We start from the raw sequence: 70,280 nt of genomic DNA on the forward strand, positions 1-70,280 counted from the left end.
CTTTCTTTGGAGCAGACCTGGCACTAGAATCCTCTGAAATGCTGACATGGGTCCAGAAAAGTGTTAAGGGCGCTGGGAGGGCATTCAGAACCCAAAAAACCCTGGAGAAACACCAGCACTATTTCCTCAGTTCCTTCATGATCCAACAACGGATGCAATGGAAGGGGGAGGTTCAGGTTCAAAGCCAGGCATGTGCTGGATCCTCCTGCAGGCTCTTTAACCAGCCACCGAGCTGTGTGGGGAGCCAGGGTGTCATGGGCACTCTGTACCAAACACTGAGCTCTGTGGCCCAGAACCAAAAAACCACTCTTGCTCTGTCCGGTGCAAAGAGAGCATCACCTGGGGAAGGACCTTCGGGAAGGTCTAGTCAAAGCAAGGCCCAGAGAGGGGCGAAGACTTGCCAAGACAACAAGTAGAGTCAGACCCATGGGCTGCAAGGAGCAGAAACCTACCCAACCTAGGTCACACGTAAAGGAGTTTCTTGTAAGGACTGGCACTGAAATGCCAGCAGGCAAGAGGCAGCTCCAGGACGACGTCTTGCTCTATTCCTTCTCCCTCCCCTCTCACCCTCCCCGTCTCTGCACAGCAGGCTCCTCTTCCTCTCCCTCCCGCCAGGCTGCCGCTTCCTCTGGTCTCCGCTCCTTATCTCAGCTCCCACTGGGCTTCACCGGCTAAGAGGCGCTTTAGTCCCTGGCCTCCCCTCTTCACTTCCCTCCGCCCCCTGACAGTTTGTCTCTGGCCCCCGGTTCAAGAGAGCCTCTAATCGGCCTGTCTCGGGTTCTTGTGCTGAGCCATTAGTTAAAGGTCACCAGTTAACCTACGAGATGGTAACCCTTGGCTCTGTGCTGGCCCCATCTGCCACATCTAGAGGTTGGAGGGGCCGAGTGGTCTAAGCACGGCGCCTACCGGGTTTGTAGTCTGGGCAGCTTTTGCCTTGACATGGATGTGAGTCTGGCAGGCACTGTGCCATCCCTGGGACCATGTGACTGGAGCCCAAGGCTCCAGGTTTCCTGCCCGGAACTTTTCCCGTAGGCTTTGTCAGTTCTTTGCTCGAGTTACGCAGCAGACAAGTCTTGATGCCTGTTAAATGTTGCCTATGAAGACCTTCTTTGTCTCCCATCCTCTCCTCCTCCTCCTCCCTGCTCCAGGGAACTTATGATACAGTGAAGACAAAGGCAGGAAAATAATTAGATTCTATCGTTCAGTGTCTGAGTGCTTTAGAAGTATAAACAAAGTCATAATAGCTACCACTTACTGAGTCCCTTGTACCAATCACTGCTGATCGCTTTACATGCAGTTTTTCATTTAATCCTTACGGCTCCCCTGTGAAGTTGGCGCCACGTTTGACACACATGGAAACTGACTCAGAGAATGGTTCAGGGATAATAAACATCACAGCAGGGCTCTGATGCCAAGCCTGCTCTGCCGACAACGCACCGCGCAACCTTTACCATGCTATTAGGGCACGGAGGACCACCTGGGCTCAGGGAGGGGGGAGGGATGGTGGGGGAGAAGAGCAGACAGCCAGGAGGAGGTGCTATTGAGCAGCAAGGGAGTGGGAGGAGGGCCTCTGTAAAGCAGAGGAGCCACAGGTGTGGACGGACTGGGGTGAGCCGAGTGCAGCAGCGCCGAACACGTTGTGTGCCCCTCCCAGTGAGTGCCTCCCTAAATTTGTCCCCGAGGCGCCTCTCTTGCCCCACCCTCATCCAAGTCCTTAGAGGGTAGAGTTGAGGCAGGAAGAGCTTTGAGGAGAAGGATCTAGAAGAAGACAATTTCAACATAGCTGAAGAGATGCAACTACTATTGCCGGGTTCAGTACTGAAATGGGTTCTCAGGTCACACGGATAGAGTCCAAAGCTGAAAATTCAAGAGGCGAGAGAATCTTTAAAAACAATCACATGAACAGCCCTCTCTGCCCAGACTCCCACACGGCTTTCCGGTACCGACTTTCGGCTCTTGTCTTGGATGTCACTTCCTCTAGGAAGCATCTCTTGGCCTCCCAGGCTTGCCTTAGGGCACCTGGGTTCCTATTTTGGAATTGCCACTTGCCTCCTGTTTCTGTACCAGGCTATGAATTCCCCAAGGACAGGGGTTGGGTCTCCTGACCCTTCCATCTCCAGCAGAGCGTGTGGCTCATGGTAACTGCTCAGTGAAAGAAAGTCAGATGAAAGAATAACAGCTTCCAAGGAGCCTCTGCCAAGTCATTCAGGCCATGCAGGTTTTTTCTCTTCTGTCTCTGGAGTCCCTACCGACCTGAACACTTGGAATCCTACACACGTTGGAACCAGGAGGAGCCTTAAACATCATTGTTATTCTCTTCCTCCCACCTTTTCCAGATGGGTCGATGGGGGTCCAGTTTTCATGCATTTGCCAACAATTCCAATCTGATGTCTCCAGCCACAACTTCTCCTCTGAACTCCAGACCTAATCAGCTCCTTGGCAGCCCATCATCCCCAACATGCTTGAATCTGAACACATCCAGAATAGGACTCAGCATCCTTCCCAGGCCCGGTCCTCCTCCAAGCTCCCCTGACCTGGTGACGAACCTCACTGCCACCACCCCTGCTGCCAGGGCTGCAATGCTGGGGAGGCCCCTTGCCACCACCTACCATATCCCACCACCAATCAAACACCAAGGCTAGTCATTTCTACTACCTCAACCACAAAAGCTCTCCAAGTCCCCGCTACCTTGTCAGTTTAAAAGTCTCAGAGCTCTCAGTGGTCTCCTGCTAAAGTCTCCTCCTTAAACCCCTCAAATCTGTTCTTTCCTTGTCGCAATCCATGCTTTCCCCTGCAGCCAGAGGGACATCTAAAAAAATGCTACTTGCTCTTTTAACTTCTTTGCTGATAGGCTTCCAATGTCTCTCTACCTTTAAAAAATTAATAATAATTATTATTATAGCTAAAAGTTACAGCACAGTTATGTCCTAGGACCTATTCTAAGGCTTTATACACATTAACTCATTTAATCCCCACAGCTCTATATACTCCCAAAATACAGATGAGGAAACTGAGGCTCAGGGAGGCACCTTCAGCTCTTACCCCATCTTTGACTCTTTGATCTTGTTGACTGCTATTCAGACTTGGGGTGAATACCTTGGGAGAGCATTCTAGGACCTCCCTTACTGGGTCAGACCCCTCTTGGACATATATTCCAGTTTGTAGTTACACATTGTTTTGGTGGCAGGGGTTGCTGGGTGGTCATTGGATTGATGTCTCCCAGCCGATGCCACAGCCACAGCAATGCCAGATCTGAGCTGGGTCTTTGACCTAGCCATGGCTCACAGCATTCTTAACCCACAGAGCAAGGCTAGGGATTGAACCCACGTCCTCATGGGTACTAGTTGGGTTCCTTACTGCTGAGCCACAGCAGGAACCCCCCCAATCGACTTTAATTTCTATATTTTGCTCATTGCTGTGTCCTCAGTACACATTATGTAATAAACGCTTGCTTGATATTTGTGGAATCCATCAATGAAAAGAGGTTTCAGTAGGAGGGGAATGCGGCCAGGTTTGCTTCAGAAGGACTTCTCTGTATGTGAGAGTTTGAAAGTGCTGAGACCCAGTCACGGCCAGCAGCTGGACTCAAGAATGAGGAAGGGAGTCCCCTTGTGGCACAGCAGGTTAAGGATCCAGTCTTGTCACTGCAGTGTCTTGGGTCGCTGCTGTGGTGAGGGTTCAGTCCCTGGCCTAGGAATTTCCACATGCTTTGGGTGTAGCCAAAACCCTCCCCAAGCCAGAAACCTAGACAAACAAACAAACGAACGAACAAATAAAACAACCGTGAGGAAGGCCGTCTGGCTGAGGGTCCCACGTGGGGATAGAGAGCAGACAGTGAACCTGCAGAGCGTTGAGAAGGTAGATTGGGCAGACTCTGATGATTACCTGGAGGGGGGTGAGGATAAGGCAGGAGTCAAGAGTGGGTTAAGGACCTGGCATTGCCGTGAGCTGTGTGTGGTGCAGGTCGCAGACGTGGCTCAGATCTGGCGTGGCTGTGGCTGTGGCTTGGATTCTACCCCTGACCTGGAAACCTCTATAGGCTGCGGGTGTGGCCCTAAAAGGCCAAAAAAAAAAAAAAAAAAAGAGTGACTCTCAGGTTTTGGGCTTAGGTGACTGGTACCTTAAGCCCAGGTGGGGAGCATCTGGGAGGAAAGAGGCAGGCTGGGTCCCTAGAGCAACACAGCAGAAACCCAGAAGTTCTCAGATTCTGGGATTAACATGTTCACTGATGTTTCCAAGATTCAGTGTATCGAAAATATTTTCTGCCTCTTTTTCCCGTTGGCTGTTTCCCTCATTCTGAATTGCCAGCACCTGGGATAAGGCCTGGTTCAAGGTTAACCTTAAGAATTCCGTTTATTGAACGCCCTCAGGGACTTTGCTTTGTTATATGAAGACTGAGCCCCGGAGTCGGACCTTGAATCCCAAGACACCACTTGTCTCTGCATGTTTATTCTTCTATATGCACTTAAGACTGGACAAGTCACTTCTTTCTAATCCTGTTTTCTCACTTGTCAAATGGAAATAACAGAGTGAACCCACCAGAAGAAGGATCAAAGGAAGTATTCTACGCTGTGTTTAGCACAATGCCTGCAGCATTGTTTGCTTCCTCACAAATTTAACTTATTTATATTAAGAACAATAGTCCCGCCTTAACGCTGGGAAACTGCGGGAGCAGGACCGAGGACCGCAGTTCCCAGGATGGCCACACGAAGGCAGTGGTGAGCAGCCTTGGCGCGGACTCCGGCTCGGTTGTGCTAAAGCACCCGCTGTGGACCCAGATGGCCGGGCTGGGATCTCCGGGGCTTCCCAGCGCCGGAACAGGTGGGCGCTGGCCAGGGCGCCGGGGGAGGAGCCTCCGTCAGGTGCTGGCCTTGACTCTCAGAGCCACTGGCGGCCCTCCCTTCTGCTTATGCCCTTCGCGGCTTGGGGGAGGGACGGGCAGGCCAGAGAGAGGGTGCAAGAGCAGGGGGCAGCTGGGATGTATCCCTTCCGGTTTGTCATTTGTCTTTCCAACTTGAGTAGGGCCACTTCTCTATAGACGTTTTATAGTCAGCTTTATTGATGTTTTCCCTTTGGCGTCCAGGTGTCGTCAGGCTTAGAAAGTCTTTCCAGCCGTCCAGATTTGTCAAAACATTCGTCATGTTTTCTTCTGGTACATTATGATGTTATTATTTAAATACATGCTCCACCTGGAATTTATTTCAGGGTCGGTAAGGACGCAGCTTTCTCTTATTTCCCCAGATCACTTGCCTGTTATTCCACCCATTTGTTGGAAGGCCTGTATTTCCCCCATTTGTCTGAAGCACTGTCTCTATCCTACACCGAATTCCTTTGTGTGCTTGTGTGCTTGTCCATTTCGGCACTCCATTCCTTTTTTCTAGATTTTTTTTTTTTTTGGTCTCTGCATGTTTATTCTTCTATATACACTTAAGAATCAACCCTACCTAATCCTTCTGGAAGCCAGTATGGAGCTTTGGAGTCCCTGAAATTATATGCAAAGGACACATCTGCACATTTCTGCAGGGGGAAATTCCACGTTTTCCAGAGATGCGCAAAGGAACCATGCTTCCAAAGGGATCCTCTGGTGTACGGGTCTCTGTGATGGGGTACAGGGGAGGAGCACAGAGCAATCTCGATTCCTTCCTTCCGCTCCACACCCTCAGTCTCTGCTCTCCCCATCCTTCACCCCCGCCACCATTCTGGCCACTTCCCTGGCCTCCATCTTGTCCCCTGCTCCCCAGTCTAATCCCCTTTGCTGCTGCAGAGCAAGTGTTCTACAGCACAGCTCTTAGTTTTAGGCCTGATGTAGGTTGGATGATGACAAAAGTTTAGTTACTAAGTGCATAAAATTGTGAGTCCCTTCGCCACCTGGCCAGCTGTAAGCCCCAGCTCCAGGCTCTCCCAATTGTTGGGTCTCAGTTTAACAACTGAGAAGGTGAGAAGGGATGAGATCGGGTGAGGGGTGTGTTGAAGATACAGCTGGTTCTCCTCAGGAGGCTCGATTTTTTAATTAAATAATCCCCATCATTTGCCTCCTCCCCCCACACCCTTCCACTCCCCATCCATGCCCTGAGTAGGCAGACGGCTCCTTTTGCCTGACTTTCAGCAAACAGTCAGGAAGGCAAACGGTAGTCACGTTGTTCCCTCCATGAAGGAGTGGAATTGAGAACACTGGAGTCCCGAAGCGGAAATGAACAGCTGAGCGAGGCCGAGGGCAGCACGATGGGGGCAGCGTGACCCCGGGGGAGATTTCACTCGGTGCCTCCTCGAGCCCCGGCCGCAGGGAGCCCAGGTGGAAGCATTTAGACGGATGCTGCATCCTAGAGCAGGGCTTCTCAGTCTTGGCAGTAGTGACATTTGGGGCTGTCCTGTGCACTGGGGACTCTCTAGCAGCAACCCTCATCTCTTCTAAGTAGATGCCAGGGCAAACCCCAGTTGTGAAAACCAAAGATGTCTCCAGACACTGTCAAATGTTGGGGTGGGGGTGGCAAAAATCACCCCAGGTTGAAAACCCCTGCTCTAGGAGAACAGAAAAGGGGACGAGGGAAGGTTAGCCTGGGCCTCAGGGCAGGACACTCTACTCCCTTGCCCTCTGTCTGAAAGCGACATCGCAAAGTGTTTTTCTTCACAGCAGGCACTGGGGCCAATCTTTTCTCCTCTGTAAACTGGACTTGATTTTTTTCTTTTCCTTTTTTGGCCGCTTCTGCAGCATGCGGAAGTTCCCTGGGCCAGGGATCCAACTCGAGCCATGGCAGTGACAAAGCCGAGTCCTTAACCACTAGGCCATCAGGGAACCCTTGGACTTGATGTTTGTAGGACATGTCCCCTGCTGTCATCATGACATTCCTGGATCTGGTACAGGGTGTGACAGGGCTACTGTGTTGCCAGGGAGGTCCTGGGAGGTTCCCCAGAGAGAAGGAAGAGCAGACAGTGGTGGAGGTGGGGAGCGGGGCCAACCATGAGCAGGAGCGTTCTGGGGACAGTGGAGAGGCTCGGGGCGTTCTCCCCACCCTGCCCCTTCCAGGCCTTATTAGCACAGGTCGCCCCAACCTGGCAAACCCGTACTCCCCAGGTTCCCTTAGGCCCCGCCCACCTCCTCCGTTCTCCCGCCCCAGATGGCCCCGCCCCTCCGCTGGCCCCGCCCGCTCCCGAGGCCCCGCCCCCACCAGGCCCCGCCTCCCTCTTCGCCTCCCGCCAGCCGGGTCTCGGGCTTTGCACCCGGCGGCGGCTGAGAACGGTGGCGGCTGCGGAGCCGGCAGCGCAGGCCGGTGGAGCTGAGCTGCCCGGCCCGGTGGCGGGCGATGCCCCCGTGAGCCTCTCTCGCCGCCCGTCCCCGCCCCGCGCCCCTGCCCCTCGGAGTCCGCCACCCGCCTGGGACTGGGCCGCGCCTACCTCCGGATCCGCGGGGCGGGTCCCGGGGCAACACCTGCCCCGCCTTGCGGAGCCGCCTCGGCCAGCGGAGACCCCTCCCTGTCTGGACCCCAGGCCCACCTCTGGGTAAGTCTGCAGGCCTTGCTCGCCTGGGAGTGGACGTGGGGAGGGGGCTGCGGTGGTCTGGGGGACCACGGGGCGGGGGAGGGGTCTCTGGTCGTGAGGCGCCACGTAGGGATCTGAGTGTGCCGGGGCTGGGGCTGGGGGTAAGGGGGCTCAGGGGAGGAGCACTGTGTGTGTGTGTGTGTGTGTGTGTGTGTGTGATGCCACTTGGGGGGGGTGGCTAAGGTATGAGAAGGGAACCTGAGGTGTTTGGGGAAGCCCGGAAAATGGAGTAGAGGCCCCGGAGTCTTGAGTTCTTTACTGATGCTCAAAGCACTGGGGGCCCTCCCTGGTCTTCAACAGCGTTGCCTTCCGTGGCATTTTTGGAAAGTGCTAAAAATCCCTCCTGGAAAGAGAGCTGGAAGGCAGCCTGCCTTTCTCTCTCCTGCCTGCGCCCTGGCTGAGAAGCTGGCCACTCTTTTTTCCCAATGAGATACCGCTGTGTTGCCAGCCACCCACCCAAGAAAAGGGATGATGCCCCCTCCAGCCCTAGGATTGGGGGAGGGGTGCTCTATGAAGCTGAGAAAGGCCATTGGTCAATCCATGGTGGGGAGTCCAGGGTTCAGGGTGGCTTAGTATGACTCTTGGGGGGCCACCTGGGCCCCTCTCATTCAAGGCGAGATTGTCTTCACCTGCTGGCCCCTAAGCTGCCTGGACCCCTGTCCTCATCGCCTTCTCTGGATAACTCATTCCCGAGGAGTGGGTTTCTTCCCCGTCCGCTGGGCCTGGAAAGCCGGAGAAGGCCCGTAGCTCCTGAGGTCGCGAATGGCGTGGGCAACACCATACCGAGGCCAGAGAACAGGGGCACCGGCCTCACTGCCACCTGGGGGCTGTTTGGATGTGGCCCTGTGAGGTGGGGGAGGCCGGCGAATGTTGGTGTTTACCCCCCACCCCCACCCCCGCCGCAGGGGTGTTGCCTAAGTCTGGAAAGAAAGGCTGCTGTCTCTTTGGTCCTGTCTTCTGCCCGTGATGACTTCTTAAGTCTAGGATCCTTGAGATTGGGGCTTGGAGTGATGGGGAGAGGGCCTTTCAGGGCAAGGCCTGGTCACCAAGGGGTTAACTACCCAGCCCCACAGTTGCTGCCAGCCACCAATTAGCCTGTAATCAGGCAGCTGCCAACTGTCCCTGGGGGCATGTGGGCAGCCTCACGGGGCATCTCTGGTGGGAGTGAGGGGGGCGGGGGAAGGGGTCCTGGTCCATGCTCCATGCCCTTCAGAGCCTATTTAGGGCCCACAGACCCCTTCCCTACCCTCTGTGCCAGCCGCCCGGCTTAGGGACCTCCAGCTCTGGGGTTTGATACCTTCCCAACCCTCTGCAGGGTTTGAAGCCAGAGTGAGGCAAACTTGGCTTCAAACCCAGGCTCTGCCACTTTCTAGCTATGCGCTATTGAGGAAGTCACTTCCCCTCTCTGAGCCTCCTTCACGAAAGCAGACCCACCTTCTAGGTCTGCTGGGAGGAGTAAACGAAATGGTGGATTTGGGCTGCTTAGCCCAGTGGCTGGCCCTCAGGGGAGCTCAGTAGGTAACTGCTGAACTCCTGAGCAACCCCTGTGCCAAGGAGCTGAGGACCCAGCAGGGCCCAATGTCCCTTCCCTCGGGGCACGCGGGCTCAGGGTGCTGGGCACTGTCTCTGCCTGAGCTCTTCTCTCTCCCTCCCCCCTTGTGCTCACAGACACCTCTGGTCTCTGGACATAATTGGATTTTACTCTGTGGAGCTCAGGGCTGAGCTGCTACTTTCCGGGCTCACCCTGTCCCTAACCGCGTGCTGAGCTCTGGGGGGTCTGCCAGGGGTCTGGGTGATGCCTGTAGCTGCAACAGCAGCTGGCCCTTTAAGGAGGGGAAAAAACAATTATCTGGCCCGGGCATTGCATCAGCTGGAGCCTGGAGGGTCCCTGGGGAAGAAGGGGCAGCTTGGTGGTTGATTTCATTAGTGCCATGTGAGAACCCTCACCCGAGCCTGCCCCACTCCCAGGTTGCAGCCTTCTCCCGCAGGCAGCAGCAGCAGCAGCCCCGCCCCATAGCCTCCCCAGCCCACCCGGGAGCTCCACCTCGGAGGACTCTGTGCACACCTATGACATGCAGAGGGGGGTATATGTAGGGAAATGTCTCACACTGGCCCTCTGCCGACCTGGGGTGCAAGGGATGCCTCCTGTAGCAGCATTTTGCTGACAGTCGGAGTGTCTCCCCTATTAGGGTTTGGCTGCCCTGGGACTGGCATTTTGTTGACCCAGGGGAGGGGCGACTTCTGCGCTGGTCTCTTGCCCACAGCGGAGCTGTCTCCTGCACTGGTGTTTTGCTGAGCCGACAGAGGAGCTGTGCTGCCTGGGCTGTGTGTGAGCCGAGGGCACGGGTTAGAAACCACTGCTCTCCCGTTGGAGGTGAGCTGGCTGGGAACAGTGAGTCACAGCAGTCTAGAGGATTCCAGGTTCTTGGGCACCAGACAGACCTGGGTTCAAATCCCTCATCCTCCACTTCCAGCCTCTGTTACCACCTCAGGTCTCAGACTCCTCTGGAAAGGAGGAATAATTTACACCCATACTGCCCCACCCCTACCTGGCAGGTACTCGGGGATTAGGTGTCATAATCGGATGTGCAGAACCCAGCCAGGACCGGCAGGTCGAGGGGGCAGGCTGTGTGATGATTCTTTTCTCTTTGCACATCTGGGCAGGTCACAGCTTGCGTTCAGGACACTCGGGTAAGGACAGAAGGGCTGGGAGGTGGGGGTGGAGAGAGGAGGAGGAGGAGGAGGAGGAGGCAGGGCCCTCCTGCCTCCGTTGCAGGACGAGGTGCTCAGACACCTGATGTTCAAGCTGTGTGTCAGGCAGCCCCTGCCTCCACAGAGAAGGCCCAGGGCAGGTAATGACACATGCGGCGTGTGCTGAGAGGAGGATTCAGGGAGGCTGGAGTGACGAGGAGTTGAGGGGGCAACGAAGAGGGGAGCCGAGTGTGCTGAGGCCTTGGCGACGTCGGGACAGGCTTGCTGTGTGTGTGTGTGTGTGTGTGTGGTTGGGGGGCAGGGGGGGTTGGCAGCAGCGGGGAGAGCACGCGCTGGAGCCAGTGCAGCCAGGCCAGACCTCCCTGGTCTATCCAGCAGGGTACCAAAGACTTGGGAATTATCCCGAAACCAATAGCAGCTCTTAAAGGTTTGAGGCAGAGGAGGGAGGGTCTGATTTCCAGGTGGTGTGGCCTCGGGTCTCCGGCTGTCAGGCAGAGCCTTTTCGGGAGTGACCTTTTGCCCTCTCGTACCCCTTCCCTGCGCAGCAGCCCCGGTGCCCAGGGAGTGGGTTGTTTATGTGTCTCGTCCCAGGCCCTCCAGCTTTCTCTCTCTGGCCTTGTTCCCCAAGTTCATCCCCTGGGCGCAGGTTCTCCCCAGGGAGCCGGAGGGCGGGAGGCGGGGCTGGGGCGCCAGGCGGGCCGAGATTCATCTCCCAGCGCTGCGGTTCCTGAGGTGGGCAGCCTCTGACGAAGCACCCCTAGGTCTGCACTTAATATCCTGGGCTATAAAGGGCGGTGATGTTATCTCTCTGTGTCAAGGATAAAATGAAATCCCAGGTGGAAATCAAAACACCCCATCACAGCGTCAGTTGGCATTTTAACTTTCTTGCGGGGGGGCGCTGACACCTGCCCCGGCCAGGCCCAGGCGCAGGGCTGGCCGTGGGTGGGGCAGGGCTGGATTCAAGGTGCTGTGTGACCTGCTCCCAGACGGACCCCGCACTTGGTTTAATGTTTGGCTGTCCCCACTTTGAAATTATTCATAATTCTGAACAAAGGGTCCTGCTTTTTCACTTAGCCCTGGGCCCTGCATGTTATATAGCGCCACAGATTGGGCTGGGCTAGGAAGAGACAGGGCGCTTCACAGACCTGCAGATGGTGCGGGGATGGAGGAGGTAGAAGGTGGAGGGCACGACCCACCGTCCCCAGGTGGGAGGGATGTTAAGAACAGTAAACATTTATTTACTGCGCCCTGTGCGCTGGGGTCTCTGCTAAATGCCTCTCGTGTTCCTCTCCCAACAGCCCTGCGGGGTAGGCCCGATTATTATTTCCCTCGTTTAGATGAGGCAAGTGGGTTTCGGGTTCAAAGCCACACAGCCATCAAGTGGCAGAGCTGGGATGGAAACCCGGCTGTTGAACGGGAGACAGTGTGCATGCCTGGACCTGGGACGTCTTCACTAGGACGAGGCATCCCCCGAGCCAGGTCCAAGGATAACGTGAGTTTGCTGAGCAGCAAGGAGGTGTAAGGTGGAGGAAGAGCTGTTTCACCTGGGAGGCGCCTGAGCCCAGGTGTGGTACTCGGCCAGCAGAGGTGGAGCCGAAGCCCGCTGCCTCCCAGGGCTGAGAGAAGTAGCTTTTTGATTTCCCAGTCCTGATTTTCCAAGCTCAGTGCGTCTGGCCATCTGCCCCCGGGCCCTGCTGCTACCATGATTCCTCAGAGCAACCCCCCCCCTTGCACGGCGTGGCCCACTCTCCCCCCACTCGCAGGTAATCTCAGTACTTGGCGTTAACATCTCTTCTGGGCTCAAGACCTGCTGGTCTGACTCCTTCCTTCCTGGACCACATTTAGATGTCTCATGATCAGCCTCGGGTCCAAACTAGGTCCCAGCTCCGCCTGCTGGCACCTGCTCTGCCTCCAGTGTCCCTAGCTCTTCTCTGCCACCACCATCCACCCACTCGCTCAAGCTGGAAAGCTGGAAGTTCTCCTGGACACCTCCCTCTCCTTCCCTCCCCGCACTCCACAGCTAGTCCTTACTTAGCAAGTGAGGTTCTTCTGAATACCTCTCCTGAGTTCATCAGTCGTCTCCCGCCCGCCCACCCCCTGCCCCCTCCAGACCAGCGTCAGCTCTCCCTGGACCACTGTGACAGCCGCCCCAGTGGTCTCCTTGCGTCTCTGTTCTTGCCCCGCTTCCTTTCGTGTTTCGTGCTGTAGCCAGCGTGATCTCGTCTAAAGAGAAACGTTTGATTGTGTCATTTCCCTGCTCAAGACCCTTCCAAGGCTTCTTGGAATAAAAGCCAAGCTACCTTTTTGGATCTTCTGTGCATTCTCCCTCTCCCTCGGCTGTTGGACTTTCATCCTGGAATGCCCTCCCCCTCCTTTCCTCTCTCCTTCAGATAGATACCCGCGCCAGCGTCATTTTTGCAGAGAAGCCTAAACTGGAAACTAAACACCATGCCTCTGTGGGACCTCGTACTTCTTTGCCACACTCAACACGCTTGGCTTGCTTCTCTTTGTCTCTTTCTTGTTAGACCGTGGACGCCACGGGGTCAGGAATCCCATTTGGCCTCTGCACATAGTAGGTGGACAGTGAGCTGTTCTGTGGATGAAAGGGGAGGATGAATCACTGCTGCAGCATCCTAGCTAGCCTCCCCGCCTCCAGGCCTGCCTTCTCCAGCCCCGTCTCTGTTCAGCCCCAGAGCGATCTTTCTAAAGCTCAGAACTGACCCTGTCACCCCCTGCTACTTAAAATACTTCAATGGCTCCCCACTGCGGACAGGAAAGGCCTCAGCTTCTTGGCATGGGATTCAAAGCCCTTATGATCTGCTCCCGACGGACGGACGGACAGCCTCTCCAGCCTCGTCTCCCCTGCTCGCTGCCACCCCGCCCTTTGAACTCCCATTCCTCTAATGCATTGGGCTGTTTTGTGCCTCTGTGCCTCTACCCTTGCTGTTCCCTCCGCCTATAATGCCTCGTCACCCCTGCGCTGTCTTCCTGGAGAACATCCTTCAATCTTCAAAACCAGTTCAGCTGCCGCCTTTGCTGTGAGGCCCCTGAGGACCCCTCCTGGTCCCCCCTGGGCAGCGTTAACCTCCCTCCCTCATCCCCATCCATGCAGACTCTGCATCTTTTCCTCCTTGTTTCCCGTTAAGCTGAGGTCTTCCGGTGAAGACACAGGTTTGTTCATCTTCGCGTCTCCAGCTCCCGGCTTCTCCCCTGTCTTTAATTAGGTCTTTGCTTATATACAGAAACCCACTCAAGCCAGCCTCAGTAGTAAAGAAGGGTTTATTACGAGGACACAAGGGATTCCTGGGAACTAAGGAGCAGGAAAATCGTTAGCTTCTGGGAGGCAGGACCTGAAGCCCAGGAGAAACTGAAGCAGGCACTCTCTGTGCCTTTTTGGTTGCCTCCACCTTTCTGTCTCCACAGACTGGGCTTTCTCTTGCTTTTCCACTCACTGGACCACCCATGGTTCCTGTATCATGTCCCTAGTGCCAGCCGTGTTCAGAGGTAGAACCCAGGGCATGGCAGATCCACGTCCAAACTTCTAGGAAAGGATCTGATTGGCTCTGAGGGGTTCAGCTGCCCATCCTGGTCCAATCAGCTGCAGCCTGCAAGGAAGGATCACAAAGTCAGACATGCAGTCATGGCTCTTGTTTATCATCTGGGCAAGTACTTCAAAAGACATCTGCTATAATTCTTGCAGAGCCAGGTGGACCTGGCCCCCGCCTTCCATCTGGACAGCACCTGGAGAAAACAGACCCGGCATTGTGACTTCAAGGGGAGTCTTTTGCTGGGGCAGCAGTGCTCAGGGCAGGCGCTGAAGGGCCTGGCAAATGTCATTCAGAGACCTGAGTGTAGATTTAGGGAGATGAGACCCTGATTTTCTCACCTCTCTATGGAGTGGAGAGAGGGGGAGGAGGAGGGCAAGAGCAGTCAGGACAGTTCTCTTTGATTTGTTCCTCTTCTAAGACTCAACTCATTTCCTCTCCTCAGTGCAGCTCCCGGGATGCCCCCGCTCCTTCCCCACACCTGTCCTTCCTTAGCTCCCTCCGTTCTATTCCCTTTGCTTCCTTGGTAATGAGCGGTTTTCTGAGCACTTACTCTGTGTCCTTTTTAGGGCCATACCCTTGGCATAGGGAGGTTCCCAGGCTAGGGGTCGAATAGGAGCTACAGCTGCCGGCCTCTGCCACAGCCACAGCAACTCGGATCCGAGCCACGTCTGCGACGTACACCACAGCTCACGGTAATGCCAGATCTTTAACCCACGGAGCGAGGTCAGGGATCAAGCCTGCATCCTCAGGAGGATCCTAGTCAGATTCATTTCCCCTGAGCCATGATGGGAACTCCGATGGGTGCTATTATTATCCACATATTAGAGACAGGGAAACTGAGGTTCAGAGACATGACATTTACAGCCCAGGGACACACAGCAGTGTGACTCCAGAGGAAAAGTTCTTTTTTTATTTTTACTTTTTTTTGGGGGGGGGGCACTGCACATGAGGCAAATGGAAGTTCCCAGGCTAGGAGTCGGGAGAGCTACAGCTACAGCTAAGCCATAGCAATGCTTAACCCACGGAGTGAGGCCAGGATCCAACCTGCGTCCTCATGGTTGCTAAGTTGGGCTCATCACCGCTGAGCCACAGCAAGAACTCCCCAGAGGAAAAGTTCTTAACCTCAGCTACTTACTTCCTTGCCAGTGGGCTTTGGAGGCCCCTGAAGGCCTCAGGGGCAGAAACCAGATTCCCTTCCTCCCTCTGCCCCACTGCCCAGCCCGAGGCCAGCACAGAGCCAGGGCTGCCAACTATGGGCAAGATGGTTCAACTAGAGTAGAAAAGGCATCCGCGTGGAGTCGAGGGTCTCCTCCTCCTGGACCTGCCTGTGCAGCCGTGTGATCCTGGGCGAGCCTCTTAGCGTCTCAGAGCCCGTTTTCTCATTCAGAAACGGGCCTGGTCATTTCTGCCGCGGGACTCACATCAGGTGGTGGGTGTAGGACAACTGTAAATAGGAGCGCATTGAGCGATTGCTAAGGATTGTTATTACCAGAATGGAATGTGGCAACAGGGCACCCGCTGGCCCCAGTGCCACCCAAGCTCCCGCAGGAGGCGGGCAAGCCTAGAGCTTCCTTCCCAGTGTGGGCATGGTAACCTCAGAGACCCGAGATGACTTTCAGGGGTCCTGGACCTGTCACTACATGACACAGGTTCACACCGTGAGAAAGTTGGTTCCCTTCCACTCTGTCAAGTCCAAGGTTGTCCCAGAGAGAAAGTGCCAGCGCGTGCCGATGTGTCTGTAACAACTTTCCAACACTTGCCGCCCTTCCTTTTAAACAGAGGTCTTGATTGGCAGCTCCGTGTCCCTTAAATTTAATAATATAGCTTTGTTTTCACTGTGTTTATTTTGCTGGTATTTTCTAATCTTAAAAGTGGTACTGGCTTTCCATTTATAGTGGTAACACAAAGTTTCTCTTTAAAATAAAGGCGTTTAAGTTAGAAGCGTCGATTTCAAGAGCATGAATGTTGGGGCCGCACAGGTGTGTGGAGACTGGGCAGAAATCACTGCGGACACGGTGTCGCGAGGACGATGCAGGACTGGGGAGCTGCACGAAGATGGCAAGGACATGGACCTGGCCTCTCCTTAAGATCCCTCCACCTCCCTGGAGAACTGGGGGTCTCTTTCTGCTGTGCCAGCCTGCTCCCCTCTCTTTGCCTCGTGCCCCGACTTGGGTTTCTTTCAGAGAGGCCCGCCGTGATTGTCCTGTAGGTGGGAGAATGTGGGCCGCTGTCCTCCAGCTTGTTGGAGGGGGCGCTCTTGGAGTTGGGGTGTCTGGACAGGGTAGGATGTCTGAGGCAGGACTTGGACACTCCTAGGGGAAGCAGGAGCTGCAGACCCCACATCCTCCAGGTCTCCATGCATGACATGGGCCTCAGAGCCCCCAGAGGCTGGCGTTCAGGGAGCGCGGAGGCTATGGGAGCCGCGGGTGAGGGTGGAGCTGTCCCTGGAGCCTCATGCCCCAGAGCCCGGAGCCCAAGGACAGCAAAGCCAGGAGGCTTTGGGGTCTCAAAGGTCCTGTGCTCTTTGCTCACCGCCCTGCCACCTCTTTGTGCCGCCGACTGCCTGCCCCTGGAGGTTGGGCAGCGACCCCAGGAGGCCTCAAAGGACACAGAGAATTTATCCAGAGGGCCCAAGACCAGGGCCAGGTGGGCAGGAGGGACATCCTGTCTGCCCCTCGCCAGTCCTGCATCCACAGCAGAAGGACAGGCCTGGGCTCCAGGAGGGAGGGTGGCCTGGGTGGTGTAGGGTCTGTGCTTGTCTGTCCATGGTGTGTGTCCAGAGTCTCTGTGAAGGCATACTGTGTGTGCGCACTCACGGGTACGTGTGTGTGTGTGAGAGAAGGAATTTATATGTACGCGTGTGCGCGCTGTGGTGTGCATGTGTGTCCGCGGTGAATATACTTGTGAGTGAAGTGTCTGACGGTCGGTGTGGGGGACGCTCTGTGCCCTGTGAGTTTGGGCGGGTGTGGCACAGTGTCAGGTGTGTGATGTGCACGTGTATCTGTGTGTCCTATGGGGTGTGCGTGTGCTGTGTGTCTAGGCGACTTGTACGCTGGGTGAGGTGTGTATTTTGCGTACGTCATCGTCTTTGTAGATCAGGTGTCCGGGTGGCTGCATGCAGGTGTGCGGCATGCACTTAGGGCTTTGTGCTCTGGAAAGAGTGCAGGACCGCAGGTGTGTGGGGAATTCGGAGCACATTGAGGGCAGGGTCTGAATGGGGGCGAGGGCATGCTGGCTTCCCAAGAAGGGTCCCCAGGGTGGGTGGCGGGCGCTGTGCAGCGGTGCCTTCTGGCCCGACGCGAGGCTGGTAACAGGAGCCCCTTCCCCCATGAAATATTGATCTGGCCTGGTGGCTGCCCTGGCCCAGCAAGAGCCAAGCGGGCAGGGAGCTGGAGGCCGGCTGGCTGCTGTCCGTGGTGCTGCCACGTCTCCCCGTGGGGCATCAGCGCTCAGGCTGGGGCAGGGCTGGGAGGGAGAGAGATTTTCTCATCCATCAACACCCTCAGCGGGGTCCCTGCCTCTGAGGATGAGCTAGCCTGTCCCTACGACCTGTCTGTCTGTTCCACCACCCCATCCAGGAAGAGAACAGGGACCAAAAGAGTCTGAAGTGGGGATTCAGCATCCCTCACGGCCAGGGTTTGCCTGGCGCGGCCCTAATTTATACTCAGGGTTCTGCTGTGATTGTTAGCAGTGTCTCTGCTCACTCTGGAAATAGTCCTGGTTGGATGATACATTGTGTGCTCTCCTCACTAAGGCTTCGCTCCAAACACCTCTTCCCTTAGCTTCTCCGCTCTGCCCCTGGGGGCTTGGCCCGTGTGTGTAAGTGCTGTGTGTGTGTGTTTGCAGGTGGGGATACTGTTCTTCCTGTGCTTGGGCTGAGCTGGAGCAAGGGCTTGGGAGTCTCAGGCACCTTGGGATCTTGCTGCAACCCAGATCCTCCCCAGGGGATCCAGCCCCCCTTCTGCTTTCCATTCACGCTGGGCTCTTGGTTAGGCCTGTGCTTCCTTTGCCCGCCTGCATCCTGGGCTGTGCCAGCCTCTCCTTGGTCTCCAGGACAGAATGAGGTCCGGGTTGGCCACCTGTGCACTCCTGACGTCTTCTCTGGGTTCTCCCACTTTTACCTGTTGGTTCTCCTTCCTTTAGCGGATTCTGTTTCCCTCCTACCTCTAACTGTGGTGTCACCTCTCGCCCTTTCCTCACTCTGTACCTGTCTCAGGTTCTTCCCTTCCTTTCCATACCCTGCTTTTCCCTCTGGGGAACACACCGAAATCCTGCCCGCTCACACACCACTCTCCTGAACTCCAGGGAATCTGCTTCCCTGCCCAGTGCGTCCCTCTGGGAGTTGCAATGTTATCTCAGATTCTTCGTATCTGGGATGGGGACTCATGTTCCCCTAAAGCCAACTTTTCCCTCTGGGACCTCAGGCTTTGCTGATGGCACCTGTCATTCTCCACCCTCCCTTGTCAATCACGTTGGAGTCTGTGCTTTTATTTCCTTTCTCCAACTTTGTCCCATCGCTAACTCTCAGCAGTCCCTTGAGCCCGCGCCTGACTCCTGCACTCCTTCCACTGTACTGTCTGAAGCGGTGTGGCCCTTCTTACCTGCCTCCTGACTGCTTGCTCTTCCTGCTGTCAGGCTTTCCTCTGATTCTGCACTGTGCCCGACTGATCTCTACAAAACGTTACATCTGAGCCATGTCAGGATTAAAGCCAAGCTTCTTAGCCCTGCATTCCGAGCCCATCACTGGCTGTTCCTGGCCTACCCTTCCAGCCGTCTCTTCCACAGCGGCATCTGCCTCCTGCTCCAATGGTGCTGTTCTGTTCACCAGCCCCTATCTCAGCACTCTTTTTCTCTGGACCTTTCCAGTAAGTTCCCACCTCTCTCCTGCCGCTTGTACCTCTCCCAGTCCCACCCCTCTTTGGAGGCGCTCTGCGAGGCATTGCTTCATGATGCGTTCTCGGGTGTCCCCTCCGAAGTGCTCGCTCCTTCTGCAGAACAGCCAGAGTATTTCGTCTTTACCTCTCAGCGCTTTAGGCGGTCCACAGACCAGCAACGTGGGTATCACCTGGGAAATGCACACTCTCAGGTCCACCTTCCCGTGACCCAGGGCATCAGGATCTGCCTTTCAGAAGATCCCCGGGGCTCCATGTGCACATCCGAGTTTGAAAGGCACAGGCCAGCACATCCATTCAGGGCAGCGTCTTGCTCCTTGGGAGCGGCCTTCAGCCCCAGGGTGTTTTCCAGTGGGTTCTCAAGTGCCAAGTCTAGCAGCCCCTGTCAGGCGACAGCTGCCACATCTGACCGGATCCCAGGAGCTGTGGGGGGCGGGGGTGGGGCAATGGAAATGGCCCGGAAGCGTGTGTACTTGGTCTGGATGCTTCCACGTGAATCTATGCCCCTCGAGGCCCCAGAGCTCAAGCTCTGCAAATCCAACTCCCGAAAGCACTCTAGCGACACGAGGAGGACTCCATGGCTCGGTTAAGACAATTATCAGCGATAGAGCAGGGCTTCTCCCTCTCCACAACACACACATTGGTGGAAACGCCTGTTATTTGTAATGTATGTTTTGAAAAGAAAAGTATGTATGTTCATTTTTCTTTATGAGAGCATTAATAGTTTCTAAAGTAGTAAGTTTAGAAAACACAATATGTCACACGGAGAAAATAAAAATGACTCACAATTCTCCTATCCAGCTATAAATAACATTATTTTAATGTTTGTTTTAGATCACCCTTCATTCATTCAGCAAAGGAATGAATTCAGTGCCCTACTATGTTCCAGGTACTGAGGATTCAGGATGAAGAAGTTGGCACCGCCCCTATTTTTAAGCAGTGCACAGCCAAGGCCCGGGGGGGGTGGGGGTGGGGGCCCTGAATGAGTTAAGACCAGCACTGTGCTTGTTTCCTAGGATGTAGCTGTCACAAAATACCACAAACCTAAAACGGCTGAAATCTATTGTCTCACAGCTCTAGAAGCTAGAAGCCTGACACCACGGGGTCGGCAAGGTTGGTTCCTTCCTACGGAGGCTGTTCCTTGGCTGCCTCCTGGCTGCTGGGGACAGCTGGCAATTCTTGCTGTTCCTTGGCCTGTTGCTGTGTCGCTTCAATCCCTGCCTCACCCTCACGTGGACTGGCTCACGCGCCACCTCTGTCTTCCCACGGCTGTCCTCTTGTAAGGACTCGTCCTGCTGGGTTAGGGACCCACCTCCTTCGGTCTGACCTGGGTAACCAGTCACGTCTTCAGGGACCCTCTTTCCAAATAAGGTCTCATTGTGAGATAGCAGGGTTGGGGCTTCAGCGTATCTTTCTTTTGGGGGGGGGCAATTCAACCCATCACAGACAGGGGGCAGCACAGGGTCTGGGGGAGCAGGCAAGGGGAACGGAAGCGCACATGACATTCCAATGGGGACTGAGCAATGAGCAGGGGTTAGCCCGCAAAAGCGCCACCGCACAGACGCGGGGTCCTCAGCCGGGAGGGTGGGTGCAGGCCGGAGAAGCGCGTTCCAGGCTGACTGACGGCAGGCGGGGGGGGGGGGATACCTTTGAGGACTCGAAGGTATGCAAGTGCGGAGGCACCAGTGGGCGCAGGGCCACTTTGCTTGTGGGCCTGGGGAGGGGTTTCTGGCTGCTCCTGACGGGACCCAGGAGCTGCGGGAAGCTGTCACGCAGGAGGAGTCACTCTGCCCTGAGAGCCTCTCTGCCCAAGGCTGAGCCGTCTGGGGGCTGCGTGGTTCCTCTCTGAGCCCAGTCGTGAGGGAAGGTGCGGGGCCGTGTCCGCAGGAGCTGCCCCCCCCTCCCCGCGCCCCCCGGGCTGCGAGAAGACACACAGCAGCCCCCGTTCCGAAGGACGGCCTGGCTGAGCCCCCAGCGAGCGGCCCTGAGGCCAACGGCGGAAGACAAGCCTTGCCCTTGGGAACCTCCTTCCAAACTGGAGACAGGGCTTACGGGGCTCGGGGCCTGCCTCAGCCTTGGGTGTCCCGAGTCCTAGGGGTCTGGGGGACACGGGTTGGGCCCCTTGACTCCCTGCCCTACTGTGAGGACTGTGTCTGAGGACTCGTCCAAGGCAGGTGCAGGGCCCACATGGGCCCCTGAGGCCAGAGGCCCCGACGCTGGGGGCGACCCGGCCGTGTCCCGCAGGGGCGGCGCTCTCAGCACCCCGCTCTCCTGAGACGTCGGGCTGGTGCCCCGGTATCAGGACCCAGCCTATCTGGTGTTCAGTCGACCCCCTCCCACACCGTCAGAGGGCCGCCCCTGTACTGCACGTGATGGGAGAGGCCCCCACCCACCCAAGGCTGTCGGTACCCCCTTGTCCGGCCTGGGTAGGCCAGGTTGGGTGGAGGAGAAGTGGGTCAGCCTGGTAGCCATGGTGACAGCAGCTGCTCCCTGCCAGCCTTCTCATCTCCTGGCCGCAAACCTCATGACGAGCTCCTTTGTCCAGCCTGTGGGGATGGGGGCCCGGAGGGTGAGATGGGGGGCGGGAGTGTGTATGAGTGTGTTTGTGTACAAGTTCACACGAGCGCCTGCTCAGAACTGGCGTGTGCGCCTGGCCAAGAGCACCCCCCGATGCGGGTAAGACCCTTCCCACCGCCCTGCCCAGTGAGGGGCGAGACTCTGCCTGCCCCTCCAAGCTGGCCAGGGGCAAAGTGTGTGTGTGTGTGTGTGTGTGAGAGAGAGAGAGATAGAGAGAGATTGCCTGTGGCTGTCGTTGCGGCTGCCTCTGTGTACTCGTGTGATGAGTCTCTTAGGGGTGTGTTTGCGTGTGACTGTGTCTTTAACTGCCTGTCATTTGTGTGGGTCTGCATGGTGTGTGATCACACATTTGAAGTTCTGTATGCTGTGTCTCTCCCTGTTTTGTGTAGCGTGCACGAGCGAGCCTGGATTGGGGAAGACAAACGTCAGCACGACCGGGAAAGGAGCCGGCAGAGCGCCCCCCCACTCCAGCTGGGGGGGCTCCCTGGGCCCAGCTTATCCTTCCCCACCACGCACCAGCTCTGCCACCCGCCCGTCTCTCCCTGGCGGGGGGCGGGGGAAGGCCAGAAACCAGGGAACCCCTCCCCTCTTGTGGATGCAGATAACATCAGTTTGACCTCATGAGCTGGTTCTTATCCGTTGGTGAAGCAGCAGTGTGTTCAGAGGGGTTCTGAGCTTAAGTCTGGCCTCTGGCATGGGTGCAGATTGGCGCAGGTGAAGTGAAGGGCCGCCCTGGTGCTGGATCAAGGGTACAGCCAGCAGGGGTCACAAATGCCAGGCCTGGCATCCACCGGGGCAGGGGTTGGGGGCAGCTGGGTGTTGAGATGCTGGCAAGGAAGAAGACAGCCTCTCACCTGAGAGGTGCAGGGACCTAGATCCCACGCTTACCCTGGACTCTGGGTGGAACCCCTGGGGCTGGGGCAGGAGGTGGTCCTGTTGGCCTCCGAGGCCGCCCGTGAAGTGGTTGCACCCGGTGTGCCGTCCAGACGAATAAGCACTAACACCTGTGACGTCCTTTGCCATTTACAAGGCGAGATATGAATCGTAATAATACAGCTGCCCAGCTGAGCATTTAACATGTACCAATCCTTATTTTCGTAATATTTCACCTGAGAATCCCAAGGCAGGTATTATTACCCCCACTTTAGAGATGAGGAGCCGTAGCTTCCGGAGGTTAGTTAAGGAAATTGCCCTGCGTCCTCCGGCTTGTTAAGCGGCAGATCTAGGTTTTGAACGAAGTCTGTCTGCTTCCAAAGCTCATGCTTTTAATCGCAGTGCTTTCTTGTTCCTCATTATCTCATCGGATCCCCGGTCCAGCCAGGAGAACAGGGCTGGGTCCAGGTGGCAAGTAGACTCATGTTATAGAAGCTGATGACCAGCTCAGGGTCACATGCTGGGGGGGGGGGCAGGTGGAGTCAGGAGGCGGTCCTCCCTCCCCCCTCCTCTGCTCATGCCACAGAGTGTCTGGGGAGGGACAAAGGCCGCATTGGTCAGGGAGAGAACAGAGGAGGGAAGAATAGGACCTGGATCTCCTTAGCAGTCAGCCCTGGGGTGAGTCGCTTGGCTTTAGCATCAGCGATTTAGCACTGACGGGCTTAAAGGCAGATTAGGGGACCCAGAAGTTTAGACAGTTTTATAAAGGAGGAGACAGCCTCAGAGAGTTTGAATGCTTTGCTCAAGGTCACACAACCAAAGTCCGCCTTTTTACTCCAGAGCTACTGGAATCCCGGGAGAACAGATGCTTCTCCAAGCCCTTCCTCGAAGCTTCCCTTTTTCCTTCCAGACGCTTATCACACCGCCTCCTTCCGGGAGCTCCCCTGCTTGTCTTCACCTCCTTTCTTCACAACTGGTGTCTCAGAAGTTAACAGAAGGCCCATGTAAATGCCCCAGGGGTGTGGTGTTGGGGAGGGGCGCAGCCCCCTGTGATGGGAGCACCAGGCTCAGATTCATCGGTTCGGTGAGTTGGGTTTTCAAGGAGGTGAGAGGTGGGGAGGAAGCACCTGACAGGTGATGTGGGACCTGGGAGTTAGGAGACTTGGGTTAGAGCTCTGGGTTTGTCCACAGCTTTCTGTGTGACTGTGAGTGTGTCTCTTTCCCATGCTGAGCCTTGATTTCCACCTCTGCAAGATGAAAGGCTCAGGTCAGAATAGGGAGGCAAATCGGTTTGACTCCATGAGCTGGTTCTCATCAGCTGCACTATGTTAAGAGGGATTCTGAGGTTAACTCTGGCCCCAGGGAGAAAGCGAGATGGGTTCGTGATGCCTGCCGTGGGTAGGGGATAGGGAGGGGTGCTGAGAGCCTTAGTCATTTGCCATCCCTCCCAGCCGAACAGTCCATCACCCTGGGACAGATTCCTTGGTCCTCTCTGTTGAAAGTGTGGATAGCTGGGTGCATCTTGGGCGTGGAGCCTCACTGCCTCTCAAAGGGCTTCACTGCTTGGTTAGACCCATGGTCAGGATGACCAAGGTGGTCAGGCAGAGCCCAGAGTCCTGCTCTTGTCAGGACTCGGGAGAGGGTTTGGGGGAGCCCTTAGGGTACTGAGACCCCAGGTAGAGGCCACACCCTGAAGACCAAAAAGAAAACACGAGGCTCCTTCCTCGGGGAGCTTGGAAGGGGTCTGCTGGCATGGAGCTTGGCGGGAGTTGGGGGGGCCCGTAGCCCTCCTCCCTGGAGCGATGGCCAGGCTGCAGCCATAGATGCTGCGGTAGCGATAGATGCGAGTCAGCCAGGAGAACTTGCGAGTGAGGTTTCCATGACCCGCGGAGATCGTGGGAGGGCTTTCTTCCCCTGGGAAACAGGACCTTTCGGCTAGGAGAGGGACAGCCCTGCTCAGAGGCAGGGGGTGGCTGAAGTGACTCTGGTGGAAATTGATTTAGCAATCATTTAGAAGCCCCAGCATGTCCAGCGCTGTGCTCTGTGTCTTGCGGGCCCCTCACCATTGTGCCTTTGTCTCCCCCTGCAGCCCCTTCCCCTCCCTGCGGTCTGATGGCTTGAAGTGGGGGGGGCGGGCTTGCTGTGAGTAGGCCTCCGCCCTCCTCGTGGCGGCCGGTGGTCCGTTCTGACTGGCTCTCGGTCTTGCTATCCTTGAACTAGACTGGCTGCCGGAGAAGCACCCAGAGCCTTGATTCTGAGCCTGCCGCCACCGAGTGCGTTCACCTCGGCTCTCCAGTCGCAAGGACTTGAGAGCTCACCTCGTGTGACCTTTCCTTTTACACACAGATGGGCAACCCAAGCCCAAGACTGTCCCACAAAGAAGCTGCATACTTTCGAATCCCACCTTCTGCTCCTGAGCTCGCCTGGGGTGCCCTACCCAGGCCTTGGGAGGAGGGGCCAGACCCTAAGGCCCTGGGGTTGCTTCTGTCCCCTTGGGGGTGGCCTGCCCCGCTGGGCTCTCCTAAACATCAGCTCTCCAGGCCCCCTGGGTGATTCCTGCGTGGTTAAAGATGAGAACATGGCTCTGTTTTGTTTTGGTTGTTTTGGTTTGTTTTTTTCTGGGGCTGTGTCCATGGCAACTGGAGGTTGCCACAGGTCACACCTGTGCCACAGCAGTGACCCGAGCCGCTGCAGTGCCAATGCCAGATCCTTAACCCACTCCACCACAGGGGGACTCTGAGAACATGGCTCTGGATGGTGCAAACCCTCTGCTTGCTGTTTCATGAGGAAACAGCCCCTGGGTTGGCAGGGTCAGGAATTTCGTCCCCTGCCCTCTTTCCTTCTCCGCCCCCCCTCCCCGGGAGCTTCCAGCGTTCTTCCCTCTCCGCACCGGCTGCTCCAGCTGTGGTCTGAGTGGCACTGTGCTACCCCTCAGATGCTCCCGGCAGCTGTGGGGACCCGGGCCGGAGGGGCTTTCTCATCATAGATGCTTTTTTTGCAGTTTTCTCAAAGAGCCCGGAGACACAGGGCAAAGCCTGAGCAGGAGGGATGGGCCCCCACATCTGAGTGAGCCCTGGTTAAAGGAGCGGGGGCTGCTGAGCGCATCTCTCTTTGTAGAAACAGGAGATCTGGAAACAGGCGTTTTCAGGTCCAGGCCTGGCCACTTTCTTGGCTGAGTAGCATGGGCAAGGGCTTGATGTCTCTGAGACTCTGTTTTCTTATCTGCAACATGGAAACAACCACCCACCTGACAGAAATACTTGTAAGGCGTAAATTAGGCCTATGCTGTAACTGGTCCAGAGTACCTAAGCCTCCTCCCACCGTCCTCCAAAAGGCCATGCAGACACCCACCAAGACACACCAACTGGCCCTGGACCTGGATACTGAAGCGGTCCTCATAGGCTCGGGGCCAGGGGCACTTTCCATTAGCCGCGAGGCTGACAGGAGATAGACGGAGAAACACAATCCGAGCCTCTGCCCGTGTCACAGGGCCCGAGGGAGCAGTCCAGACAGCCGCAAGGAAGGCGCATCCCACCATCAGCCCTCATTTCCCAGGCCGGCAGGAGCCGTGCTGACCAGGAGCCCAGGCGGCCATTCTCGCCGTCTGGGAACGGTCTTCCTCATCAGCCCGAGTAGTGCCTTCCCTTCCCACCCCTCTTCCTCCCCTTTCTGGGTCCTTTAGGATGGTCAGATTCCCTCAGGGTGACAGCGCCCGAGCCCTGCAGTGAGAAGCTGCTCTGGGCGAAGCGCTGGGGGCCAGGACCGGGCTGGGAAGGGCCGGACGTGGAGCCTGGGGTGCCCCTCTCTCCTAGGCTCTGCCTGAGCCTTGGACCTCCAGCCAAGTTGGAGAGGCCAACAGCAGGAGATCCCCCCCTGCACAAAAGAGAGCGCCATGGGCAGCGGCTGCCCCTCTCCCCCGAGTGACTCCCGGCATCCTCTGTCCTCGTCTCCAGCGCTCATTAAATATTTAACTCTAACTAGTCACTCACTGTCTCTCCTCCTGGCCTGGAGGCTTTGGGAGGACGGGACACAGTCAGCCTGGCTCACGACTGTTTCCTTGGCACTCAGTACTGGCCTTGGACTGTTAGGAGTTTAGCTTTTTTTTTTCTTTCTTCACTTTTTTTCTTAACTTTATACTCAGAGAAAAATATTTTTCCGAAGTACGTTATTAAATAAAATGACCCTTAGCATGAATATAAGTGATAGTTAAAACTTTGGGAGTTCCCGTTGTGGCTCAGGGGGTTAAGAACCTGACATAGCGTCCGTGAGGATGTGGGGTGTTTTGTTTGTTGTTTGTTTTTGTCTTTTCTAGGGCCGCTCCCTAGAGGTTCCCAGGCTAGGGGTCGAATCGGAGCCGTAGCTGCTGGTATACACCACAGCCACAGCAATGCAGGGTCCAAGCTGAGTCTGCAACCTACACCACAGCTCAAGGCAACGCCAGATCCTTAACCCACTGAGTGAGGCCAGGGATAGAACTCTTGTCCTCATGGATGCTAGTTGGGCTTGTTAACCACTGAGCCATGACAGGAACTCTGAGGATATGGGCTTGATCCCTGGCCTCACTCAGTGGGTTAAGGATTCAGCGCTGCCACAAACTGTGGCATATGTCACAGATGTGGCTTGGATCTGGTGTTGCAGTGGCTGTGGTGTAGGCCAGCAGCTGCAACTCTGATTCGACCCCTAACCTGGGAACTTCCATATTGCTGCAAGTGCAGCCATGAAAAGAAAAAAACAAAGAAATTTGGGATCATCTGTCATCATTTTGTTATGTATAGAACTATCAAATTACTATGTTGTGTACCTGGATCTAACATTATAGGTCAGTTACACCTCAACTTAAGCAAATGAATAGATAAAACTGTAATTGCTTTGATTATTTTAAGACATCATCTTGCCAAATTCTATAAGAAAACCTGTTAGAATATTGATTGGGTTTGCACTGAATCTATTAATCAATTTAGGGATAATTGACTTTTTTTTTTTTTTTTTAGGGCTGCACCAATGGCATGTGGAAGTTCCCAGGCTAGGGGTCAAATTGGATCTGCAGCTGCCAGCCTGCACCACAGCCACAGCAATACTGGATCCTAGCCGCATCTGAGACCTACACCACAGCCATGGCAACGCCAGATCCTTAACCCACTGAGCAAGGCCAGGGATCGAACCTGCATCCTCATGGATACTAGTCAGATTCGTTTCTGCTGTGCCACAATGGGAAGTCCATAGTTGACTTTTTTTGTGTGTGAAATGGCTTTTTAAAAATTGAAGTATGGTTGACATATAATATTATGTAAGTTATGGGTGTACAGTATTTTTTTTTTTTTTAAGTGCTGCACCTGTGGCATATGGAGGTTCTCAAGCTAGGGGTCAAATCAGAGCTATGGCTGCCGGCCTACACCACAGCCATAGCCATGCCAGATCTGAGCTGCATCTGTGACCTACACCATAGCCCACGGCAATGCCAGATCCTTAACCCACTGAGTAAGGCCAGGGATTGAACCCGAAACCTCATGGTTCCTAGTCAGATTCGTTTGTGCTGCGCCAGGATGGGAACTCCAGTAATTCACAATTTTTAAAGGGATACTCCATTTATAATTATTATGAAATATTAGCTATATTCCCTTTAACTATTTGTTGAATGCATCATTAGAGAGTAAATTTCCATCCTTTGGAAAGGAATTGGACAATATGCTCCAAGAATCATAAAAATGTTTACGCCCCCAGTTAGGTAGGATGCTTTTGGATGTAGCAGAGAACCCTGATTCAAACTGGCTTAAGCAGTGGAAAACGCATTGTCGCACATAACTGGAAGGCCAGAGAAGGAAGGCTCCAGGGTGGCCTGAGGTCCCTTTTGTCCCTGTGCATACTACCCTCAGCAGTACTGACTTCATCCTGGGCTGGACCTTGTCTCAGGAGAGGTTTTTGTTTTGTTTTTTTCTTTTTCCTTTTACAGCCATACCTGCGGCATAGGAAAGTTCCCAGGCCAGGGGTTGAAACAGAGCTGCAGTTGCCAGCCTATGCCACAGCCACAGCAACACAGGATCCAAGCCACATCTGTGACCTATGCTGTAGCTCACAGCAACACGGAATCCTTAACCCTCTGAGTGAGGCCAGGGATTGAACCTGCATCCTCATGGATACTAGTCCGGTTCTTAACCTGATAAACCACAACAGGAACTTCTCCAGAGAGGGGTCTTTTATTTTTTCCCTGTCTTTTTTCAGGGCCACACCCATGGCATATGGAGGTTCCCAGGCTAGGGGTTGAATCAGAGCTATAGCCGCCAGCCTACAGCACAGCCACATCTGCAACCTACACCACAGCTCACAGCAATGTCGCATCCTTTAACCGACGGAGCGAGGCTGGGAATTGAACCTGAGTCCTCATGAATACTAATTGGGTTTGTTACTGCTGAGCTACAGTGGGAACTCCTCCAGAGAGGGGTCTTAAGGGAGGGAGGGAAGAGTGAGACAGAGGAAGAGACACCCACCTCTCTTGTAAGCCTGGAATCCAAATCTTCTGCTTAAGAAACAGATTAGGCCAGTTTTGTCATTTGCCCACCCTTGGACCAGTAAGAGTTACCAAGGTGAATGCCACTCAGTGATTTTTTTTAAACAAATCAAGATTTGCCTCTAAAACAAGGGATGGGGTGCTACCTGGACAAAGCCAGTGCTCCATCAGGAAGCAGGGAAGGAGAAGCTACAGCAGGCTTCACACTCCCTAGCCCTGTCACCCCATTTCCAAGGGGCGATCCTAAGGAAATAAGCAGGTAAAAATCATGTAGCGCTTTTGTTTAAAAGACTGGGGGAGGGGGGGGAGGGTTGGGCTTGATCTGAGAGTACCTCTACTGATCTATATGTCAGTTCTAGCACCTCCGTGTAATGGAACGTTATGGTGGCATTTAAACATTTCTACAAACATTGGGAAATTCTTTTGCTATAACAGCAGATGAAAAATACTAGGATATAAAACTGTATTTACAGATGAGTTCAGTTACTTTTTTTAATGTGTAGAAAGGAGACCGGGAGGAAATGGGTTAAAATACTGTCGTGGGTGCTGCTCCGTAGCGCAGTTAAAGGGGACTCTTCCTGTTGCTTTACACTTTTCTGTCCACTCCCTTCAGGGAGGAGGACGCTTCCGCAGTCTTCCCAGGCCGGAGCCAGGCTTGTTCTCCTGTTCTCCTTATTGGCTATGAAAACAGCAGCCACCCTTTCTGAATATTTACTCTGGGCCTGACACTGTCGCAGGCGCTTTCACCCGCCCTGCTTTAATCCTTGCAACCATCCCATGAGGTAAGCGCTTCCCTTTCTCACTTGGCCGAGGTGTTCACCGAACCCCCCAGATGTTCGGTCCCCAGGTCACATGGCTAGGGTGTCGCGGCCTTTGGGACCCGAGCGTGGGTCACAGGGCTGCACAGCCTCCATCTTCACCGCCCCCCAAGGGACCCGTCGGGCAGCCACATGCTAATGACAACAGCCCCAGTTACGGGGCCAGTTTCTGTGCCCGTCGCCCGTCGGTCGTTGGTCAATGCTCAGCCTCAGAGAGGTTGTGCGCCCCGCCCAAGGTCACACAGCCGGGAAGCGGCGGGCGGCGGCCGAGAGCGGCCTGGCCTGGGGTCCGACGGGGGCCCCGTTGTCTCCCCGCCCCCGCAGGGCTGCCTGAGGCCCCGCCTCCCCGTGGACCATGTTCAGCGCGGAGCCGGGTCCAGCCTCGGCGGCGGCGGCCTCCAGGAGCGTGGTGCGGAGCTCCAGCATCAGCGGCGAGATCGGCGGCGGCCCGCAGGCTGGGGACGGGACCCGGACGTCCACGGCCAAGAAGCGGCGCAGCAGCCTCGGGGCCAAGATGGTGGCCATCGTGGGCCTGACCCAGTGGAGCAAGAGCTCGCTTCAGCTCCCGCAGGCCGGTGAGCGGCGCTGCACCGGGCTCCCCGGGCGGGGGGCAGGACCCTCCCCTCCCCTTCCCCTCCCCTTCCCCTCCCCTCCCCTGCCCTCCCCCTGCCCTCCCCTCCCCCTTCCCCCTCCCCTCCCCCTGCCCTCCCCTCCCCCTTCCCCCTCCCCTCCCCCTGCCCTCCCCTCCCCCTTGCCCCTCCCCTCCCCCTCCTCTTCCCTCCCCTCCCCCTCCGAGCTCGTGGGTGGGTCCTCCCATGGCCACACCCCCTTAGGTCCCCCTTAGGTCCCCCTTACCATGTGCCAGGGACTGTTCTGGGTCCAGTCTGTGTCCTGACTCCCCGAGTCCTCAGGTAACTCCTGAAGCAGGTACGGAAGCCCAGAGAAGGGAAGGAAGATGCTCGCAAATGACAGAGGTGTAGGAGGTGGAAGAGTCTGGGTTCAAACCCCAGGGGTCGGACTCCCACGGGCATGCGCCTTTATGTTCCGCCGCCTCTACGCACAGACTTGCACGCTTCTCAGCCGTCATTCAGGAAATAGGCGTCACGTGCTTGCCACCATGCTAAGTGACACTACGACCTCGCAGACACACATAGCCGCAAGATTCCGTCCCACCCGTAATCTCTGAGTTTCCTCAGTACCAACAGCCACACACACATGTTCCAAAGCCGCAAGAGACACACACACAAAGACGTGTGCCTTGCACGGTCACATAAACAGCATGCTCCATGCTCAGGAAAGCGACCCCTCCTGCCGGGAGGGCTCAGGACATTGGTTCACACTGAACGTGGTCGCAAATAGAACCAGCCACACACGTCGTACACGGTCCTCTGAGTACAGACACACAGGTCACCGAAGCACAGTTACAGGCACGCATGCCAGAGGCCCGTGGTCACAGAACACGTGTACACCTACATCTCCCGAAGCCACGTCCACACACGTAGCAGCTACACCCTGATAAATACTATGCTTTCTCAGCCACCTGGTTATAGAACCCCACTTATGCTCAGATGGGCCAGTGACCCACCTGTCACACAGTCACACCTGGAGCTTATGTCAGAGAGGAGCCACCCTCCCCACCAAGACCCCTCACTTTGTGGCATCGGTCCAGACACCAGCTGGTTTTGTTTTAAAAATCTCTTCCTGCTTATTTTGCTCAGAGTAGCAACTTCCCTAAGAAACCTTCAAATAGGCAGCTGGATGGGGGTGGCGGGGGGGTGGGGGCGCCAGAGGATCTGGGGAGAATGCGCCTCAGGACTCCGCTTGGGGTCGGGGGCGGGGGACATTTCCAGGCCTTAAAGTAGATTTTTATACAGCCCTTCACCGGAGCATGTGGGATGGTCTTTTCCAGCCATCAAGCTGCGGTGTGACTTCTGGCTCAGAGAAATATTAGAGGGGAGGGGGCCTGAGATGATCCGTTGCCAGGGGTTGAGCACATGGCCTTTGTGGCTGGGCCTGACACTAGGGAGTCAGGGAGAAGGGGAAATGGGAATCCAGGAGTTGGGCTGGGACAGGACCAAGGTGGTGGGATGAAGGTTGGGGGATCAGGATTGGGGGAGGAGGAGGTGTTGGGCCGCGGGAGTCTGGCTCTAGGAAACCAAGCTGAGCTGATCTCTGGCCGTACCAGCTGATTCAGCTTCAGCCCAAAAGATTTCTCCATGCCCAAATGATTAGGAGAGACAGCCTTCCAAGGCCAGGCGGGTGCCTGAGTCACCGGGAGACATTTCAGTGATCCGCCTGGGGACGGTCCGCCCACCTAGACTCCGCAGTCAGCAGGCGGGGATTGGAGCAGCACAGGGAGACCTCCAACCTTGTGGGGAGATGAATGACGATGAGGCTTCTGGATCACTTGTCTCTGCGGTGCGTCAGGACACGGCTGAAGGCCTGGGGCCTGCGCTAGGCGAGTGGCCCACTGCCCTTCTAACCAGAGGTCCCTGTGACTCATCCAGCGGCCAAATGTCAGAACAGGAAGGGGCCCGGAGATCCCCTGGGCCAGGCTCGTTTTATCGATGAGGCGTCTGAGCCTGGAGGAGAAGGACTTCAAATTGGCCTTCAGAGACACACTCCGTCACTGGCGAGCTGGCAGGGGACTCCGCCTCTCCGGGCCTGCTTCCTCATTTGTAGAAGAAGGGCAGTAACACAGGCCTCGCAGAGTCGGCCAGGAATTAGAGGGACTAGGGCGGGCTGAGGCACCCGGCCTCATGCCTGGCACACAGTGGAGACCTGGTAAATTGTTGGCGTTATCATTACCCACGGTCACACAATAGGGCCAAAAAAGAAGCGGCTTCTCTGGCCTCCACGGCTCTACCCCTGCTAGTGGCACATTCCTCTCCCGTCTGTAGGAGATAGAAAAAAGTCGTCCCCACTTTTTTCCTCCTAGGCCTTGAGGTTGCCATTGTCCCAACTTAAAGCTCCATCCCTGGGTGGGGGAGTCTAGCCCCAGAGAGGGTGCGGCACGGATCACTGTGGGCACGGGCCCTGGAAACTCTGTTCTGGGAGAAGGTCCTAGGGTGACCCCACTGCCCCCCGTGGGGTGGCGCAGTTCCCTGCAGGGCAGGGCTGTGAGAAGTGGGAAGAAAGCCTCTCCGGAATGCAGGCTTTTTTGAGCCGCCCCTGTGGCGTATGGAGGTTCCCAGGCTAGGGGTTGAATTGGAGCTGTAGCTGCAGCCTACACCACAGCTCACAGCAATGCTGGATCCTTGACCCACTGAGTGAGGCCAGGGATTGAACCCGCATCCTCATGGATGCTAGTCAGATTCGTTTCTGCTGTGCCATGACGAGAACTCTCCCAGGATGCAGTCTTTAGGGCTCTGAGTCTGCCCTCCCTGGAGTCCTCCATATCCCACATGGGCTCAAGCCCCACCCATCCCCTCCTCTTTGTTTCCCTTTGTTTTTTTTTAATGTCTTTTGTCTTCTCAGGGCTGCACCTGCAGCACATGGAGGTTCCCAGGGTAGGGGTCCAATCGGAGCTATAGCCTCCAGCCTACGCCACAGCCAAAGCAACTCGGGATCCAAGCCGCGCCTGAGATCTATAGACCACAGCTCATGGCAACGCCAGATTCTCAACCCACTGGGCGAGGCCAGGGATGGAACCCGAAGCCTTATGGTTCCTAGTCAGATTCATTTCTGCCGCGCCACAACGGGAACTCCTTTTTTTTTTTTTCTTTCCTCCTCTTTGTTTCAAAGCCTGGACTATTACAGCAGCCTCCCCTCTAGTTCTTCTGCCTCCTGCCTGCTCCTTCCATTCAATTCCTCATGTTGCCCTAGAGAGGACTTCCAGAAATCACCCTGAAGCTTTGGAGGACTAGTCTTCGCTATAACTCCTCAAGGGACTTTGGGAAAGTCACTTTCCCACTGGGCCTCAGTTTTCACTTCTGTAAAGTGGAGCTTAAAAGACTGTCTCTCACTTCCTTCTAGATCCAGCATTCTTTAAGTTGTGGGGGCAATAAGGTGGGGTCAGAGTTTTGGGCTCCCAGGACACAGGTGGGTTCTGGCCTGGCCTTAGGCTGGATCCACACAGGGCAATCCTGGGCTGGCCCTGCCCTCGCCCAAATGGAGCTCCTCTCTTCAGTACCAAGGATAGCAGCTGTCCCATTCTGGGCTCTGGACCAGGGTGGGGCAAGATGGGGTCTCATTTCCAGGAGATCCCTGGGAAGTGCTGCTGGAGGCTGTGACTGCCTCTTCCTCTTTTGTGGTGGGACAGATGGAACGGCCTCCTGTTTTGGTCTTTAAGGGTCACAGAATTACTGCGAGCAAAGCTGGTCTGGTTTTCTAGGGAGAGCGGCTACGTAAAGATACTCCCCCTGATCAGTGGGGTTCCGAGACCGACAGGTATGAAACCAGCAGAGGAATTTTCTCTGAGATTGCAAGACCTTTCTCCTCACCCAGAGGCATGGAACCTAATCTCTGCTGAATCCCATCTCAAACCAAAGTGAATTGGTGGAGAGAGTGAAAAGTAACCACATGAGTGGATTGGGAGTCAGTGGGCCAAGGCTGTAGCCCCAGCTCTACGGGTGCCTGGACTGGGGGCTTCCCATCTGAGAAATGGCAGGGGCATTTCAGGATTCTACCCAGGGGCTCACAGTGGATTGGGCAGGTTGAAGAAGGTAAATTTTCTCCCAAATGGGTCAAAGCTTTCCCAGACTCTAGAAGAGGCGGTCCTGGGGTCGTGAGGTGGTGAGACTGACTTCGGCTCAGGGTGGATGTGGGGAGGCTTTGAGGAGAGGGAGGGTATCGTCTCGACAGACCCATCCGTTCCCCAACCGCTTAGAGGAGACGTGGCAGTTAGGAGTAAAGGGCAGGGCGGGCCCCCCACGCCCGCAGCTGTTGCCCAGCCCTCTGTGTGTTGTGGGTTTGCATCTGTGTGTGTGACTGAGCAGATGGGTCCAACCACAAGTGTCATGGCGTGAATGTCACATGCACGTGGCAGACTGTGTCATGTGTCCCTGAGACGAAGACGTAGTAGGACCATTTGTGACTGTGGGGCTGCTGCATGAACATGGCCATGACCTTGTAGGAGATTGTTGGCACCCACGTGTCTCTGCTTGTGCCTGTGCGAAAGGAGCGTGCATGAGCTGATGCCTGCGTGTGTGTTGGGGGGGGCAGACATCTGGAGGATCGCATCGAGTCCTGGAGACTAGTGTTCCCGCGTCCCAGAAATGTCTTTCAGAGAAGACGTTCCTCCTCACTGCCACCCCCAGCCCCCCCCCATCACCAGTGAGGCCGGCCCTCTCCGCGGTGCCCCTCCGGGTGGGACTTCCTGAAAGATAAGTAGGGCAAAGCAGGGGAAATAGTCCTCCTTTTCCCAGGTTGGGACCTCGAACGTCGGCTCCTAACCAGGGTTGGGCGTGAGTGAAGAGGGCAAGCAGCTCCCGCTCTGCACGGCTTTCAGGGGCTGTGCTGTCTGCCTCGCCCTGGCCTCTCCTCATCCCTGTTAGCAACTCAGCTCTTGGTTTGCCTGGGCCTCTGACCGGGTGACAGCAGCCGGCTCCTTCGGTAGAGTCCCTGTTGGAGTGCCCCTCCCTCCCCATCAGGCTCCTCAGGCAGCCCAGCTTCAGGAGGAGGAGTCCCCGCAAACCTACGACCGGTCTTCTGCTGCCACCCCCACCCCACCCCACCCCCAGGAGGAGAGGGTGTCTAGAGGGACCACACTGCAATGCTGAGGAGGTTGTCATGGAAACCCAGGCAGGATGGTACGCTGTTAGGGGAGGCGAAGTGCCCTGTGTTCCCTGTAAGGTTGTGGGGGGTGGTTGGGGGATAGAGCCCCCCAAACAGGAGATGCAGAGATACTGGGGGTGAGCCCTCCCTGCATAGCTTCTGAGGTTCTTCTGCAGACCTGTCCGTCAAAGCCAAGGTCAGTTCAGGTCCACGTAGCAGCCCTTCTCTCAGTCCTGTGTCCCAGTGGCCTTCACACCTCCTCACTCGCATCCCCCTCCTCGTTCAGATCCCCCTTAAGAATGGCTGTTGGATTGAGAGTGGCCAGGGTTCACATGGGTTTTTAATTTTTTTTAATTTAAAAATTTTTTAAATGTTTATTTTTTTGCTTTTTAGGGCCTCACCCGCAGCTTATGGAAGTTCCCAAGCGAGGGATCAAATCGGAGCTGTAGCCGCTGGCCTACACCACAGCCACAGCAACACCAGATCTGAGCCTCATCTGTGACCTACACCACAGCTCACGGCAACACTGGATCCTCAACCCACTCAGCGAGGCCAGGGATTGAACCCACAACCTCATGGCCCTCCTGCGCCACGATGGGAACTCCCTTATGGGCTTCTTCTAAATAGGGCCCGTGAAGGTATCACGGAGATGGGCTGTGAGGTCTGGGAGAGACAGGGTTTGTGAGAGTAGCTGGAAGAGGAAAATCAGGTCCGTGAATTCCAGAGAAGGCAAACTTTCCAGAAGAAACTTAGCCCTTTGGGGCAAGGGCTGAAATTGAGTGGGAAGGTGTCGGTCGGGGGGACGGCAGGGATGGAGCTGAGCCCCGCCTGCTGACTCCCCCGAGCCCCCCCCCACCCCACGGCGCCTCTGCCTCCAGCCGCCCTCCCGGTCTGCTTGGTCTGCATCACTGCCCGGAGCAGGGCGAGGCGTTGGGCTGCTGGTCGGCTCTAGACAGCATCTCAGCAATGCCCCTGTCTCCCGCCAGAGCCCGGCCTATCCTGTCCCCTCCCAAAAGGGTGGCTTTGGCAGTTCTTAGGCCTCACGGGTGATCTGACCTTATTCCCTCTCTGTGCTTCGGGAGGGGTCTCAGAAGGGGCCACCAAGAAGCTGCGCAGCAACATCCGGCGGAGCACCGAGACGGGTGTTGCCGTGGAGATGCGGAGTCGCGTCCCTCGCCAGGGCAGCCGAGAGTCCACCGACGGGAGCACCAACAGCAACAGCTCCGACGGCACGTGCGTTCAGCCCACCCTTCCACGTCCCCACCCTCTCGTCAGAGGCAAAGGGCTTGAAAAGTCTCCCGACTGGGTTCCCAGCCCAGACGTCTGGGCTGCTCTGGGTCCCTGCCTCCCGCTGTCCTCCTCCCTGGACGCCACTGCCTGGGGGCTCGTCTTCCTCTTGCTGCAGGCCACTGGCCCAAGAGCAGTTCAGCCCTTCTGCCTGTTTCATGCCTCCCACCTCCCAGCCCCTACCCACTGCCTGGCTCCGGAGGAGAGGGTTGGAAAGGGAAATTGGATCCTAAAATCTTTTAAAATCTGGAATCCTTGTTTGGGCTCAGATGAATGGAGTTCTCACAGGTGGCTGGCTTGGAGCTTTGGGAAGGAGGTGGGACCAGATCGGATCATCAGTGTTTTTCTTTCTCTCTCTCTCGTTTCTTTTGGTCTTTTTCAGGCTGCACCACGGCATATGGAAGTTCCCAGGCTAGGGGTCGAATCAGAGCTGTAGCTGCCAGCCTACCCCACAGCCACAGCAATGTGGGATCCAAGCCGCATCTGTGACCTGCACCTTAGCTCTCAGCAATGCCGGATCCTTAACCCACTGAGCAAGGCCAGGGATGGAACCTGCATCCTCATGGATACCAGTTGGGTTCTTTACTACTGAGCCACAGTGGGAACTCCAGATCAGTGTTTTTCAGCCTGTGGGTGGTAACTCACAGGCAGGAAGTAAAATCAGTTTAGTGGGTCAAAACCAGCGTTAGAAAAGGAAACAGAAGATTCAAATATATCCTGTAGAGGAATGTGGAATTACCTTGTGAACTTTTGGGTTTTTCTAAATATATAGAGAGAGATGCACATAGGTCTAAGATGTTAAACACACAACCTACATTTGCATGGGGTGCAGTTAAAAATCGGGAAGTGTCCGGGTGAGACAGTCCCTCCAATCTCTTCTGAGTCTGTGGCGCTCTGGTCATATGACTAAGAGTTTCTGAATCAGCTTAGGCAGGGCCTGGTGACTTCGGGATTCTGTGGCTCCGTTATTTAAGATCTATGATCATGTGTCTTGCTGTTATGCCTACTTCCATGAATGTGCTCAGGTGCTGGCATTTATTGCATCTTACCTTGCGCAGGGCATCACTGGACACTTCAGATCAGTGCCGCTAACTCTGGGGTCTTACTAGTCGCTCTCAGGCCAAAAACAGTGTCTCCTTTAGTACGGCCACTCTGCGAGCTGTTGATCCGGTGTTGCTGTGGCTGTGGCTGTGGTGTAGGCCAGCAGCTGCAGCTCCAGTTCGACCCCTAGCCTGGAAACATGGGTATATGCTGCAGATACGGCCCTTCAAAAAAAAAAAAAAAAAAAAAGAGAGAGAAATCTGGTGCTTGAGGATTAAATACCATGATTACATAGGTTTGTCTCTTAAGTGACATCAAAGTATGTTTCTTTTCTTTTTTTCTTTCTAGCAACACCTGTGGCATGTGGAAGTTCCTAGGCTAGGGGTCAAATCAGAGCTACAGCTTCCAGCCTACACCACAGCCACAGCAACACAGGATCCTTAACCCACTGAGCAAAACCAGGGATCAAACCCACATCTTCATGGATACTGGTCGGGTTCGTAACCCACTGAGCCACGACGGGAACTCTTTAGTGTGCAGAGATGAAGAGTTGTTCGTCCCCAGCCACAGTGGTACACTCGCCCTACGTGGAGGGCAGATGGAGGCACAGAGGGAGTGCCCAGTGCCCCAGGGGCCCATCCAGGCACCCTCACGCACCCCTCTGCCTCCTCCAGGTTCATCTTCCCCACCCCTCGGCTCGGGGCAGAAAGCCAGTTCAGCGATTTCCTGGATGGGCTGGGACCCGCTCAGATTGTGGGGCGACAGACGCTGGCAACGCCGCCAATGGGTGAGTCTTCTTAAGGGCAGGGCACGTGGGGCAATGGCAGCCACACAGTAGGAGGGGCGGGCTCCGTGGGGGCCCTGCGAGGGGCGAGGTGAGCGGCAGGAGGGAGCCTTCGCTCAGGCTTTTGTGCCAGTGAGAAGGAACTGGTGGAGCACTCATCAGCCCGCCCTTATCAGAGAGGAAGGGGTGCCAGCTTTTCGGCCAGACAGAAGCTGCTTTTCCAGCACATCCCTCCTCACGTCACCACCCACTCTCTCTCCCGCCGCCTACCGGGCGTCCGGCAGTGCTAAGGGCCAGGCGTAAAATGGGAGCAAAAATCATTGCAGCGTCAACATCCGTGGAGTGTGCTCCACCGCGGATGCGCTGCGGGACCTTGGGCACGTCCCTTCCTGCCCTGGAGCGTCTGTTTCCTCATCTGTAAAGTGGGACGAATAGTACCTGTCTTAGATCTGCAATCTGGAGAGCATGTATTGGGTCTCTCTCTAGCGCTTTGCATGAAATGTTTCATTTGCCCCTTGGAAGTAGCAGGTGACGTAGGACACAGTTCCTCGCAGTGCCTGGCACCTAGAAGCCTTTTCGTAATGTTCTCAGCCCTTGTCCCTGCCGCTGGGAAGTACTCCCCAGTCTATTCTTGGTCCTTGAAGCTGCAGTTCTGGCTCCCTCCCTGCCTCCCTCCCTCCCTCAGATCCTGGCTGTGTTGGCTTCAAGCAGCGCCTCCTAGAGATGCGTCCTCACCACCACCAACCCCCCCCCCCCCCCCCGCCCCCCTGTCAGTCTGACCTGAGCAGCGTCTGACCCAGACGTCTGCACTCAGCCCTCATTTAGACAGTGTCTGGCCTTTGACCTCACAGCAAAGGAGGACGCTGAGTGCAGACGGGGTCCTGCTGGGAGCCACGAAGCAGAGCTGGCTTTCCATTCCAGCCTCTTCCCGCTGCCCGGCCCTGCCTTCCTCTAAGGCGGGCACACAGGAGCCTGTCTGCTGGAAGGGAGGTCCACAGGGACCCTCCGATGGCAAGCATCAGCGCCCATCTGGCTCTTGGGTTGAAACTGGCTAATTCCCAGCTCTTGTTTCCAGGCTTTTAAGAGGCAGTGAGCGGAACCAGCCACTTCCAGGCTAAGGCGTCGTCACAGCCTGGAACCCTTGCGTGTGGTGCCCCCTGGTGTCGCAAACCGGGAAGGTTTGCAGTGGCTCGCCTTGTTAGGGATGTGCCACCTGGAGGTGAATTCCTGAGACCGCCCCACCCGCCTCCCCGGGCCGAGGTCAGCAGTAGCTAGAGGAGAAGGATGAATTCCGAGAGGCCTCCCAGAAGTAGGAAAGTCTCCTCTTCCAAAGTGCCTGAATACAAACAATTGCACGACAGCTCAGAGAATCTAAAATGGGTGGCTGAGCCCAAAGTCTGGCCTATTTTCATTTTTCTGCACCAGGCTTATGATTCTGCATCCCATGGAAGGGTGTCCCACGTGACTAGTCAGAATTTCGACTTCTGCTAACCTGTGTCCAACAAAGCTTAGAGTTCTCGAAATTGAATGGCTGACATGGCTCCTCCAGGCAGACTTGCTCCAGCCGGATGATCCCATTTGTGGGGGCGTTTCTGGGTCCCCCGCTCTGGGGACATCTGCTGGCCTTCCTGGCCGTCCTTTCTCAAGGGTGCGAGCAGGCCCTCGTTTCCAGGATGTGCCTTGTGTCCTGGGCAAGCCTGTATCTTGGAAGCCCTGAATCTGCTCAGCCAAACAGAAACCCCCACCCCAGAGCCAGGCTTACATTTGCGGTAACCCCAAGCATGCCCCTCAAGGGTCACGCCCCACTGCACCCCAAGGGCCCTATCAGGGCATTTTCCAGCCGCTTTAAACTGGTCTCCTGGAGTTCCTGTCCTGGCTCAGTGGTTAACGAATGTGACTAGCATCCATGAGGATGAAGGTTCCATCCCTGGCCTCGCTCAGTGGGTTAAGGATCTGGCGTTGCCGTGAGCTGTGGTGTAGGTCGCAGACACAGCTCGGATCCTGCATTGCTGTGGCTGTGGTGTAGGCTGGCGGCTGCAGCTCTGATTCGACCCCTAGCCCAGGGACCTCCATGTGCCGCGAGTGCAGCCCTTAAAAGAATAAACTGGTCTCCTGAGAGCAGCTCCTGCGCTTACAGTTCTGCCCATCTCACACCCTTTCCAGGGCTGTGGCACGCTCTGCAGACGGGCACTCTGCATGGGGGCTGGCCGGCCTGCTGCTTTTGCTCTGGCTCCGCCTGAGCTCCCCCTCTTCTGCCTTGCAGGGGATGTGCACGTGGCCATCATGGACCGGAGCGGCCAGCTGGAGGTGGAAGTGATTGAGGCTCGGGGTCTGACCCCCAAACCAGGCTCCAAATCCCTCCCAGGTGAGGCAGGGCAGCCAGGAGATGGCTTCTGCCAGGGAGGGCTCTTCAGCTGAGCGCCGGGTCTCATGAGTCCCAGCTCCCCAGGGGCAGTATTCTCAACACTGGCGTCACGGATTTGCCTGGAGGAGGGGGGAGTCCCATTCGAGTCAGTCTCTTCCACCTGCTGTCCACCAGTCGGCTCATCCGACCCACCCTTGCTCACGCCCACCGGCCCCTTCATAGCAGTTGCTGACGCCTCCCTGTCATGCGCTCTTCCATCCCTCAGCCACTTATGTCAAGGTTTACCTGCTTGAGAATGGAGCCTGCTTGGCCAAGAAGAAGACAAAGGCAGCCAAGAAGACCTGTGACCCTCTGTACCAGCAGACTCTGCTCTTTGACGAGGGGCCCCAGGGCAAGGTGCTGCAGGTGAGTGGCCAGGGGGCTGGGGCAGCTCTCAAAGACTGCAAACTGTAACTGAAAATGCATTTCAGGGAGTTCCCCGTCGTGGCTCAGGTTCGTGGTAACAAACCTGACTGGTATCCATGAGGACATGGGTTCGATCCCTGGCCTTGCTTGGTGGGTTAAGGGTCCAGCATTGCCGTGCGCTGTGGTGTAGATTGCCACAGATATGGCTAGGATCTGGTGTTGCTATGGCAGTGGCGTAGGCTGGCAGTTGCAGCTCCAGTTTGATCCCTAGCCTGGGAATATGCTGCGGATGTGGCCCTAAAAAGACCAAAAAAAAAAAAAAAAAAGGAAAGAAAATGTATTTCATTTACGATTTCTCCTGTGCCAGGCACATGAATCTGCCTTACCCACTTATTGTCACCACCTGGTGAGGTGTTGCTGCCCCCAGTTGATTCGTAAGGAAACCCTGGTCCAGGGGGATGCCTCGACTGCCCCTGAACCAAGGTCGCCCCGCTGGTAGGAAGCAACAGGTTCTTGACTGCCGTCATCTTCCACCCGGTGCTGTCGCGCTGTGGCCCTAGGTCCTGGACTCTCAGTCTGCTCCTCCCTCGGGAAGGCTGTCATCTGGGATGCTGGGAGGCTCTGGCAGTCAGACCCAGCTGCTAAGCCCAGCTCTGCCACCCCTTACAGTGTATTTTGGGGTTAGTTAACTAACCTCTCTGAGCTGCATCTCCTCTCTGTGGAGATAATGCATCGTATCTGTACCTGGATGGCTGTGATAATTGAGCTAAGTCATACCAGGTCTGGAGGGTTGCACCTGGCATTTACTTCAAATGCCTGGTAGGTTGGTGCCCAAAGTCAGTCTGAATTCTGCCTCTCTCTGACCCATCTGCCCCGGCAAACTTCTGGGCCTGGCGCCCAGCCCCGGAGTTGGAGCGGTGGCTCAGCCCTTCTCTTCCTGCCCCCCGGCAGGTGATCGTCTGGGGAGACTACGGCCGCATGGACCACAAGTGCTTCATGGGCATGGCCCAGATCATGCTGGACGAGCTGGACCTGAGCGCCACGGTCACCGGCTGGTACAAACTCTTCCCCACGTCCTCGGTGGCAGACTCTACGCTCGGCTCCCTGACCAGGCGCTTGTCCCAGTCCTCTCTGGAGAGTGCCACCAGCCCCTCTTGCTCCTAAGGACCTCAGGAGGGAGCCGGGACGTGCGTGAGAAGGGGTGTTGCCGCCCCCCCACCTCCTTCCCTGTAAATAGTCTTCAGGTCTTTCTAGACCCCCTGCCCTGCCGCATGCCTGTGGGCTAGTGGGCCTGTCCAGCGGGCAGTGGAGACTCTAGTGTGTGTGTGTGTGTCTGTGTCTGTGTGGCCACGTTAGATCCGTTCATTTGTCTGAGTGCAGCAGTCTTGGTGACGACATGGGCCGACGTCTGTGTCTCCGTGTCTCGTTGAAAAGATCCCTGAAGGAGTGCTGTGTGACTGTGACTCCCCACCGCACGCCTGAGTCCGGGGGTGAAAGTGGGGGGTGGAGCTGCTGGTCCACCCTGCCTGGTCCAGGCTCGGGGCAGTGCCTGTGTGTCCCCCCGTGCCTGTCCTTGGTGGCCCCTGCTTAGTCTCCTGTCTCGGCCTCTGTTCCACCTCCGCCTCTCCCGGCACTGCTGCTCTCGGAGGAATGCAGCATCACCGCAGCTGGCCGCCCTGGACCTCCAGGAACCGACACCCTTCCTCTCCACCCGAGGACCTGGCTGCTCTTTCCCCCGAATGCACGGCAGCATCTCACCTGGTGCCCTGGCTGGGGCCCAGGGAGCAGAGGATGCTGGGATGGCCTTCTCCCTGGGGCTGGTACCACCTCCTTCCTGCAAGGGAGATCCGAGGAGGTGTCAGATCCCAGGGTTGCTGGCCAGGCATCTTGGAGGGAGGAGCCGGCCCCTCACTCCGCATTGCCCTTCGCCTCCTCTCGCCCTCCGAGCCTCCCGCCTGCCAAAGGAGCTCCCTCCGTGGACCCAGAGGGCTGGACAAGGGGTTCTTGACAAGCAAGAGGTTGGCCCCCGCGGGGATGTCATCTGCCAAAGCAGGCAGCCCCTGGAGGCACCCGTGTCCTTCCCAGGGTCTGTTGGAGCCTGGCTTGTGGAGAAGGTGCCGAGGGTGGGGCTGACCTGCTCTGAGAATCCTGTCTGCCCTTTGGGGATTAGCTGCATGAAGCTCACCTTTGCGGGCTCTGTTTTTCGTGGTTTTTTTTTTTTTTTTTTTGGCTCATTTCCAGACCAGGTTCCCTGTCTGGGAGCTCAGACTCGCTTGGGCTCCAGCCTCCCGGCTCCATGGACAGCCTGGCTCTGGACTCTAGACCGCCACCATCACCAGCTCTGCACAAGCAATACTCCACCTCCCAAGCCCCCCAGCCTCTTGCGCTCTGCCACTGCCCTTGGGGGGGCGGCCTGCCTGCTCTGGATGCCGCCCCTGCCTCTCTGCTTTCTTTCCACCCCTGTCTGGTTGGAGCTTCCCCGAGCTACTCAAACCCTGACTGGGTTGGCCAGCTGCTGTCCAGGTGGGCACCAGTGCCTGGACTGGACCTTGTAAGAGAGATGTCTGCTGGGGATCCTGAGGTCCGGCTCAGGGTCGCCCAGATCTGCCCCCTTCCTCGTCAGGTCTGGGGTGAAAGGCAAGGGGTTGCCCAGGAGATGGACACAGCAGCCCTCGGGTCCATGTCAGGGGGGAAAGAGGTGGCAGGAGAGGTCAAGGTCTGGGTCAGGCTCCTCCCCCTCTGCCTCGTCTCCAGACAGCACCCCCAAGAGCTGCATGGATTCTAACCCACATCCAGGGGGTGGGGGGGGTGGGGAGCCAAGGAGAGATGCTTGGGCTCCATTTGTAACCAAAGCCAGACGGGCATGGAGGGGGGTTCTGGGGAGGGAGGGGTTGGAGAGAGAGGCATTTCCACCAAGGGGCCTCCGGCAGGGAACACATTAGGCTGAAGCCACGGTCTGGCCACCTCTCTCCCAAGAAACCCAGGGGGAGAAGCCGGGACCCAGCAGTCCTGCCTGCAGACCAGAGGTGGGCCAGGGCAGACAGTCCTCACAAAATGAGCTCGTCCTTGTCTTATCACAGGCGGGGAACCCTGTGCGTGGAGTTTTCTCTTTCTGCAGAAATTCTCTCCTGGTGTCGGCACTGGCTAATGCTGCGTGTCTCGTGTTTCTAAAATTAGCGCCCTGGGCTCTGCCCTTAGTGCCCAGGCCGGGGAGAGGGAGGCAACTCACTTGCCAGAGAGTCGTTTTATGTCCTGCTGGTGATGTTGAAAAGTTGGCCTCAGGACGGTGTGAGACTCCTCGACACCTCCTGCGGGGGGTTACTGGTGACCCAGAGGACAGCGTAGGTGTGTGTTGATGTGGCCCCGAGCGCTGATACCCAGAGCAGGTGGTCACGTCCAGGGCATGGGGGATGCGAATGAGGGATGCGAATGAGGGGGGCCTGTCACCCTCATTCCTCTAGGGGCCCAGGGAGACAGCAGGCGGGGACCTCCCTGCAGAGCGGTCGAGGACCTTCTAGCCAGAGGCGGGGCCTGACCTGCTGGTACCCTGGGCTGACCCGCCTGCAACCGCCAGCTGCCAAAACTGCCCGAGGGGGCTCCTCCACCCTTCCAGCTGGCTAATGGGAAGTTCCCCCCAGAAGTTGACCTCGGGTCATTTTTAACCCTTTGTACCAAATAAGTTACTAACCCCCACCCGGATTTTCCTCCACGAGGGTGAAGTCAGATGGGGCAACGTGTATGTGGTGGCGAAAGGCTGTGCCTCGGCTTCCCGGAGGCACCAGCTTGGCTGAGCAGCTGGGCTGGAGCTTGCTTGGCCCAGGGGGAGGGAGCACACGTGTGACCCCCATGCCCTGGAGTTGGGGGCATCTGTCCTTAGAAGAGGGCAGGGTGGGAAGGGAAGAAACAGGATCCCCCACCTGCGGCCCACACTGTGCTGTGCTGTGTTGCGGCTCTGCCTGCCCCGGACCCCAGGGGAGCCTGGGGCTGACGACACAGGGGCTCGGTCACTGCCTTGCTCTGCTCAGGCAGGATTCGTGGAAGGCGTGGCAGAGATGGCAGCGGCCCTGCAGCAATGCTGGGCTGTGGGCAGAAGCCGTGACAGATGATTCAGAGCATCTGTCTTCACGGCTCTGCTCTGTTCAGACTGTCCCACTTCCTTCCTAGACACCGGCCCTCAAGGGACGTCTGTGAGGGGCCGTCGCTGTGAAGGAGGCTCCAGCAAATGGGGCCCAGTCTTGGTTTGATGAAGGGGATGCGATCCTTCGGGGAAGCACCATCTCCCAACCTCCTCGGCATCCAGTCCCCCTGCCCCACCCCCTGGCACTCGGTGGCGGGGGTGGGGGGAGCTCGCTGGAGCCGAGGGAAAGGGCCCCCCCCCCCCAACTCACCACTCCTGGTTGACCCCCACCAGGGCAAGCATGCCTGAGCTCTTTACTGCCAGCCTCAAGGAGAGCAGAAGTCCCCTGCCCCTTGTAAAGACAATTAGAGCCCTCCAAGGGTCCTCCTTTGGAAGTGAAATGTAGCACAATCTTAGACTGCGTGACCAGGAGCCCTGGCCTGCAACCAGGGTTCTGGCTGCCTACCTTGCTGCCCAGGAGACGCTGTGCTGCCCCCACCCTGGGGCTCCAAAGCACCTGATACCTCTGCTTCCCCATCTTCCTCCGCCCAGAGAGCAGCAGGGCTTCCAGAAGGCTGCTCTTCCGCTTCTGATTGCTTCCTGCACTGTGCAAGCCCCGTGCAAGAAATTGCTGCCTTTGCTCCACGGTGCCCTTTGGGGCCAGGAGGCGGTCAAGCGGGAGTGCTGCAGTGGCCACAGCAGAGAGACAAGAAGAGGCCTGCTGCCCTGCCGACTCCTGCCCCTTCCTCTGCCTCTCCCCGGTGTTGTCTTCTCTCGTATCCCGACACCGAAAGAGATTCTTTAAAACGCTTTCTGGACTGGGTCACCATTCACTGATTGATCGGGGGGTGGGGGGTGGGGTGGGAGACGGGCAGCGGACGTGCCCCCTGCCTTCTCCCGCAAGTCGGCTGTTCACTCAGGTCCGAGGAGAGTCGGGGCAAAATACAGCAATCACGACGGAAGGCAGGGGCGCCCCCCAGCCCTTCTGCAGCTCGGTCTGGCTGATTGGGAAAGGGTTATTTTGAGAGAGTGCCTGAGCATCTCGGAGCGATGTCAGTGATGCCAAAGAGAGCAACTTGGCCTCCTCGGGCACCAGCTCTGCCGGCTGAGCCGCACCAGCGCAGCTCTGGGGTCGGCACGCCTGACGGGGGGGTCTTGTTCTCTGACAAAGGGCTTAATCTTTCCATGTAGCAAAGCAACTCCCCCTCCCCCCAACCCTGAGCTCGGGCTTTCGTGAGCCCAGCGAGGCTGTGCCTGTCAGGGACACTTGCATTCTCGCAGGGCCACCCGATTGGCTTGGGAAGGATGCTCGTCAAAAAGCATGCGTGCTGCTGCTTGGGGGAACCTCCCCAGGGCCAGGAAGAACAAGAGCCTTGGGCCTCCCAGGGACAGGAATGGTCCTTGGGATGGGGTTCCAGAGGCCCTGGTGAGCAGAAAGGGGCCCTGGGAATTCCAGGGGCAACAGAGCATCCAACCCAAGGGTTAGTGGCCTGAACGGTGGGCTACAGAGAATCAAAGGCTGTTGTATACAGTTTTGCCAGAAACTGTGACCTTAACACGTTTCCTCATTTTGCTGGGCCTCAGCTTCCTCCTCTGCAAAACCAGAGCATTTGGTAGTTACTCCATGCTTCCCTCCAGGTGTTAAAAGTCTGGTCTGGAGCTGATGAGGGTTGTGAGCCTGGTGTGCCTGGCACCTGGCTCCAGAGGCTGGTTCCCTCCAGCCCCCGGTGCCCACGCGGGTGCAGGTCTGGTCTGTCTCCGCCCAGATGCTGCTTCTGACAAGAACTCTGGGAATCCTCACGGCCTCTGCTGCCGCCTCTGTGGTTTGTTGTTCTGTTCTTCTTGAGATCATTAAGGGTTGTCTACAGTGGACAAGTTCCAAGGTGCTGATGTGATGTCACAACCTCAGCTGCATCCTGCGCCAGCCAGTATCCCCACTGGCAGAGGAGGATGGGTCGGTCCTCGTTCCTGCTTCTAGAATGTGGTCAGCAGGAGGATTTTTAAGGAGATGCCTTCCGATGGGAGGAGAGAGGAAACTTATTTCCCTGCAAAGTATTTCACTTCTTAAATATTACTCTTCTCTCCAGCATCTCTTACCAGACATCATCTCAGCGGGCAGAGCGGCTGCTTCCTTAGCAAATGTTGGCCTGATGTACCATCCGCTCCTTGAGAATGTAAATTCACAGGAGGCAGGAACCCCTTTTTTAGAATTTCCAAATGCATCCTGCAGAGAGAGAGAGAGGCGCACACACGCGTGCACTGAGAGGGAGATAAGCACATTGTTTGGATAAGAAGCAGTTAGCCTTTTATCTCCGTGCGCTATACATTTTCTGTGTGCAGCGTCTTTCCAAACTCGTGGCTCCAGGTGGCAGGTGGACGGCTGGGAAGGACTGCCGGCTGTTTCTTACAACACTCTTGCCAATCCCCTTGAGGAGAAAATTCTTCACATGGCTTCTGCATGTACAGTATTTGGGCAGCAAAAATATAAATAAAGATTAAAGTCAGTTTGAAAATGGCTTCATGTGGTGCTTTCTGAAGATGGTTCTTAATTCTCAGAGACAGAAAACAGATTGCAGGTGATTAAAACAAGGCAGCGAAGGATGCCTTGGCTGAGAGGCAGAAGAGAATAGGCCATCTCAGAAAAAGGCCTTAGAGTTCTGACCTGGGCCTCTGACTCCTGTTTGCGAACTCTGTTGCCACAGTGACGTCACCAGGCCGTGGAATCTGACTGTTCCAGGCAGCGTCCCAGCTCTGTCTCCCAGGGTCCTTGCTTATAGGCCCTCAAAGCCTTCAGTTCCTAGACTCCACAAGGGATGCCCAGAGCCAGATAGAGAGGAAGGTAAAATGAGCGAAAGCCACTGCTTTCGACCCACGGTCTCTTTCTGAGCTCTTGGGGCCAGCAACTCTGCTCAGGCGTGTGCCTGGGAGAGTCTTGCTTATTTCAGCCGCACCTGATTAAAGCGGTAAGCATAGCCTTGACCTCCAGGGCTGTGAGCTACAGCAACGCCTGGAACATCCCCTTCCCTCCCTCCCTCAAGGAAGGACCCTTAGTCACTTCTGGGCAGCACCACTGTCCTCCTAGGACTGGGTCTGGGGCTACAGAAGATGGCTACAGTATAGCAATGTTATAGCACATACCTGCTGGGGGAAAGACTGGCGTTGCCCCATCCCACTCCGGACTGATCGCCACTGCTTTGGCTCGGGCCCTTGGCCTTGCAGTTCCAGTGGACACCGTCTCTTAGTGGAAGGCTCATGAGGTCGATATAGAGGCTCTGGTGCTCCCCAGGATTCCGTCTTTTACCTCTTTTCCACATCTGCCCTCTCGCCGAGACATCCCATACATTCACTCTCATGAGTTTGAGAACTTCTGTACTTCTGGCCAGCACAGTTCTTAAGTAAATAAACTTAACAAAAGAATACAAGAGGGACAAACAACAGAAACTGAGATCCAGAGAAAGAATTTTTTTTTTTTTTTGGTCTTTTAGGGCCACACTAACGGCATATGGAGGTTTCCAGGCTAGGGGTCCAATTGGAGTTGTAGCTGCTGGCCTATGCCACAGCCATGGCAATACCACATCCGAGCCCCATCTGCAACCTACACCACAGCTCATGGCAACACCAGATCCTTAATCCACTGAGTGAGGCCAGGGATCAAACCCAAGTCCTCATGGATAAGAGTTGGGTTTGTTCCCACTGAGCCATGATGGGAACTCCCAGAGAAATAAATTCTAAAGGATGTTCTTCAGAGAGAAGGACTATAGTACAAATCTTACAGGGTTACTGGGAGATTAAAGTGAGGGAAAAGTGCTTAGAACCCAACAGGCACATAGTAAATGCTATGTGTGCTCTTATTAAGGAAATGATCCTTAACGGAAGGGCTGCAATGTAAGGAAGAAAAATGGGCAGAGATATCTTTTTAAGATTACTAACATGCAGATTATAGAACTATGATAATGCTTAGTTTTTAAAATTAAGTAGTGTAGTCATGATCTGAAATATTGGAGAATGATAGCACAAAAACTGGTCCTCGGAATAGTCTTAAGGAGGCTAAAGACATTGAATAGCTTCAGTCTTCCTTAAGCATCCCTAAAGTGTAGAGTAAATACTAAGATAACAGAAATAGAATCAAGCAGATGCAAAGAGCCCAAATACAAACTATAAAATCCAACAGTGTGTGAAAAAACGATAGTCATAATCAAGTGACGTTCATCCCAGGGATGCAAGGGTGGCTCATGAGAAAAACTCCTCACTATAACTCACCACATCAATAGACTGAGGAGAAAAACCATAATTATCCTGATGCGGAAAGGGCATTTCGTGAGATTTAATCTTATTTGTAATAAAACTTTGGGCAAATAGAAGGAAACTTTCTTAATTTGATAAGAGATATATACAATACACCTATAGCAAATATTATGTTAAAAAGAAAAACATGGGAGTTCCTGCTGTGGCACAGTGGTTTAAGAATCAAACTTAACCCACTCGTGGCACAGCAGAAACAAATCCAACTAGGAACCGTGAGGTTGTGGTTTCGATCCCTGGCCTTGCTCTAGTGGGTTAAGGATGTGGTATTGCCGTGAACTGTGGTGTAGGTAGCAGATGCAGCTCAGATCTGATGTTGCTGCGGCTATGGCATAGGCCAGCAGCTGTATCTCTGATTGGACCCTTAGCCTGGGAACCTCCATATGCCATGGGTGCGGTCATTGAAAGGAAAAAAAAAGTTAAACTACAGTGGCTCAGGTTGTTGGGTATGCACAGTTTCAATCCCCAGCCCAGTACAGCAGGTTAAAGAATGCTGTGTTGCTGCAGCTGTGACGTAGATTCTGGCTGCAGCTCAGATTCGATCCCTGGACCAGGAACTTCCATATGCTGGGAAGGCAGCAATTAAAAACAAAAACAAGTTCCCTGATGGCTCAGTGAGTTAAGAATCCAGTATGGTCAACTGCTGTGGCGCAGGTTTGATCCCTGGTCTCAGAATTTCCACATGCCATGAGTGTGGCTAAATAAATAAATTAATTAATTAAAATTAAAAGAAGGTGAAAGATTTACATGATATGAAGAGAAACCAGAGTATGGGAAAAGATATTTCATGCCAATGGACAAGACAGGAAAGCAGGAGTGGAATACTCATATCAGACAAACTTTAAAATGAAGGCCATAAAGAAAGACAAAGACAGATACTATTTAATGGTAAAAAGGATCTATTCAAGAAGAAGTTATTACAGTCTTCAAGATATATGCCCCTAATATAGGAGCACCCAGATACCTACAACAAATACTAACAGACATAAAAGGATAAATTGATGAGAACACAATAATAGGAGAATTTTAACACTCCACTCACATCAATGGACAGATCCTCTAGACAGAAAATCAATAAGGCAACAGAGATCCTAAATGACACAATAGAAAAGATAGATTTAATTCACATTTACAAGACATTACATCCAAGAAAATCAAAATATACATTCTATTCAAGTGCACACGGAACATTCTCAAGGATTGATCACATACTGGGGCACAAAGCTAACCTCAACAAATTTAAGAATATAGAAATTATTTTAAGTATCTTCTCTGACCATGATGGCATGAAACTACAAACCAACCACAGGAAAATAAATGAGAAAAAACTAACTACAAGGAGACTAAACAGCATGCTACTAAAAAACCAATGGGTCAATGAGGAAATAAAGAAGGAAATTAAAAAATACCTCGAGGAAAATGATAACAAAGACACAAACACTCAAAATCTATGGGATGCTGCAATAGCAGTGCTCAGAGGGAAATTCATAGCAATACAGGCCTTCCTCGAAAAAGAAGAAAAATCTCTGGAGTTCCCATCATGGCTCAGTGGTTAACTAATCCGACTAGGAACCATAAGGTTGCAGGTTCGATCCCTGGCCTCGCTCAGTGGGTTAAGGATCCAGCATTGCTGTGAGCTGTGGTGTAAGTTGCAGATATGGCTTGGATCCCACATTGCTGTGGCACTGGCATAGACTGGCAGCTACAGCTCTGATTCGACCCCTAGCCTGGGAACCTCCATATGCCACAGGAGCAGTGCAAGAAATGGCAAAAAGACAAAAAAAAAAGAAGAAGAAGAAGAAGAAGAATAAAAAGAAAAATCTCAAATTGACAACTTAACCCACCACCTAAATGAATTAGAAAAAGAACAAACAAAACCTAAGGTGAGCAGAAGGAAGGAAATCATAAAGATCAGAGAGGAAATCAATAAAATAGAGATTCAAAAAACAATAGAAAAAAACCCAATAAAACCAAGAACTGGTTCTTTGAAAAGGTAAACAAAACTGACAAACCTCTGGCCAGACTCACTAAGAAGAGGAGAGGAAAAAACCCAAATAAACACAATAAGAAATGAAAAAGGAGAAATCACAATGGATACTGCAGAGATGCAAAAACCCATAAGAGAATACTATGAACAAGTGCGTGCCAACAAATTTGACAACCTAGAAGAAATGGACAACTTTTTAGAGACTTACAGCCTGCCAAAACTAAATCAAGAAGAAATAGATCAGCTGAACAGACTGATCACTAGAAATGAAATTGAGTATATAATAAAAACTCTCCATACAAATAAAAGTCCAGGATCAGATGGCTTCTCAGGTGAATTCTACCAAACACAAAGAAGAACTTATACCCATCCTCCTTAAACTTTTCCAAAAGGTTGAAGAAGGAACCCTCCCAAAGACATTCTATGACAACTCCATCACCCTAATACCAAAACCAGAAAAAGATACCACCAAAAAAGAAAACTATATGCCAATATCTTTGATGAATATAGAGACAAAAATTCTCAACAAAATTTTAGCCAACTGAATCCAACAACATATAAAAAAGATATGTCATGACCAAATGGGATTCATCCCAGGTTCACAAGGATGGTTCAACATACACAAATCAATACATTGTGTCATACACCACATTAACAAAAGAAAAGTAAAAAACCACATGATCATCTCAATAGATGCAGAAAAAAGCATCTGACAAAGTCCAACATCCATTCATGATAAAAACTCTTACCAAAGTGGGTATAGAGGGAACATATCTGAATATAAGAAAAGCCATTTACGACAAACCACAGCAAATATAATACTCAATGGAGAAAAGCTGAAAGCCTTCCCACTACAATCTGGAACAAGACAAGGATGCCCACTCTCACCACTTTTATTCAGCATAGTATTAGAAGTCCTAGCCACAACAATGAGGCAAAAGAAAGAAATAAAAGGTATCCAAATTGGAACAGAAGAGGTAAAAGAGTCACCATGTGCATATCACATGATACTATATATAGAAAACCATGAGGAGGAGGGATTAAGATGGCAGAAGGACTGGAGCTCAACTTCTGTCCTAAAAACAACAAAATTTACAACCAAATGCTGAGCAATCTTCAACCCAATGGACCAGAAACTTTCAAAAAGATATCCTACTCCAGAAGAAAAAGAGGAGGCCACATCAAGAGGTAGGAGGGGCAATTACATGATATAAGCAACCCCATACCTCCCGGGTGGGAAGCCCCACAGACTGGAAAGTAACTGTATCACAGAGACTCACCTACAGGAGTGAGAGTTCTGAGCCCCACATCAAACTTCCATGTGTAGGGATCTGGCACTGGGAGAAAGACCCCCTGGAGCATCTGGCATTGAAGGCCAGTGGGGCTGGTGCACAGGAGCTCCATGGGACTGAGGGAAATGGAGACCCCATTCTTAAAAGGTGCACACAGAATTTCATGTGCACTGGGTCCCAGGGAAGAGCGAGGTCTCCATAGGAATCTGGGTCAAACCTGACTACAGTTCTTGGAGGACATCCTGGGAAAACAGGGGTGAATGCAGCTTGTTGTGAGGGAAGGACATTGGAAGCAAAGCTCTCAGGAATATTCATCAGTGTGCCTTTCTCTGGAGGTGGCCATTTGGGGAAAATCTGGCCCCACCCCAGTGCTGAGAAGCCCCAGGCCAAACAACAATCCAGGTGTGATCAGCCCTGCCCATCAGTAAATAGGCTACCTAAAGACCCCCCCCCCAGGCACACAGCCACCTCTAATCTCACCCAGAGACAAAGCCCCACCCACCAGAGGGATAGGAATCAGCTCCACCTACCAGTGGGCAGGCACCAGTCCCTCCCATCAGGAAGCCTACAGCAAGCCCCCATACCAACTTCAGCCACAAGGAGGGCAGCCACCAGAAATAAGAGAGGCTACAACTCTATTATCTGTAAAAAGGTCACCACACCAAAAACCTATAAACGTGAAAAGACAGAACTATAACTCAGATGAGGGAGAAAGAAAAACCCCCAGAAAAACAGCTAAGTGATCAGGAGATTCTCAGCCTCCAGGAAAAAGACTTTAGATTGTTGATGCTGAAGATGATGCAAGACATTGGAAATAATCTGGAGGCAAAGATGCATAGCTTACAGGAAACACTGCGCAAAGAGATACAAGATATAAACCTTAAACAAGAAGAGATGCAAAATACAATAACTGACATAAAAAAATCATTAGAAGCAGCCAACAGCAGAATACAGGAGGCAGAAGAACGAATAAGCGAGGTGGAGGACAGATTAGTGGAAATTATGGATGCAGAACAGAAAAGAGAAAAAAGATTGAAAAGAAATGAAGAAAGTCTCAGAGAACTCTGGGACGACGTGAAACGCACCAACATCCGTATTATAGGGGTGCCAGAAGGAGAAGAGAGAGAGAGGGGGACAGAAAAAATATTCTAAGAGATAATAGCCAAAAACTTCCCTAACATGGGAAAGGAACCACTCACTCAAATCCAGGAAGCACAACGAGTACCATATAAAATAAACCCAAGGAGGAATACCCTGAGACACATATTAATCAAACTGGCCAATACAAAAGACAAAGAGAAAAATCTTGAAAGCCACTAGGGAAAAGAAAAAAATAACATACAAGGGAACCCTGGTAAGGTTATCAGCAGATTTTTCAGCAGAAACTCTGCAGGCCAGAAGGGAGTGGCATGATATACTTAAGTGATGAAAGGGAAAAAACCTCCAACCAAGATTACTCTACCCAGCAAGGCTCTCATTCAGATCTGAAGGAGAAAGCAAAAGCTTAAGATAAGCAAAAGATAAGAGAATACAGCAACACTAAACCAGCTTTACAACAAATACTAAAGGAACTTCTCTAGACAGAAAAGAAAAGGCAGCAAGAGGAAACAAAAATACCGCAAATGACAAGGCTCACCAGTAAAGGTATGTATGCAGTAAAGATGCGAAATCATCCATGCACAATTATGCCACCAACATCAGAAATCATAAGAAGAGGAGGGTACAAATGCAGGACACTGGAGATGCACTTGCAATTAAGAGCCCAACAGCTTAAAACAATCTCCCATATATATAGACTCTTATATCAAAACTTTAGAATAACTGCAAACCAAAACTCTGCAATTGATACACAAACAAATAAGAAAAATCAACTCAAATACAACAGCAAAGATAGTCATCAAACCACAAGAGGAGAGAACAAGAGAAGGGAAGAAAAAAGAGCAACAAAAACAAAGCCAAAAAAATTAATAAAATGGCAATAAGAACATAATATCAATAATTACTTTAAATGTTAATGGACTAAACACCCCAACCAAAAGACATAGTCTGGCTGAATGGATACAAAAACAGGACCCATATATATATGCTGTCTTCAAGAGACCCACTTCACTTCTAGGGACACATACAAATTGAAAGTGAGAGGATGGAAGAAAATACTCCATGCAAAAGGGGAATCAAAAGAAAGCTGGAGTAGCAATACTCATATCAGACAAAATAGACTTTAAAATGAAGAATATTTTAAGGAACAAGGAAGGTCACTACCTAATGATCAAAGGATCAATCCAAGAAGAAGATATAACAATTTTAAATATCACCCAACATAGGTTCAACCACAATATATAAGACAACTGCTAACAATCTTAAAAGGACAAATTGACAATAAAACAATAATAGTGAGGGATTTTAACAACCCACTTACAGCAGTGGACAGATCATCCACTTAGAAAATCAATAAGGAAACACAGGCCCTGAATCAAGCATTAGACCAGATGGACTTAATAGATACATAGGACATTCCATCCAAAAACAACAGAATCCACATTCTTCTCAAGTGCACGTGGAACATTCTCTAAGATTGATCACATCCTGGGCTACAAATCAAACCTCAGTAACTTTAAGAAAATTGATATCGTATCAAGCATCTTTGCCGACCTCAATGCTGTATGACTGGAAATCCACAACAAGAAAAAAACTGCAAAAAACACAAACACATGGAGAATAAACAATATGCTACTAAACAACCAATGGATCACAGATGAAATCAAAGAGGAAATTAAAAAAATACCTAGAAGCAAATGACAGCAAAGATATGACACTCCAAAACTGATGGGATGCAGAAAAAGCCGTTCTAAGAGGAAAGTTTATAGGAATACAAGCCCACCTCAGGAAACAAGAAAAAGCTCAAATAAACAACATAACCTTACATCTAAACTGGCTACAGAGAAGAACAGACAAGACCTAAAGTTAGTATAAGGAAAGAAAGCATAAAGATCAGAGGAGAAATCAATGAAACAGAAATGAAGAAAACCATAGAAAAGATCAATGAAACTAAAAGACGATTCTTTGAAAAGATCAACAAAATTTATAAACCCTTAGCCAGACTTAAGAAAAAAAGAGAGAGGACTCAAATCGATAAAATTAGAAATGAAAGAGGAGAAGTAATAATGGACATCACAGAAATACAAAGGATCATAAGAGACTACTACATGCAACTATGCGCCAATAAAATGGAAAACCTAGAAGAGATGGACACATTCTTAGAAAAGGACAATCTTCCAAGACTAACCCAAGATGAAATAGAAAAGATGAACAGACCAATCACAAGGACTGAAATGGAAACTGTGATTAAAAAACTTCCAACAAACAAAAGTCCAAGACAAGATGGCTTCACAGGCGAATTCTATCAAACATTTAGAGAAGAGCTAATACCTATCCTTATGAAACTATTCCAAAAAAATCACAGAGGAAGGGACACTCCCAAACTCATTCTATGAGGCCACCATCACTCTGCTACCAAAACCAGACAAAGACTCCACAAAAAAAGAAAATTACAGGCCAATTTCACTTATGAACATAGATGCAAAAATCCTCAACAAAATACTAGCACACCACATTCAACAATACATTAAAAGAATTGTACATCATGATCAAGTGGGATTTATCCCAGGGATACAAGGGTTCTTCAATTTCCGCAAATCCGTCAGTGTGATACACCACATTAACAAACTGAAGAATAAAAACCATATGATCCTCTCAATAGATGCAGAAAAAGCCTTTGACAAAATCCAACACCCATTTCTGATAAAAACCCTTCAGAAAGTGGGCATAATGGGAACCTACCTCAATGTGATAAAGGCCATATATGACAAATCCACAGCGAACATCATTCTCAATGGTGAAAAGCTGAAGGAATTCCCGCTTAGATCAGGAACAAGACAAGGATGTCTGCTCTCACCACTACTCTTCAACATAGTTCTGGAAGTCCTAGCCACAGCAATCAGAGAAGTAAAAGAAATAAAAGGAACCCAAATTGGAAAGGAAGAAGTAAAACTATCACTATTTGCAGATGACATACTATACCTAGAGAATCCTAAAGACTTGACCAGAAAACAGAGCTCATCCATGAATTTGGCAAAGTTGCAGAATACAAAATTAATACACAGAAATTGACAGCATTTCTATACACTAACAATGAAAGATCAGAGAGAGAAATTAAGGAAGCAATTCTGTTTACCATCGCATCCAAAAGAATAAAATACCTAGGAGTAAACCTACCTAAAGAGACAAAAGACCTGTACTCTGAAAACTATAAGATGCTGACGAAAGAAATCAAGTTGACACAAATAGATGGAAAGACACACCATGCTCTTGGATTGGAGGAGTCAATATTATCAAAATGACTATACTACCCAAGGCAATCTACAGATTCAGTGCAATCCCTATCAAATCACCAAGGACATTTTTCCCAGAACTCGAAAAAAATATTTTAAAGTTTGTTTGGAAGCGCAAAAGACCTAGAATAGCCAAAGATGTCCTGAGAAAGAAAAATGGAGCTGGAGGAATCAGGCTCCCTCACTTCAGACTATACAACAAAGCAACAGTCATCAAAACCATATGGTACTGACACAAAGACAGAAATATAGATCAGTGGAACAGGATAGAAGGCCCAGAATTAAACCCACACACCTACAGCCAACTAATCTATGACAAAGGAGGTAAGAATATACTATGGAGAAAAGACAGCTTGTTCAATAAGTGGTGCGGGGAAAACTGGGCAGCCACATGTAAAAGAATGAAATTAGAACACTCCCTAACACCATACACAAAAATAAACTCAAAATGGATTAAAGACCTAAATATAAGACCAGATACTATAAAACTCTTAGAGGAAAACAGAGGCCAAACACTCTCCAACGTAAAGGACAGCAACATCTTCTCAGATCCACCTCTTAGAGTAATGACAGTAAAGACAAAAATAAACAAATGGGATTTAATTAAACTTAAGAGTTTCTGCATAGAAAAGAAAAGAAACAAAATGAAAGAATATGAAAAGACAACTCACAGAATGGGAAAAAATATTTGCAAATGAGTCGATTGACAAGGGATTAATCTCCAAAATTCATATCACCTCCTACTGCTCAATATCAAAAAAACAAACAACCCCATCAAAAAATGGGCAGAAGATCTAAACAGACAATTCTCCAAAGAAGACATATGGATGGCCAAAAAACATATGAAAAGATGTTCAACATCACTCATTATTAGAGAAATCAAAATCAAAATCACTACGAGGTACCACCTTACACCAGTCAGAATGGCCATCATCAAAAAGTCTACAAACATTAAGGCTGGGGAGGGTGTGGAGAAAAAGGAACACTAGTACACTGTTGGTGGGATTGTAAATTGGTGCAACCACTGGGGAAAACATTATGGAGATGCCTCAGAAAACTAAACATAGAACTATCATTTGATACAGCAAGCCCACTCCTGGACATCTATCCAGAGAAAACCATGACTCAAAAAGACGCATGTACTCCAATGTTCATTGCAGCACTATTTGCAATAGCCAAAACATGGAAACAACCTAAACGTCCATCGACAGAGGAGTGGATCCAGAAGATGTGGTACATATACACAATGGAGTATTACTCAGCCATTAAAAGGAATGAAATACCGGCATTTTTAGCAACATGGATGGACCTAGAAATTATCATGCTAAGTGAACTCAGTCATATAATGAGACACCAACATCGAATGCTTTCACTGACAGGTGGAATCTGAAAAAAAGGACACAATGAACTTCTTTGCAGAACAGATGCTGACTCACAGACTTTAAAAACCTTATGGTTTTCAAAGGAGACAGTTCAGGGTGTGGGGGATACACTGGGGTTGTGGGATAGATATTGTATAAAATTGGATTGTGATGATCATTGTACAATTATAAATGTAATAAATTCATTGAGTAAAAAAAAAAAAGAAAACCCTAAGGACTCAATCCAAAAACAATCAACAAATTCAGCAAAGTAGCAGGATATAAGATTAACATTCAGAAATCAGTTGCATTTCTGTATGCTAACAATGAAATATTAGAAAAGGAATACAAAAATACAATACCTTTTAAAATTGCACCCAAAAAAATCAAATACCTGGGAATAAACCTGACCAAGGAGATGAAAGACTTATATGCTCAGAACTATAAAACATTAATCAAGGAAATTAAAGAGTATTCAAAGAAATGGAAAGATATTCCATGCTCCTGGGTTGGAAAAATTAATATTATAAAAATGGCCATACTATCCAAAGCAGTCTATAGATTCAATGCAATCCCTATCAAAATACCCATGACATTTTTCACGGAACTAGAACAAACAATCCAAAAATTTATATGGAACCACAAAAGACCCAGAATTGCCAAAGCAGTCCTGAGGAACAAAAACCAAGCAGGAGGCATAACTCTCCCAGACTTCTGGCAGTATTACAAAGCCACAGTCATCAAGACAGTGTGGTACTGGTACCCAAACAGACACACAGACCAATGGAACAGAATAGAGAACCCAGAAATAAACCCATACACCTGCGGTCAATTAATCTTCAACAAAGGAGGCAGGAATATAAAATAGGAAAAAGACAGTCTTTTCAGTAGGTGATGCTCAGGAAACCTGGACAGCCGCATGTAGGTCAATGAAACTGGACACACCTCACACCACGCCCAAAATAACCTCAAAATGGCTTAAAGACTTAAACATAGGACAAGATACCTTCAAACTCCTGGAAGAGAACAGAGGCAAAGCATTCTCTGACATCAACCTTACAAATGTTTTCTCAGGTCAGTCTCCCAAAGCAACAGAAATAAAAGCAAAAATAAACCAATGGGACCTCATCAAAAGGACAAGCTTCTGTACAGCAAAGGAAACCATAAAAAAAAAAAAAAACCAAAAAGACAATTTACAGAATGGGAGAAAATAGTTTCAAACAATGCAACTGGCAAGGGTTTAATCTCTAAAATACACAAACAACTTATACAACTCAACAGCAAAAAAGCCAACAACCCAATTGAAAATGGGCAAAAGACCTGAATAGACATTTCTCCACAGAAGATGTACAGATGGCCAACAAGCATGTGAAAAAAATGCTCATCACCACTGATTATTGGAGAAATGCAAATCAAAACTACCATGAAGTACCACCTCACACCAGTCAGAAAGGCCGTCATTAATGAACCCACAAATAACAAATGCTGGAGGCGGTGTGGAGAAAAGGGAACCCTCCTGCACAGTTGGTGGGAATGTAAGATGGCACAACCACTATGGAGAACAGTATGGAGATACCTCAGAAAACTATACGTAGAACTACCATCTGACCCAGCACCCCCAGTCTTGGGCATGTATCCGGACAAAATTTTCCTTGGAAAAGACACATGCACCCACATGTTCATTGCAGCTCTATTCACAATAGCCAAGACATGGAAACAACATAAACGTCCATCGACAGACGATTGGATTAGGAAGATGTGGTATATGTGCACATGGAATACTAGTCAGCCATAAAAAGAACAAAAGAATGCCATTTGCAGCAGCATGGATGGAACTAGAGACTCTCATCCTGAGTGAAGTAAGTCAGAAAGAGAAAGACAAATACCCTATGATATCACTTCTATCTGGAATCTAACATATGACACAAATGAACCTTTCCACAGAAAAGAAACTCATGGACGTGGAGAATAGACTTGTGGTTGCCAAGGAGGAGGGGGAGGGATGGACAGGGGACTTGGGGTTAATAGATGCAAACTATTGCCTTTGGAATGGATAAGCAATGGCATCCTGCTGTATAGCACTGGGAACTATGTCTGGTTACTTGTGATGGAGCATGATAATGTGAGAAAAAAGAATGTATACACGTATGTGTGACTGGGTCACCTTGCTAGGCAGTAGAAAATTGACAGAACACTGTAAACCAGCTATAATGGAAAAAATAAAAATCATAAAAAAATTTTAAAAAAAGGTAGAACATTCTTTTTAAGATCAACACAACGAGAATCAGTGATGTTTCTTGGACCTGTCAGAGAACTGATATTGCAAGGCAAATTATTACCTTGAAATCTGGAGAGACAAGCACATACCGAGAATTTGAGCTAATATGTGCTCACCAAGAAAACCCACAGGAGCCAAAAATGGATGGGAACATTTAAACATTAATATTAACAAATGGCTAGAGGCTGAGTGTGGACTAGTTTCAAAAATGAGAAACAGCAAGAGTGCTACAATCTTGGGAAGAGGGCATACTTTTATGGGCTTTTTCTCTGGGCACCCACAGTAAAGATCTAAGATCTAGTGGTTTTATCAGGAGGAAGGGAAGAGAAATAGTTCTGAAATACATACAGAGCCTCCTCCGTAACAAAGGCCCACTTCCAGGGAAAACATTTAACCAGAGCCCATCCCACACCAGAAGGGTCTTTTCCCCACTCTAGGGCCTTCTAGATTTTCTGCCTCACTTAAGGTGAGAAGAAAACATTTGCGAAAGTCACAAGACAGGGAAACAGACCTATTAAAATAATGAGATGCAATCACAGTGTTACAGAATGCTTCCTCTGCCCTACAACTTATCTCCATGTGATAGGAATCTAGTGGATTACAGTTGAAACAGCTGCAAGACACAGAAATTCTTAGGGAAACCCCAAATCAAGAGGGGAGATTTAAATAGTCCAGCTCCTGGCCAGACTTACATAAAACCACACATTAAGGCATATTAACCTCAGTTCCTATTAGCCAATATATTGTGCTCCCCAATATACTATGTCCAACTTTCAACAAAATATTAGACATACTACAGGCAAGGAAAAACCCAGCCTGAAAAGAAAAAGCTGCAGAACCAGAATCAGATATGACATATGCTTTGGTATCATTAGGCAGCTCTTATTAACATGTGAAAGGCTCCAACGAAAAAGACCACATGCAAGACAGATGAGTAATGCAACTAGAGAGAGGAAGACTAAAAACAATCAAAAGAATGCTAAAAATCAATATAGAATAGAAGAATGCCCTTGATAGTCATTATTAGATGACACGGTCAAGAAAAGAATCTGAACTTGAAGATAGATCAATAGACATTTCCCATATTGAAATGAAAAGAGAAAAAAGAAGTGCAAATACCAGAATGGAACATCCAAGAACTATTGGGGGTTTCTAAAAAGGTATACCATGTACATACCAGAGGAGAAAAAAGTAGAGTAGAAATATTTGAAATTTATAATGGTTGATAATTTTCCAAAAAATAATGACATCAAACTACACACCCAGGAAGCTTGGAGAACACCAGGATAAATACTGATAAAGTTATATGTGGGCATATCATTTAGGGAAAAATCAATGCAAGTTCCATTATTATTGCTACCACTTAACATAGCTCTAAGAATCCTGTAAAATGCCATAAAGACAGGAAAAAAAGAGAGGTGAAGGATTGAAGAGATAAAGCTATCATTCATAGATAAGTTGATTACCACCTAATTTTTACAAAACAATTATTAGAAGTAATGAGAACATTCAGCAAAGTTGCTGGATAGAAGATCACTCTACAAGAATCAGTTGCATTTCCCTGTCATAGCTATAACCAATAAATGAGATATTTTCCACAACAGCAATTTAAACTGAGTATGGGTTATTTAACAATATGGAAGCACTCTATAGAGAAAAATTTTCACATGGCTTTTCTCTACAGAGATTTTTTTTTTTGCTTTTCAGGCTGCACGCACACAGCATAAGGAAGTTCCCAGGCTAAGGGTCAAATCTGAGCTGCAGTTGCCTGTCTACACCACAGCCACAAAAATGCAGGATCTGAGCCATGTCTGCAATCCTACACTATAGCTCACAGCAATGCCAGAAACTTAACCCACTGAACAAGGCCAGGGATTGAATCCAAGTCCTCATGGATACTAGTCAGGTTCATTACCACTGAACCACAACAGGAACTCCTGGGGAGAGATTTTCAAACTCTAAGCACTGAAGCGCTAAATAGACGAAGAGACATTCCCTGTTCTTGGATAAAACAGTTTAAATCTAAAGATATATACTCCAAATTAATCTGTAAATTCAATGCAATCTAAAAAAATGATTGGTATATTAACTAACTTACTCTACAACTTAGGTACAATAAATCTATGAATAGTTAAATCGACTTCCGTTTCAAGAAGAGAAAACTTGAAGATTGGCCCATGGGTGTCTGGGAAATTAATACACGATGAGAGGCGCACCTTAACACAATGGTTAAAAGTGGATTGTTTAAAAGGTATCCGAAAAACTGGTTCACTGTCTGGACAATTACCGTTGGGCTGCACCCCATAGGCTTGCAAGCCTTGCAGTAGCCTCCAGAGGGAAGAAAGAGCCCTGACACAGCATCGGAGCCATCAATGGCTTATTGGACAAGGGATCTTGTGTGTCCGAATCAAAAGGTCTTGGGGGGACACCCAGCAGCCAGCACATGGCAGCAGTGTTTGCCACCTGGGGCTGAAGGAAGCTACCACTTATAGGAGGCATGGATGTCAGTTTGGCTCATCCGTTACCAGAGAAACCAGTGGCTCGGGCAGAAGGCAATCACGCGGGCAGTTACTGATGAAGCCCTGTAACCAAGAGGACTGGATGGTCATGTGAGTGAAGCAGGGACTGGTCGAGCAGGGGACGGAGAGAGAGCAAGAGAACAGCCGTCTTGACTGGCCTGACCCCAGATGCCACCCCCACGTGTCCTGCAGGACCCTCACAATCTTGGTCCCCCTCTTCCACAATATCCCTGGGGTCAGGTGTGTAGGGGGCACTGCCACCAAACACCACACATGCAGACAACAGCAGCTAAAATAGCACAAATGCAATACAGGCAACAGCAGCTAAAGATTATCACAAGAAAGATACCTGGTACACTAGAAATAGGAATTTTCCAAGAGGTGGGCCGTTTTGGAGCCAGGCACTTGTTACGCGGGACAGGGGGAAGGCAACAAGAGTCTTTAATTGCCTCCACAGGGGGCGTAGTCACTATGCCCACCAGTGACAGACCAAGCAGTCAGACATTTCAAAGAGAGGCCACCGCTGTCGTCTCACAGTCTGCTATCAGATTCCCCAGCTCCCTCAGGCTAGGGGAGAAATGTGAGCCGTCTAACGGGAACACCACAGGGTTTTTTTTTTAGGGCCACACTAGTGGTATATGGAGGTTCCCAGGCTAGGGGTCGAATCAAAGCTATAGCCGCCCGCCTACACCACAGCCACAGCAACACCAGATCTGAGCCCCGTCTGCAACCTACACCAGAGTTCATGCAGGACCGGATCCTTAACCCACTGATGGAGGCCAGGGATCGAACCTGTGTTCGCATGGATCCTAGTCAGATTCATTTCTGCTGTGCCACGACGGGGACTCCACACAGGGGGTTCTTGATTATTATGAAAAGTACAAGGAGTAGGAGTTCCTGTCGCGGCACAGCAGAAACGAATCCAACGAACCATGAGGTTGCAGGTTTGATCCCTGGCCTTGCTCAGTGGGTTAAGGACCCGGCGTTGCAGACGTGGCTTGGATCTGGTGTTGCTGTGGCTGTGGCTGTGGTGTAGGCCAGCAGCTGTAGCTCTGCTTTGACCCCTAGCCTGGGAACCTCCACATGCCTAAGACGCAGCCCTAACAACAAACAAACAATGAGTAACAGCCTTCTGAGATAATGCCATCCTTGCCTGTGGTTTTTGTCCTGGCCCACGTCACCCTATCACCTGTCCGCTCTCAGTGCCCATAGCCGGTGCCAAATGCTGGAGAGGTGGTGTCACAGCAGACCACAGGGTGAGTGTGATGCTGCCTTTCTTTGGCAGGGCCGGATTAATTGCAGGAGTCTTCAGTGGGCCTGGGTAGAAGGCAGGTGAACTCTCTAAGTCCCTTTCTAACCCTGTTGCCCATGGGCAGCAAACCCAAATCACTGGGGACTTACCCGCCAGTCCCAGGGCCATTTTATAATGTGTTTTCCTGGGGGTAGACCCTGGGGCAGGGCCAAAGTGAGTTAGTATCCATTCCAATAGTCGGCAAAGGTCCTTCCGTGGCCAACTGGTGAACTCAGATGTTTCGACTAGTCGCCTCTGGTTTGGCGTGGGGTGATTGCTCCTGGGAAATTCAGGTGTTTTTTTTTTTGGTTTGTTTTGTTTTTGCCTTTTCTAGGGCTGCTTCCATGGCATATGGAGGGTCCCAGGCTAGGGGTCTAATCGGAGCTACAGCTGCTGGCCTACACCAGAGCCACACCAGGTCCAAGCCCGTCTGCGACCTACATCACAGCTCACGGCAACGCTGGATCTTTAACCCACTGAGCGAGGCCAGGGATTGAACCCGCAATGTCAAGGTTCCTAATCCGATTCGTTAACCCCCGAGCCACGACAGGAACTCCGGAAATTGTTCTCACTCATAGAACTTGATAGCTGCCTGCATGTTGAGAGTGCGTTTCCCATCTCAATTGCTGTTTAGTCAATTAGCCTGACAACAGGGGGTGGTAAGGCAGGTGGAATGGCTAATGCTTGTCATTCTTAATCGGCCCACCTGAACTTCATGGTTGGTAAAGTGGGCTCTTCGGTCACTATTGCTGTCCACAGGATCTCATATGTCACATGTAATTGTTCTAGACCCCAAATAGCGTGGGGTTTTGTTTGGTTGGCTGGGGTTTTTCTGCATTGTTCAAAGACATGGGTAGGTTTTTTTTAACAACGTCTTCCACCTGTTGTGACACACGGTAGACTGCAGATGGCTGTTGTGCCACCACACCATATGATTGCTCTACTCCTTCTCCTGAGACCAGAAGCCCAAGTGTACTCTTATTATCCGGCCGTTGCTACAGGCCCCAGTCAAATCCTTTCAGGTAATTGGCCACATCCAATTCACAAGCCTGTCCCTGAGTCAACACCCCTGATGCCTGTGTCTGTAATTGTTTCGGGGTGGTGGGTCAGGGGTATGCTTGCATTTTGTCTGTATTCACCAGCCATCCTCGTGCAGTCAGAGGAGGCCCAAGCAGGGTCCTTGCTACTTTTAAACTGGAAGAGACTCTGAGGTTAACAGGACATCATCAAGAGAAGAAAGATGCCGCTCACGTTGGCCAGCGGCCGCAGGGCCCCCAGGCCGGTGGACAGCCAGCTCGGGGTCACCCCACAACATTCCCAACCCCCCTCCTCATTTCCCGACGTCCCGGAACTCACGAGTTTCCTCCACCTCCTGATGGGCTCCCCAGTTGTTGGACTGAACCCTGCAGGCCTGCAAGCCTTGCAGCTGCCCAGCCTCAAGACAGAAGAGCCCAGGAACAGCAACAGAGACACTGATGGCTAATGTGATACGAGACCTTATGTGTCCCGGCGTGACACCGCCTCTGTGTCTGGGGGCCAGCAGGCAGGGCAAGGCACACGACTCGTGGGGGCGGGGGGCGCGGACGAAGGCTGCCATTCATACGGGAATGGACGTCCGGTTGGCTCATCAGTTACCATGGAAACCAGCAGCTGGGGCAGAGGGCAGCACAGAGGCAGTGTCTCATTAAGCCCCATAATTAAGAGCATTGGAGAGTCACGTGAGTGAAGCCGGGCCTGACTGAGCAGAGAATGTGCAGAGAGCAAAGCAACAGCCATTCCGAGTGGCCTGACCATACCCCACCTACACCAAGACACAAAGGTAAATCGCAGAGTGTCTTAAGGAGCCCAAACTGTAAGGTTAAATGCAGCGTTAATAAAAGAAAAATGTACAAGAAAGGGTTTTTTGTGAACCAAGGGCAAGGAAGAACTTTTTTTGTGTGTCTTTTTGCTATTTCTTGGGCCGCTCCCGCGGCATATGGAGGTTCCCAGGCTAGGGGTCCAATCGGAGCTGGAGCCACCGGCCTACGCCAGAGCCACAGCCACGCAGGATCTGAGCCACGTCTGCTACCTACACCACAGCTCACGGCAACGCCGGATCCTTAACCCACTGAGCAAGGCCAGGGACCAAACCTGCAACCTCATGGTTCCTAGTCGGATACGTTAACCACTGCGCCACGACGGGAACTCCCAGAACTTTTAATATTTCAAAGGCACAAATCGTACATTAAAACTGCGTAGTGTGATTACATTAAAAGGAGGGATTTCTATTTAATGAATGGCATTTTGGGCAGAAGTTAGACTGCAGAATGGTAATTTACAATGCCAAAAAAATGGCAAAGGATTAATAGCTAGAATATACAGGAAGTCTGGCAAGTCAACACTAAAAAGATAAAAACTTCCATGGAAAAATAGGCAAAGGAAATAAACAGGCAAATTCCGAGAGTTAATAAGCATGTGAACACAGCCTCTGAATCATTATAATCAGAGAAATGCAAATTAAAGCGGTAAAGAGATACCACTTTATCATAATAATAATTGGCTGACAAAATTGGAAAACTGGATAATGCCAAGTGATGACAGGACCTGGGTACGAGGTGCAAGCGTTTTGGAGAGCAGGCTGGCGCTACCCGGCCCAATTATATGCAGACCCTGTGACCTGTAAACTGACAGGTAATCCATAGGGATATACATCATGGCACTGTCTGTGGTAAAGTGGGGCATGCAGAGTAATGCCCTTACGACCCCCACATCCTAATGCTCAGGACCACCGAGTATGTTCATTTACGTGGCAAAAAGGCCCTTTGCCTAAAATCCCATTTGACTAAATTAAGGCCTTTGAGATGGGGAGATTACGTGGGCTGGGCGGACCCAATGCAATCACCTAGGTCTTTAAAAGTGGAAACTTCCCAGCTGTGGTCAAAGGGATGTGTGATAGCAGAAGCCTGGGCAGAGAGATGTGGTGAGACAGGAATTAAAAACCTAAGTACATGGATGGCGTTCCCGTTGTGGCTCAGTGGTTAACAAATCCGACTAGGACGCGTGAGGCTGCGGCCTTGCTCAGTGGGTTAAGGATCTGGCGTTGCCATGAGCTGTGACGTAGGTTGCAGATGTCGCTCAGGTCCTGCATTGCTGTGGCTCCGACATAGGCCAGCGTCTACAGCTCTGATTAGATCCCAGCCTGGGAACCTCCCTATGCCTCGGGAGCGGCCCTAAAAAGGCAAAAAGACAAAAAACAAACAAAACAACCTAAACACATGGAGAGTTAGACCCTGTTCATGTATTGAAAGGCAAAGTATTGTCAAGATGTCAGTTCTTCCCAAATTTACCTCTAGAGTCAGAGCACTTTCCGTAAAAATCCCAGCAGGAACAGACATGCTGATACTAACATTTATTTGGAAATGCAAAGGACCTTGAAGAGCTAAAGCAATTTTGAAAAGGAAGAACCATTTGGAAGTCTTATGTTGCCTGATGGCAGCACTGACTACAAAGTCACAATGCAACTGGCCAAGGATAGATCAGTGAAGGGGACCACTGCAGAAATACATTTATTTTTTATTTTTTGTCTTTTTAGGGCCACACCTGCAGCATATGGAAGTTCCTAGGCTAGGGGTGGAATCAGAACTGCAGCTGCTGGCCTATGCCACAGCCATGGCAGCGCGGGATCCGAGCTGTATCTGCGACCTACACCACAGCTCACGGCAATGCTGGACTCACAGATACTAGTCAGGTTCATTGCCGCTGAGCCACAATGGAAACTCCTGCAGAAATAACTTTTGACAAAAGTGCCAAAATCATTCAATAATCTTTTCAACAAGTAGTGTTGCAACAACTCAACCGCTTCACGTTATACACAAAAATTAACTGAAAATGGATCATAGGCCTGAACGTGAAGGTTAAAATCATAAAACTTCTACAAGAAAATATAGGAAAAAATCATCACAAATTCATGATAGGCAGTGATTTCTTAGAACATAGAAATCACCGGCCCTAAAAGAAAAAGATAAATTGAATTTCACCAAAATTAACGTTTCTTCTCTTTGAAAGATACCATTATGACTCATAGTAAGATGACAACTTAATAAGGCAACGTTAAAAGGGGCAAAAGACTTAAAACAGATGTATCACAAAAGAAGATATACAAATTGCCAGTTTGATGGAAATATAAAATGGTATATTCACTAGGGAAAACAGTTTAGCAAATTCTTACAAATTTCTTATACATTTACCCCAAGCCCCAGCAATTCTACTTCTAGCTGTTTATCAGAAAAAATGAAAGCCTGTGTCCACCCAACGACAAAAACGTTCACGGCCGCTTTATTCACAGAAGCCCCGAACTGGAAACAGTACAAAGGTCAAAGGTCTCTGTCAGGGGTCAATCAAAACGTAGAAACCAAGGGAGTTCCTGTCGTGGCTCAGCGGGTTAAGAACCCAAATAGTATCCATGAGGACACGGATTTGATCCCTGGCCTTGCCCAGCGGGTTAAGTTTCCAGCAGTGCTGTGAGCTGTGGTGTAGGTCGCAGATGCGGCTCGGATCCTGCGTGGCTGTGGCTGTGGCTGTGGCCGGCAGCTGCAGCTCCAATTCCACCCCTAGCCTGGAAACTTCCATGTGCTGTGGGTGTGGTCCTAAAAAAAAAAAAAAAGGCAGGAAAAAAATGTAGAAAACACATTAATTTGAACAAGGAAACTTTTTTTCTTGTTTTATTTTAATTTTTTTCCGCTGTACAGCATGGGGACCAAGTTACTCTTACATATATGCATTTTTTCCCCCACCCTTTGTTCTGTTGCAATATAAGTATCTAGACATAGTTCTCCATGCTACTCAGCAGGATCTCCTTGTAAATCTATTCCCAGTTGCATCCAATAACCCCAGGCTCCCGATCCCTCCCACTCCCTCCCTCTCCCCCCAGCAGCCACAAGTCTCTTCTCCAAGTCCATGATTTTCTTTTCTGTGGAAAGTGAACAAGGAAATTTTAATGTTAAAAATTATTGCTACCAGTGTAGAAGATGTACAGGAAATCAACAGAATATTCTAAAGCAGAGGGAGCCTCTAGGGGAGGAACAAACTGGAAGGGGACCTCCCCTTCAAGCTGGGACTCAAAGCTTGTTGCAAACAGGTAATGCTTTGCGAGGTACCCTGGGAGCCTGGGCCAGGCCTGGTCCACGGCCGCCAGGCCAGCAGGTACTGGCAGGAAGTGCCCGGGAGAGTCCAAGTCAGGAACCTACCTGCAGGCTGAGCGGTGAAGGCCCAGGACACACGTGCCCATGTCTGGAGGCCACCGGAAAACCCTTCCAGGTCGCTGGTAGGCAGAGGCTGGCAGGTTGGTGCACAGCAAGTCAGAGACTGCTCCTCAGCAGGGTGGCGCCCCAGTGCGCAGTCCACGATGGGAGGCTGCTGCGAGCTGGGCATCAGCTAGGCCTGGGGCTCTGAACGCACGGGCGACTCATGCCCTGGAGATGCAGTTGGGACGGGAGGTTTGTGGGCGGCCCCATGCTGTGCCCCTGGCAGCCTGCGGTTGCAAGAAGAGCAGCAGGCAGAAGCAGGCTCCACCCAGGAGCGTTTTCTTCCTCCGGCAGGTCCCTTCAGTGCCACCTACTGACACAGCTCGATATGGGTCTCACTGCCAACGAGACCCCAGGAAAGGGGGCTCGCCCACTATCACAGAGCAGGTAACGAAGGGTAGA

The 70,280-nt window shown here is 52.0% G+C and overlaps 1 protein-coding gene and 1 long non-coding RNA gene across 5 annotated transcripts; both read left to right on the forward strand.

The window, feature by feature from the left end:
- Window positions 1–7,205: 7,205 nt before the first annotated feature.
- On the forward strand, window positions 7,206–43,253 carry RIMS3 (regulating synaptic membrane exocytosis 3). Of its 4 annotated transcripts, XM_047789563.1 has the most exons (9): window positions 7,206–7,497; window positions 23,049–23,222; window positions 29,257–29,425; window positions 29,786–30,036; window positions 36,268–36,409; window positions 38,179–38,291; window positions 40,552–40,653; window positions 40,919–41,058; window positions 42,010–43,253. In XM_047789563.1, the coding sequence occupies exons 4-9, from the start codon at window positions 29,817–29,819 to the stop codon at window positions 42,220–42,222; spliced, it is 930 nt and encodes a 309-aa protein (XP_047645519.1). In that variant the 5' UTR covers window positions 7,206–7,497; window positions 23,049–23,222; window positions 29,257–29,425; window positions 29,786–29,816; the 3' UTR covers window positions 42,223–43,253. The 4 variants fall into 4 exon arrangements, with proteins under 4 accessions (XP_047645519.1, XP_047645520.1, XP_047645521.1 ...); XM_047789564.1 differs by lacking the exon at window positions 29,257–29,425; XM_047789565.1 differs by lacking the exons at window positions 7,206–7,497; window positions 23,049–23,222 and having other exon boundaries at window positions 29,008–29,425.
- Window positions 43,254–43,273: 20 nt separating this feature from the next.
- Window positions 43,274–47,688, forward strand: LOC125132389 (uncharacterized). Its single transcript, XR_007136236.1, has 2 exons — window positions 43,274–45,951; window positions 46,760–47,688. It is a non-coding gene; the product is annotated as an uncharacterized LOC125132389 (long non-coding RNA).
- Window positions 47,689–70,280: the final 22,592 nt, after the last annotated feature.

The sequence above is a fragment of the Phacochoerus africanus genome, chromosome 8 (genome assembly GCF_016906955.1).
Source record: "Phacochoerus africanus isolate WHEZ1 chromosome 8, ROS_Pafr_v1, whole genome shotgun sequence".
Taxonomy (NCBI): domain Eukaryota; kingdom Metazoa; phylum Chordata; class Mammalia; order Artiodactyla; family Suidae; genus Phacochoerus; species Phacochoerus africanus.

What these genes read in the sequence shown, in the direction of transcription:
- RIMS3 (XM_047789563.1), top strand. Translation starts at nt 29,817, where the DNA reads ATGTTCAGCGCGGAGCCGGGTCCAGCCTCGGCGGCGGCGGCCTCCAGG. An exon ending in AGCAACAGCTCCGACGGCAC is followed by an intron (nt 36,410 to 38,178) that starts GTGCGTTCAGCC and finishes TGCCTCCTCCAG; the next exon opens with GTTCATCTTCCCCACCCCTC. An exon ending in GCTGGCAACGCCGCCAATGG is followed by an intron (nt 38,292 to 40,551) that starts GTGAGTCTTCTT and finishes TCTGCCTTGCAG; the next exon opens with GGGATGTGCACGTGGCCATC.